Source organism: Xiphophorus maculatus, chromosome 22 (assembly GCF_002775205.1).
Source record: "Xiphophorus maculatus strain JP 163 A chromosome 22, X_maculatus-5.0-male, whole genome shotgun sequence".
NCBI lineage: Eukaryota > Metazoa > Chordata > Actinopteri > Cyprinodontiformes > Poeciliidae > Xiphophorus > Xiphophorus maculatus.
In genome coordinates, this window is record NC_036464.1 from 15,251,835 (window position 1) to 15,312,782 (window position 60,948).

The 60,948-nt window shown below is 37.9% G+C and overlaps 3 protein-coding genes across 3 annotated transcripts; 1 reads left to right on the plus strand and 2 right to left on the minus strand.

The window, feature by feature from the left end:
• The first annotated feature begins 29,648 nt into the window (after positions 1–29,648).
• cuedc2 (CUE domain containing 2) lies at positions 29,649–37,835 on the plus strand. Its single transcript, XM_005801584.3, has 9 exons — positions 29,649–29,768; positions 30,373–30,460; positions 31,666–31,809; positions 31,916–31,977; positions 32,073–32,197; positions 32,300–32,467; positions 32,992–33,056; positions 33,139–33,199; positions 33,279–37,835. Exons 2-9 carry the CDS (start codon positions 30,387–30,389, stop codon positions 33,423–33,425), a joined length of 846 nt encoding a protein of 281 aa, XP_005801641.1. The 5' UTR covers positions 29,649–29,768; positions 30,373–30,386; the 3' UTR covers positions 33,426–37,835.
• Positions 36,294–46,159, minus strand: hif1an (hypoxia inducible factor 1 alpha subunit inhibitor). The gene is made up of 8 exons (XM_005801585.2): positions 45,709–46,159; positions 40,986–41,236; positions 40,408–40,556; positions 39,617–39,762; positions 39,420–39,526; positions 38,460–38,523; positions 38,261–38,371; positions 36,294–37,956 (listed from the first exon to the last, which is right to left on the minus strand). Exons 1-8 carry the CDS (start codon positions 45,886–45,888, stop codon positions 37,900–37,902), a joined length of 1,065 nt encoding a protein of 354 aa, XP_005801642.1. The 5' UTR covers positions 45,889–46,159; the 3' UTR covers positions 36,294–37,899.
• A 4,785-nt stretch (positions 46,160–50,944) lies between these two features.
• wnt8b (Wnt family member 8B) lies at positions 50,945–59,694 on the minus strand. Its single transcript, XM_005801586.2, has 6 exons — positions 59,574–59,694; positions 58,076–58,109; positions 57,070–57,208; positions 54,722–54,847; positions 54,486–54,628; positions 50,945–52,085 (listed from the first exon to the last, which is right to left on the minus strand). Exons 1-6 carry the CDS (start codon positions 59,642–59,644, stop codon positions 51,516–51,518), a joined length of 1,083 nt encoding a protein of 360 aa, XP_005801643.1. The 5' UTR covers positions 59,645–59,694; the 3' UTR covers positions 50,945–51,515.
• Between the last annotated feature and the right edge of the window lie 1,254 nt (positions 59,695–60,948).

Below are 60,948 nucleotides of genomic sequence, written 5' to 3' on the forward strand. Positions count from 1 at the left end.
TTGTTTCTATTTGATAAATGCCAGAATGATAACATATAATTTTTATATGACTTCAACAGTTTGGAACAGCCCAGAAGATGATTAGGTCATGGCTTTCTAAGATTCTTATTGGTTACTTTAAAACATTTGCATTAATTGGACGCCCACCTGTTGACATATTTTAAGACACAATTCAAACACAATGATTCCTTGTGTAGGGGGGAAAAATCAACCAAGCAATCAATAAGAGAACAGTGAAGCTCCACAAGTCTGGTTCATCGTTGGGTACAAGTTCCAGACACCTGAAGGTGCTTCAATCATCTGTTCAAATGGTTATATTCAAGTATGAATACCGTGGGAATCTCTAGACATCATAATGTTCTGTCAACCCCAAATCAAAACCAAAATACTTTTGCAAGATACTGCCTACAGTTGATAAGAGTCTTGTACCTTTATGGACTAATATGTTACGCAGAGAAGAAGAAAAAACTCCAATGACAACATTAACAAAGAAATTACAGTTTGCAAAATGCACACAGGGTCTTATCATAAGGTCTGATTAAACTAAAATTCTAGTGTTTGGCTAAAGTGAGGAAATAGGTGGAAGCTTGCCACCTATTTGCTGCTGCAAACCTAAGAACACAGATCTAGTTGTGACGTAAAAGGCGTCATGGGGAATGAACACTATGTGGAAGAATTAAAGCAATGTCTTAAGACTTCAGCCAGGAACAGCTTGGGCAAAAGAAGCTCTTCCAAATGAGCAGTGACCCTGAGCATGCCTCCAAATTGGTGGAAAGCTGACAGAAGTCAATGTCTTTTAGCCATTGTCTTAATCATCACAAAGTATTGTTGTTGGTAGGGAATCAAGGGATCTGCAATCATGACTTAGTTGCACCACTTTTGTCAGGAGGAATGGGCAAATGTTCAAGCAAATTGTTGTGGAAAGCTTGTTGAAGGACCACATTAATGTTTGTGCCAAGTCATACGGTTTAAAAGATTAAGTAAAGGCATGTGAATTTGTGAATATGTTTCAAAATACATTTCTCTTTCTCTTACAGGGATCTAGCAAATAAGCAGGCAAATATTTTATTTATTTCACTCATATATATTCATTCATATATATTTGATAAAGTAAAATTGCTTCTTAAAATGACACCAAATCTTTCTATTGCAGAAGACAGTAGATGTATTAAAAAACAATAAAACCTTAAAATTGTTGTTAGGAAAAGTGGAAGGTTTTTTTTGTCTCCAGTGATTTGTGGGTCTTTATTCCATATTGCATGATTTGTATTTTGGCCCATTCTGGGCTTCTTGATTGTATGATAATTTATCTTGGAGCACTAATTTACCCCCTGCCAGTCACTTTAAATATTGGACCACTTTGTGAACCCGCACTCAGAATTAGAAATGAGCTAATCTCTTAAATAACTGAGTTTTCCCTCAATATTTTTCAGGATGTAAAAAAAAAACTTTACATGTGTTTTGTGCTTTTAATGAGACATTATTCTAAAAAATAAAAAATCTACAAAATATATACAGCCACTGTGAATCTTTCAATATCACATTGGTTTGTGATAAGTCCCTCCTAAGCAACTCATATAATAACTACCTGCTGTTCTGATTCCTGGGTCCTGTCTGTTGTGTGGTTGGGGGACATTTAGACTTATTTTGCCATTGCTTATTTAGCCACAGGAGGCCTATTAATTTCAGCAGGGCCCTGTCCCTCTCAAGGGGCAATCACTACCCACAGCACGCACATCCCATTGTTTAGTTCCATTTACATCTGTGGTCAATGAGTAATGACAGCCTCAACATAATAAAAACACAAACTCCACACGTTGCACGCTAAAAAAACGCACATGGGCTGAGCATAGATTTCCCAAAGGAAGGGTTACCAAAAAAAAATAAAAAAAATGGGGAAATGGAATTTCTGAGATTTCTCTGCTTTAGCTGCAGAAAATTATAATTAAAAGCTGCATAATGCCAAGTGAAGCTTTAACTTCCCTTTGTGAATCTCCGCCCTGTTAGGAATGCTGCTGGTACGGCTGGTGTTTTGGCAACCTCCCAACCGTATTTGACCCATTAAATTAGCCACATAGCCTGATATTTCTCTCCATCGGGTGCACAGGCTCCTGGTACCTCCATCTCTGCTAACACGTATCATAGAGTATTAACCTTTTTCTGTTACATGGCAAATGCTCCAGATGGCACAGCACAATAACAGCTGTCAATTTCAAGGCAGTGCCTTCTTGGTGGAGTTTTTCCCTTTTGGTCTTTAGAATCTCTAAAGAGCTTTTTTTTTTTCTTCTTTTTCCGTAAGACATAATAAGCGAACTGACGTGCTGTTTCAGATAGTAATGAATCAAATGTTAGAGAGGAGCAGGAAGCATGTTTTCTCTGAGGGAAAGCGCAGAGGTGTTGCAGAGTCGGTGCAACAGTCAGCTGTGAATTAGTGGATATGTGGAAGATGGTTTGCACATTGAAATGTAGGATGAGGGTTTCCCTTCTTGAGCCCAAGTGATTGCAGCAGTCATGAGATGGAGTCCCTGGTGGCCTCTCTCAGCTGCCACTCTGGTTAAATTAAAACTGAGGCCACCACAATGTATTCCCCATTGTGGGTCTAAAACGGAGGGAAGTTGTATTTCGCCCAAGTGACGGCTGGGGAATTCTGCTGCTTGCAGAGTCCCATTTGCCTTATTTACATGATAAAAGCTGGAGAAGAGGAAAGTCTCTACCCCCGGGGTTTTTTCTACTTTTTTTTTCATTTATTCATTTCTTTACCAACCTCACCTAGATCAGAGGAAAGTGATAAAATCCCTGCAATTTGGATTTATCTCGACATGGTCTCTGGGAATTGCCTCTGTGCAGGTCATGTGCGTCCACCCACATAAAACTCTGCACTGAAGGAAGGAGAGCGTTGCACATACAATTCTGAGCAAAAGTCCTGAATCATTGTCTGCTTCTTTTTGGATACTTTTAGTATTTAAAACAGACTTCTTAATCTCTTTTTTAATCTTATTAGTTATTATAAGATAAGCTGGACTTAATATTTATTTAGCCACTCTGTCTGCCTTTTCAGACGCTCTCAGGATCTGGATCGTTTTGTCACAAATGCTTTATTTGTTTGCTCTCTAATCCTCCAAATGTAGCCTCGAAATCAGCGACAAAAAAAAAAATGAAACCTGCTTTTTCCATGTTTTTGAAACAATACCCCAGAAAAACAGGTCCATGCGCTCAGTTACAAAAGCACTGACTAAACCTTCACTATTTATAAATTGTATGTGTGTCTGCCTTTTGGTTCTAAGTATAGAAGAAGTGCTGCATGGTCATCAAGAAGGTCCTAAGTTTGAATCCAAGCCTATTTCTGCATGGACTTTGCTGTTCTCCAGGTACATTTATGTGTTCTTCCTGTGTTCTCCAGCTGACCACAGTCCAAAAACATGACTGTAAGGTTACTTGGTCTCTCCCATGATCCCCTGTGACAGACTGGTGGCCTGTTGAGGGTTTGCCCTGTTTCTCACTCTTCAAACCAACTCTAGGAGCCGATTCGTAGAGGTGAATAATCGTACTCGGAGGGAGGATTACAAACAGAGCACACAGTGAAAGAGGAAAACAGCAGAAAGGTACAATATGTGCATATGAGACTCTGCAGAGCCAAGAGAAGGTGAAAAAACGATTGACTGCAAGATAAGAATAAAGTACTGTATGTCTCATTGCTAGCAAGAAGTTAGTGGAGGTTGTCCAGTTATTGTGCAAATGCCAAGTATATCTGAGCAAAGGGACTTCTCTATTTGTTCTGTGCTCAAGAAGACAAGACAAAATTCAAAGAGCATAAAAACTGCAATGTGAATTTTTGCAGTTTCATCAACTGTTTGTATTTTGACCAACGCGATGAAAGACGTACACAGTACACCTTCCACAGAAGCCATCTATAGCTCTCACGCTGTGCTTTTTAACTCAATTTCCCACCTGGCTTGAGCTGACGGTGACACATGGAAGTCAATTCCAATAGCAGCTCCTTAAAGTGCACATTTAATCGAGAAAAGTCCGCCGTTTAACCTGAACGGACTTCATCAATCGCAAAGTTAGAATAAATCAATGCTGGATTGACTGAAGTTCTGCTGCTCTCTTTCAGGGGACACTGCTTTGTCTATATGCAGAGATCGTCCACATCTGACACACCTAAACGATTCTGGTCTAGTAGCATTACAGCGAAGCACGTATCTGATCCTTGCTCACTTTTCTTCCACAAGAGTTTTTAATGCTACATGTTTTCTCACCCAAAGCAGAGAGGAGAGCAGACAGCTGGAAGTCAATTCCCCTCCCAGTTCTTGAGATCTCCTCTCTGTTAGATCTCATCCGCTGTAATTTTTCTAATCTATGAAAGTTGGTCAATAGCAAGTGTCACTGAGACAAAGTGTCCTAATTAGAAAATTAACTTGCAACAACACTTTACCACTGGTAGACTCAGACACAAATGAACAAATACTAGTGTGATGAAACCTGAAAAATACACATTAGTATATTTCTGACTGCCTCATCTAACTGTAATTTCTCTAATTAGCAGTACACCTCTTACATTTGCCAATGCCTTCCTCATATCCCCCCTGCAACTCTGTCAAAATGGTATCCTCCCCCTTAAAGATTAATTGAAGCTGGGATAAAACAAAATGGTTCCCAGGGGGGTGGCCCACTGTTTGTTATTCATGTGGGCCTGAAAACAGCAACAGTAAATCCTCTAAGTTGTTGTTAAGCTGGGGATATTACCATACGTGTGCCATTTCCATAGACTGACAGCTCCCTCTGGATCAACTGGGGACTATTGATCTTGCAGCACTCCATTTCAAGTTAATTGTGCTTGAAATGAGGTCCACACTCCCAGGCATACCTTTGTTTGGAAGGTGGATATTCATTTTTATTTGGCAGGATGTTGATATCGGAGACACGGGAAATATTCCATATTTCGTTTGTGTTTATCCTACAGAGGCAGTTTCTCTCACAGTGATTGGTCAAAAAGTCGTGCAGGGATAATGGGTGGGAAACGGCACAGCTTGGCTTTGGTCGTGGTTTTCTTTGTTGTGATTGGACAGGAATAATGCTCCTCCTTTGGGGAGAAGGGGGGGACATTATTTTACTCTTGCAGTAAAAGAGTTTGATATCCAAACAGAAACTTGGAGAGTAAGCAAAGTGACTATGATTTTTCACTGATCAAAACTGGGAACAAAATGGTTTAAAGCTAAGTTACAAGGTAGCGTCCAGAACCATATATTGTGGGATATTTTTTTAGAACAAAAAAAAGTGACCTATCATACTGACTTCTGAAACCATAGGCTTCAGTTTTATTGCAGTGTAACTTTGCACAATTTTTGGTGTTTTCCAAAGCTGGAAGTTTCAACATAAGGCAGCAGATTATGATAAATTTTAGATGTTTGTGCAAAACTTTTTTCCATCACATATAAATTAATACATTTACTTCTAATCAATTTCTTACCATTATCTTCTAACATGAACAAACATTGGGGTAATCTGTTTGTTTTGTGTGAATAAGGGAAAATGCTTCTGAGATACACAGACATGTTTTGATTAACTACAATGTAATGGTGTAATTCTGTGGCATTGAGTCATTCGGTTTCAATAATATATTCATGAGTCATCAGCTGAATAAAGACAGATAAAATACACAAAATCTGCTCTACAGATCGCTGGTTCCTAGTTCAATCCAGTCTAGTTCATTCAAACAACGGCAAAAGAAAAAGCACTTATACTGGGACTTTTCCAGTCAATCCCCATCATGGGATCAAAGCAAGGATGTGCTCAGTAACAATTTGGCTTTAACTAAAGCTAACTGTTATTCCTGAGGTAAGGCTTAAACTACCCAGAACCTGTACCGTGTTTACTCTGAGATGAGATAACAGACGGCCGACACCTTCTTCCAACCAACCCGCTTTTAAGCTGGGCCTAAAAGGAAGAGATGATGTTGGATGGATGTTGGAATGTAACATCTGAACAATCTGAGTGGCTAATAGGAAGGAAGGTATAAAGGTAAATCTGTACGCTGTAAAGGTGTAGAAACAAACAAGCTTTGAACAAATCAAATTATCATTTATAATGGGTTTATTTGTGTATAGTGTGAAGGGGAAAATGATCACAGTAGGTCAGTGAACTCTCACCATTAGTCATATGCTTATGATGATCAAAATAGTTTGGTTTGTTTGTTTGTCCAACATATAATCTGCCTTAAAACCTCTAGAACCCGACGGACCCATCGGTGGGTTCAGCTGCCACCTGACCTCGGCTCGCTCTGTAAACAAGGGCTTTACGTGCCTTTAATTTTTTTTTTTTATTATTATTCGCTAAAAGAGGCTTTAATCTTTCAAAAACTATTCCGCATAAAGGTTTTGCCCAAAATGTTAAGATTTTAGAGCTATTTAAAAACCGCTGATGAGATTTAATCTAGCAGCGTTGCGGTTGAAGGTCTGACCACACGACCCCGGAGCAAGTTGGCAAATGTCTGCTTTATGTTGAAAGGATGACAAATATTCTGAAACCACTACTAATAATACTACTACTACTACTACTTATTATAATATTTGGCAATATTGTAGAGATTTTATAATTTCTTAAATGTTCTTTAGCCCTAATATTCAAGAGCTATGTTTCCACACCTGAAAATCTAACAATTGCAATGTAAAAAATAATGTATAACTACCCCAATCCTCCCCACCCCCACAGCCACCTTAATCTCCTCCCGGTGCTGTTATTTATATATGAACGTAAAAAAAAAACTGTAATTTAGTCTAAATGCTTTGGTTTAAAACAAAAAAAAAATCAACAATTATTTTTTTGCCATTTAAGCATTTATTCAAGCAAATATATGAAAGAAAAAGACAATAAAATTAATATGTGTTTCCCAATAGTTCTCAAGTGGTTACTTTGTGCTGTATTATAGTGGACACCTGTCTATTTGTGGTTCATGTCTTCTCAAATTTAGTTTTAAAAGAGATTTCCACACCATGTCTGTTCACTGAAAATACTGAAAATAAGCCAAAACAATTGTGTTTCTTTTAGCCAAAGAAAGAATGAATGAAAGAATGAAAGAAGAATTAGCAACGTCTTTCATTCAGCTCCCTGGCAGTGCACAGTGCCAAGTGGAAATGGCAGCATTTTATTACTTCAGTCCTTCAAAGAAAACTCCAGTCTCTCCAATACCTTTCTGCGGCATTTTATTAAAGGAGCAAGCATCAGGTGGAAAGAGTTTTGAAACTGTAACTTTTAAACCTTAGCATAGATTTTATTCTGACTAGCTCTGTGTTGTTTTCAAATGTTAGTTCATTTTAAAGCTTTATACAGAAAAAAAGAAAAAACTGAATTTCACCAAAACTCAGTAAACCACACGCAGAAATGAGAGCCAAAATTTCATTTACTCATATTTGTGAACATTCAAACAGTCTAAATAAGTAACCTTGAAAGCTACTTAGGGGCTCAGGATTTCCCCCACCTTGCCAGCCCTTGTTTTAATTCCTAATCACAAAGAAACGGTCTGGCTCGTTTTACACTCACAGGAAGGTGAACTTTGCCTGTGGAAATTCCCTTTAAAAATGGGGAAAGTTTCACAGCTTTACACATGGAGTATTATCCCTGTCATGATTATGAGCAAATAGGATTAACGTGTGTTTTTACGGACGTGTTTGACAGTCCAACAGAAACAGAGACTGAGAGTGTTCAGAGTAATGAAGCTCAGTACAGCCTCATTAGGAAAAAAGATAAAACAGAGGTAAATTCAGAAGATTCTGCAATTATCCCTGAAGGAAAACTCTAATATATCCCAATCCTGCTTAGAACTCACAAGGGCAAAGAAGAAAAAAAACACACATCTAGTGACAGTATCATTCCCAATCCCAGGACTGTTTTGGAATATTCCCACTGCTCATTCCTACGAGGCAAATAGCACTTTGCTGCAACAAGAATGGATGCAAATTCCATCTTCCCCAGTAATCATTCCCACATGAGTCCGATGTCCCCGACTGTTGCTGGAACCGTATCTGTTTGCAATATCAGACGGCAACAAATAAAATGTGTGTAATGGAGGACATTAGAGAGGGCCTGTGCATGAAGGCAGGATTTAATTTGCATGCCAGATTAGGCTTTTTTTAGTCCCACTAGAAGGGGCCCGGCCTGCGGGGCAAAGTCACTGTTTTCCTCCTCTACTCTGAGTCTTTTATTCCTTTATTAGTGGGATCTATTTGCTTCAAAACCATTAAGTCAATTGTGTCAGCTCATATATTATCAGATCTCAAGTCCACGATGAAAATAGTTAACAATTAGCTCTGGCACCATGCTGATTTCAATACTGGAAATGCGATAAATGCGCAATTTCGTTTGTAAAAATAAACTGTTTCTTTTTTTCTTTCTTTCTTTTAACACCAGCTTGCGAAGTCAGTAAAATCCACCGCTTTTGCATTTACCGAGTGCTGAAAAATGATTCCCAAAGTGTTGTATACAAAACAAAATACATGTTACATCTTCCAGGCTACCTATTTCCAAATCCCAGTGGAGACGAGAAAGATTGAAAGAGAAAGCACGGCTGGAGGCTTTTTGGTCTCTGCCCTCTGTGCACTGGCCTGACTGGGGCCGAGTTACGCTTCGGTGCCCTGGCGAGCCACAGCTTTACACAGGCAGCCTAATACACACACACACTCACAGCTGGGGTTACCAGTTATTAGACAGCAAGAGGAAGGAGCCAAGTGCACACTTTCACAAAATCATGCATTCATAAATACATTTACACTCCCTAAACTCTCCACTCTACTAGATGCAACTCAGTGACATGGAGGCAAGCAGCTTTGACAGCTTGAAATGCAGAATTACAGGTGCTGTGATCACAAATGCAGAAGGTTTATAATGATTTTCTAGGGGGAAGAAATGGGGAAGAAACATATTTGACTCCATTTATTTATTTACTTTTTTTTGATCTGACGCAGCTGTTGTCAATATTGCAGAGTAAATGCCATGTTCATAGGCCACAATAGTCCCTAGTTGGGTTTTTCTATTAAAAAGAACAAGAACAATGAACTTCTGGAATGTTAATAAGATGTTATATTCAAAAAACAACAGCAAAGGAAAAAATCATTCTCTTACAAAACTATTTTATGACAAAATATTGAAAAAATACTTTAAAAAAAGCATCCCTTCTAGATCAAGAGTGTTATGAAAGACACATTGTATGTTGCTGAACCAAACCAAGTCTTGGTTGATTCTGTTGATTGATTGTATCATATTAATTCTTTATTACTAATTTTCAGTGCTTGATTCTCAAGAGACTCCAGAGATTTGGTTATTGAATGGTTGGTTTAAGTTGGTTCAATATACAGACTAAAACCGTTGGGACCTAAATTGGCTCCCTGTGGATTTATGTTCCAGGTTAATTTGACTTAATTTCTCAAGTTTTTAGATAGAGTAAAACTTGAGAAATTAAGCCACTTTTAGAAGAGTGATACTACATTTACCAGAGTTTCTCATAATCCCTTCCCTTTAAGAGGTGTGAAAGGTTATATGAACTTTGGTGGTCATCAAACATAGTAACTCTGGTGGTTTTCAGTACCATGTACTATTCTGGTGTAAAAATGCCCTAAAAAATAAGGCAGTTACTGTACGTTGTTATGCATAAACCCAATTGTGAAAAAAACAGCCATTTTTATTCAAACTATGTCACACTAAATTGATATTTATGATGGAATGCTGAACTATTATTGGGTTTGACTTTGAACTTTTGAGTAAGGTCTGCCAAATGCGTAATATCCTTCACTAAAGGTGCAATATGAATCTTGGGATGTCAGCCTTGACTCACATCTGTGCAACCCTCCGTGGCCCCACCCCAATCCTTGTCTTATTATCATAGAAGGAAACAGCAGCAACAATGTTTTGCTAACAGTTCATGCATTACAACTCAGGGGAGGGCTAACACCATGCATCCTTGCATCTCAAACACACACACACACACGCACACACACACATGTTCCCCTGTGAGATTCAGAAGAGAGAGGAAAAAAAAAAACACAACGCTGCTGATCAGAGCTGTTCAGCCCGCTTGCTCTGCTCTCGAGGCCCCTGACAGAAGCAGTGATGTTTGAGGCGCTGGGAGCCCTGAGTTTGTCCATCACTGATTAGGAAAACCTCCAGCTCTTCCGACCCAGCTGCAGCTGATGTGCGTGCATCTTGACAAACACTCCATACAGACTTTTTTTTTTCTTCCCCCCTCCCAGCCCCCCAACAATAAGACATTAAGTGAACACACAGGGTTACGCATAAACAAAGACACACAAATGCTTGGAGCGCGTGCACCCTCAGACAAATGCTCCGTATGTGCAGGGACGGCAGTTTAATTTGTAAAACACTGCTTGAAAAAGCTGGAGCAAAGCAGGCAATTAGAGGCTACCCCTCCTGAGCACTTGACTGTATTCCTTTAACCTTTAGACAAAGATTTATGTCAAAGGATTTGTCACCTTCGCAGTGGGGCCTTCCCACACAGCTTTTCAAAACACACAATAGGGAAAAAAGGAGGGGAGAAAAAAAAAAAACTTAAAATCCTCCTGTGCGGATTTGGGAACTTATATAACTCCCAATTATCAAAACTTCTCTTTGCAGGCCTCCCCCTCTGTTTGTAAGGCTCACAAAAATATCTACAGTGCCACTGAAGAGTGTATAATGCCTGTGTGCCCACATGACTGGCGAAAACACTCCTGCTCTTTCTGCCCCGCTGAGTCCTGCTGCATAATGGGGGTCTTGAAGGCTCTGGGCTCAGAGCGGGCCTGCCTAACAAAGCCTCGGTGGCTTGCAGCAGACAGGAGAGTGTGTTTGCGAGCCGGTTGCCAAAAACTAATTTTCAGGAGGTTTTCTGTGGATGCAGTGGCAGCAGCATGACAGTGTGAGGTTTTAGATATCTTGGCAAGCGGGGGAGGGCTGGGGCTGAGATATGTAGCTCTTTTGTGGAGGTCCAGAGAGTTGGTTGGAAAATGAAGAAGTTCGCAAATTGGCTTTTTCGGAAAACATCTCTAAGGCTTGCCTTTTTTTTTCACTTTTATTGCTTTTTCCTTGTTCACTTAAATCCTTTGAAATGTCACAACTTTATCAAGCAGATTACTGAATTAATTTTAGATTAACCTGAAGAAATCCACTTTCCCAAACCCGTCAGTGAGCATCGTATATATTTCACCCGCCGTATATCCATCTCTCATGAGCATTTTTATCCTCTATATCCTTGCAGCAGTCATTTTTCCTCCTTCCCCATAGTAATGTACCTGTTTACCTGTTGGGTGGTCTTGAGCTGGGCTAAGCTGAAACCCCAGTCTCTGCAATCTAAGTGTAGAGTAGCTACTAATCCGATTTCAGGAAACAGCCAAGCCCCCGCCTCCCTACCCACCAGCACCCCTCCTTTACCTCTCACTGTCCCCTCAGAGCGGAGGGAAACATGAATAACTCTGGTTCAGAGATAGCAAGTTACTTATTTTATAATATCTGTTTCCTGAGCAAAGTCTATATTAGCAACATTTTGTGCAGTTTTCTCCCTTTAGCGAGGTGTGACTCCGAGCACATATTACCTGGCTGGTCTCTCCCTACAGGTCCGCTCTGCGTTCTCTGGTACGTTGCTGAGCCCAAACATAAAGCAGCGTTTCATGGTCTTGAGGCTTATCAGGCCACTTCAAGTATGTGAGACATGCCAGGAAACAAAGGAGCGCCTCTACACCCACCAGCAAGATCAGTGTATCCTTTTCCATCTGCCCAGCTTTTCCTACTTGACGAACCCATGGAGAGCAGGAGGAAGGGTGGCCTGCACACTGGAGCTGGATGAGATGCAGAAGCCAAACTGTGTATCAAACTGTTCAATATGGGCACTTTTGCATTTTTTATCTCCAACAGAAATTTAATATGACACCTGATGTAAACTTGTTTATGAGGGAACAGGTGCTGGCCATTTCGCTGCTTTGTATTTTCTACATTTGCAGGTTTATTCGTATTGAATCTCATACTCAAAACAGTTTATGTAGATCATGGAGATTTAATTCAAAGTTTAAATTAATATTTTATAGCTTCCGTATAGTAAGCTGTATCCAAGGTGGTCATGTGGTTTGAATAAATACCAGCAGAGTGGTTCTCTCTATGATCTGGGGTTATAACCTGCCATATTTTCACAGTAAAGTGGTCCAAACTAGAATAAGAACTAAAAGATTAAAATGAAATAGAAAATGAGTGAAAAAGCAACCAAAAGCCAAGGAAAGTATGGAAGACCTCCAGAAAAAGCTGAGAGTTATTGAGATCCCTTTATTCCTATAAAAACAATATTTTAAAAAATTAATTAATCAGAGCAAGGGTGGAAAAGACTATTGGACATACAGTAACTGTTGACTGGAAAAATTGCTTATCCAAAAAATAAAATTTAAATCAGGATTTCTGCTGAAAGAAAAATAATATTAATAATAATAATAATAATAAACGTAGCATTTTGCATTGCATGAAATGACATGCATTTTGCATTTTCTTCATTTAAACCTTTAACATTTTTCAGTCGTTTGGTCAAATCATAAGAAAATGCATTTCACTAAATGCTACGTCCTACACAGCTTCAAAATTTGCACAAGGTTCTAACAGATCTGTCATTTTAATAGCTGCTTAAAGTTAAGAAGACAAAAGTGAAGTTTAATGAAAATAATAAGATGTGAAGCAGACACACAAATAGTTATGATTTCAAACTCTGTATATCTTATTTTATGTTTGCTCAGCACCAAATATTACAGTATGCTGGATATTTGGAACAATTCACCCAAATGAACATCATTGTTGTGTGGAAAGAAGCGCACCAAGCATGCTGCGGCTGAGAGCAGACAGAGCTCACCCTGAGGAAAGCATGGCCTCAGCTGGCCAAACAGGAGCAGTACAACTTCCAGGAATTCACTGCGCTCCTTACGTCTGTGCAGGCATGTGGACAATCACAAGGCTTGCAAATTTAGGTAACACAACAACTTATTTCAAACAATTTCACGTCTTACACACTGCTCTGAAAAATGGAGCGTGTCACTGTTGAACTGAGAGGAATAAATCAAGTTGCTACACCAACAATCACACAAATCCCATTACTGTTTGGACAGTTTTGTGTGTGACACGAGGGGATCGGTGTCACAGACGATCCGCGGTGTGCAGTCTGACAGCAGATATTCTCTGAACCCTCCTTTACTGTTGAAGATACTATACAGCATTGACTGACACACTTTCCATGTTGTAAGAGTGCCCCAACTGGCACCATTGGCACTCTTTTGGGAAAAAAAGAGTGTATAAAGTCTTTTTTTTTACCGCAAAAGTAATCATAATCTATCAACCTCATGATACAACCATAAATTCTAGAGTACTATAGTAGGGTTTTATGTAATAGACCAATACAAACTAGATCAGTTTTATGATGTGGAGGTAAATTACAAATCATTAAACAGTTTTATACATGTTTTGCTAGTTACAATCTGAAAAGTGTGGCATTCATTTGTTTGCGACTTCTCTGAGACAAAACTTTGTGAAGCTCATTTTGCTGGATTTACACCTGCAAGCCTTTTTGGGGGTACGTTTCAACCAGATTGCACTTTTTTTATCAGCCTCACTCAATGGATTGAATGGAGAGGATATGTGAGTACAAGTTTCCAAGTCTTGCAAAAATATTTTCATTTGGATTTAGGTCTGTACTTTGACTTGGCCATACTGATAAATGAATATGCATTGATTCAGACCAGCCCATTGCAGCTGTGGGTGTGTGTTAAGGGCCGTCATTCTGCAGAAAGGTGAACTATCACTTTGGACTGTGGTCTTTTGAAGCTTCTGACAAGTTTGCTTCCAGGATTACCCTGATTTAGCTCGATCCTCGAAGCATGAAATGGCCGCCATGTTTCAAAGTGAGGAAGTTGGGTGAGGAGTGTTGCTGGTCAGTTTAGTTGGAAGGTGAAATGGCCTTCAAAGTCCCCTTTTTGGAAAATAGATTGAACAGCGCTCTGGCTATTGTTCTGTATCCCAAATCTGCTTTACTAATACAGTGATTTCTGAACCCAGTAGAAACTAGTGGATCTTATTTTAGAGTGTTCCAAAAAAAGTAGGTGAACAAAGATTTTTTTTGGGCTGTAACAGGATAAGCTGCGTAAAACTAAAAGAGGTATGGATACCTTTGCGATTGTACCTGTCTTTCCAACACAAATCATCTCCTGCAAATCCTAACCCAACTGCCGGCCTCGTTTCTTTTATCTGCTGCTGCTACTGGGGATCTGCCACCGAGCTTCCTAACAGATTAGCCCCATTCTTCCAAGTTCCTCCTCTGTTTATTTGTGTTGTCTTTAACAACAGGTCAGCCCTGTTGCAGGCACTAATGACCTTGGTGTAGTACACCTGCCACTGTGGAATTGCTCCATAAATGGTCAGTAAAGCCAGGAGGTCTGGGGGTTATTGCCCCCCCCCCCCCTCCCTCCGCGGCACAAACAATGGTAAGTAACATTGACTTGGTTGCGATAGTGCTATACGACTTGTGCTCCTTTAGCGCAACTCTTTCTTTGTGTTCCTAAAGAAACAAAGAGGCTTTATTGTGTAAGGTAGAAACAGGTCAAAGTGATCTATAGCTACCAAATTTACAAGTCTAACAGTGAGATTGAAACACAGCAAAGGTAAATAGGATTTTATTTGTTTTCATTTCCTGTTTGTTCTCACGCAGATTATTCCCTCTGGCTACTTTGGTGCTTTTCTTTGCTAAAACTACATAACCACTTGAGTCCAAACTATCACATCACATGCAGTATCACTATTTTGTGTGGTAATTGATGGGTGTGAAGAATATTTAAACCATCCTTATCTTTTTCATGCTGTATTCAAAGAACTGGAATTTCTTGGACCCTTCTAAATTGGCTTTACATGACTTTACTCACTGTTCTACCTCATTATTTCAATATATTGCGCAATGTACTTATAATATCAGGAAATTGGAGATATCAGAAGAGAAATGCATCGTCTCTTAGAAGGCCAAATTCTCAGCTAAAAGATATTTGAGAATAATATCTATTAGTTTTAAACTGCATCACAAATCTCTTAAATTATTGAGAGATATCCAAGAGGAAAACATGCCAATTTCGGCCTGTGCTCTTTTTTTCCATGGAGTGGAGTTTGAATGTTCCCAGGAAATTCATGCCACTAGTGCTTTCCTCATTAAAAATACATAACAATGACAAATCTTCAACTTTACTATTAATATTGTTGTTTCTTAGAAATGGTAGGCACCAAAGCTTGTTCTTACTTTTATTTATTAAGTTTTCAAAAGAGTGTAAAGTCCAATGTGTACAAAATGGAAAACAGCAAACAACACAGAAAGATGCTGAAGTTTTTGCAAGAAGCCAACAACATGTTAAGGTTTCCAAATAGAGTAAGCAGGTAACAATGGCCAACCCACTTATTTATTTAGCCGGTGTGTCTTCAACTGGGAAAAGTGCTGATCTGACCCAAGCAGAGTTGAAACCTCTTGAAAAGCCACTGGGCAGCATGATCCACTGCCTTGCTGAGACGCAGACAGACTGCTGCAGATTAACTGGTTTTCTTAACGTCTCCTCTCTGGCCAAGTTTTCTTTTCAGAGGCTCGAGAGGCGAACCAGCCTTGGTGAAAGCCTCACCCCCCATTAGTGAAGGTAAATGGCTCTTCAGTGAGCCACCAGTTAAAGCAGGCTGCAGATAAAGGACCTCTTCACACACTTCTTCAGCCAGATTAGAGAGGTGACTCTTGTCTGGAGGATGTAAAATGTTTACACATGGACGGCGAGGGCCCGACTGAAGAAGCCACCGCAGTGGCACTGTTACATCTGTCTTTAAGAATTCATGAGGTTGCTGTGAGCAGAGTAAAAAAACTGCTTCTAAAGATAATTTATTCGTGAAACAACATTCTCATTGTTTCATTGTCAATGAGTGTTTTTAATTCAGATATTACTTTGACCAGGAGCTGTGAAGATCTCTCTCTTTAAAAAACTTGAAAGACTATCGTTTTTTTCTTGTTAATTCACTTTTCTTTTTTTTCCAAGAGCAGTTCTTGAAGATATACTCAGGAGTTTTAGAAGCTGCTGCACCTAATCACACGTTTACTGCTTCCTTGCCAGCTACCAACCCCTGATTGCATTTCAGCCGAGGAGTAAATACTACATGCTTAGTTACCAGGTGAAATCAAGCAGGCTGATGTGTCTGCAGCCTCAGTAGACATTCACTGGAGCCTTCTACTATCTGCCTGCTCCACAGACTTACTTTCCAGCCGAGTCAGCCGCCTTCCTTGATTCATGTTACTGAGTGACTCACATTTCTAAAATAAAAAAAAAAGCTAAATTTGATTTTAAGAAAGCAAAATTAAGAAATTTGCAGTCATAGCAACTTTTTTACAACCATGATGCTGATTCCTTTGGCTTTCCATCAGGTCTGTTTGTCACGAAGAAGCAACAGAAGTAGCAGCAGAGGTATGAATGGGCAAGCAGAGGAGAATACATTAGGCCTCCTTCCAAGGGTCTGTAACCATATACTCTAATAAAGTCAACGCTGGCAAATTAAGAGTCACTGCTCAGCTCAAGTTACAACAACAAGGCCCGGCATTATACTGGCAGGTTTGTTTTGAAGCACATAGGCAAAATGTTACGCAGCGCCAGAGAACAATATCCTAGAGATCCAGTGACATCCAACAATCATCTACTTCAAAAAAATGTGATGAACTCCATCACAAGTGATGGAGTGATATTGTCTATTTTTAAATAGACTGCATGGTCCCATTAACTGGGATAGTGTTTGTGTGACCTGAGAACCAAAAATTAAGACAGATACAAAACAGATGCTTTACTCTGGAGAAGAGGATCAATTTAACTGATACTTCCTTAGCAAAGATCCTTTTTTTCTGTTGCTGCTTTTCAAATGTTTGGTTCATCTGAAGTGCGACAGAGCTAGTCAGTTTATAGTAAATACAGGTCAGTCTTGGAAGAAAATTTGCCAGATGTTCCAAAGGACTAGGAACTGGGGCAGAGGTTAACCTTCTAGCAACATAACAAACCTAAACATGGAACGTTTTAAATCAAGGGACATGCTTGTTTTAGGACGGCCAAGTCAAAGCCCAGACCTGATTTCAATATAGTGTTCAACAATACTTTAAAACATATTCAGTCTAAAATGATTGATTCCGAAGAGCAACATCAACATGTACTTCATACTTTTCAGGGGGTTTTTTTTCCAGAGAACCATATATCATTCTTCCTCCACCTTACGCCTTTGCACCACCTATGTGTTTCTCTATCTCATAAAATCCCAATAAATGTTTTTTATATTTTTTTTGGAAGAGAACGAAATGTGGCAAAGTTTAAGGGTTATGAATCGATTTTGAAAGCACTGTATCACAAAAGCTGTGTTAAAATACATATGAATAAAGTTTTTTTTTACTAATCACACTCTGTTGCTTTGTCTTTCCTATTACCGTCATGTTGGGCCAAATATAAAGGCTCCAGATTTAAGTTGGTTTTTTTTATGGAAGAATAAGAGGATTTCCAATTTTTGCATTAAAGTTGTCATCCCTTAATAAACCTCAACCTGTTTTCCAGGTGACGGTTTGATGGAGCCACTCTTGTGAACTTCAAGCCTCCCAGTTGCTAAGGGTTGTGACAAAGTCTTTTATTGGCTGTTGGGTTAATGAAATAGCAACAAACTAGGCCTGCTGCTAGGCCTGCTGCTAATTTGGACAGGCACTTTCTGGACCCTCATGTCTTCACAAAAATGTATTTTAATTTTTCTTATCTACGCCTTTGTCATGTGGTTAACCTTGAAACCAGGACCAAACATGCTTAGCCTTTATAGGTCTGTCTTTGTCAACTATCTAACTTTCAGAAATGTTTCCCAACTGATCCAAATGACTTCTCTGCATCCATTCTACTTACCTTACACTTGAGCGATCGGTGTTTACACACACAACGGCATTCTCACTTCCACCCTGCACATTCAAACAATAATAATGCCAAAAGACAGCTTAATGACTAATCATGTGTTTGAGATTCATTCAGCGCTATTATTCACACATTCCACCAGCCCTATGAATGGACACTGAACTGCACATGTCATATACTTTCATTCATGAGAAGAAAACCGGAGTGGGTGGAGGGACAGGGTGAAAAAAAATAAAAAGGAGTCTCTCTGTTAGGATGGGTAACCCAGGGGACATTTTCCTTTGTGTGGTGCTCAGCTTATGGGGCCAAATGCCAGCAGGCTTACCTCCACACTGTCTATCTGTGTGTGTCCCTCTTTCCTTTACACACAGTAATTAGGAGGATCCTAATGGAGAGGGGCTTTATTAGTGTCTGAGGAAGGCTTTAAACGTCACTTTAATTAAGGGAGATTCGGCAGACAGCCTGTGTGGTGATGTCACCCGTTTTATAAAATCCTTGTTTGGGCACAACAGCAAAATAGAAGTGGGTCTTTAAAAGGAAGAGAGAGGGGGAGAAAAAAGGAGCTTTCCAGGGGAGGACTGTCTAGACCAGCGGTCAGGGGACAGAAAAGAGTGCCTGACCCTGGCAGAGCATTAAGATGACGATCATTATCTGCCAAGAAATTCCATGTGTGCATGGGGGCAGCATGTAGTCACTCTCAAGAAGAAGAAGAAAGAAAGAAATGGAAAAAATAAACCATTTTGACCCCACAAACGCAACTTTGGTCAAAAGATAACCTTACTGCTAAAAAATGTTTCGGGGGGATTAATTTATTCTCAGCATATCCTTTGGTCATTCATGCAGGATATAAAATCCTAGATTATTTCCTGCTTGGTTAACCCGCATCCGGCCAGTCCCTCTCACAAAGCCATTCTAATGTTGTCATTAGTTATGCTCCTCTGGTGGCCAAAAGATTGATCCCAAAGACTCAGAAAGCAATAAATGTGTACATGAATGGCAGAGGGAGATAACGCATTTCCCACAGATAGCGGAGGGACAATCAGTGCAGAGACGTGATTGGAAAAAGATGACTAATGATAAGTAATAAATTTCACATTAACAAGTAAGGTTTCTCAGCCCTCAGTTTATGATATATGTTTGATATATAAATCCCATGTTTAAAATTTGATCTGTGTTGAAACCTCACTAAAAGTGACCGGAATGTCATACTGTCAAAATATTTACAGAGTCTAATCCATGCAATTTGAGGGGTGAAAGTGTAAAGGACTATTAGAACATAAAATGGAAGTTTGCTGCACATATCACTAAGCACTTTTTTTGCTTTTGTCTAAAAACAGAAAAGCTTTAAGTTAGTTTAACTTATACTCCACATCTACATAGTTAAAATATTGACTTCCACACCTAACAATAGCGATACAATATAAAAATTTAGCATAGATTATTGTGTGAAAATTAATAATAGTAATTGTGTTACAGTTTTGTAAAACACACAAACTGAGAGCAGTAGTATTAATCAGCTAATACGAATTATTCTTTTATAAATTCTTGGGTTTTTTTCTATCACAAATAATTTAAAATAGATGAATAAAAATAACTGAATAACTCCAGAAACCTTTTGGTTTGCATAATGTTTTGGAGGACAAAGCTTTTCCTACAGAGTTACAAAGTCCAAACTCTGGATACATTAATCAGGCAGAAATATTCATGCTTCACTTTCACCTTCTTTTTGGTTGCTTCTGATATATCAACAAGTCTGAGATATTCTGTTGATGAACAATCAAAACAGCTAATAATCAAAAACAGCAGATGTAATTTCCTTTTAAATCGGTGTTATGACAGTAGAAAATATTATTATTATGGTAACAATTAAAACTGTTGTCTTGTTCCCTAATAAGATGAAAGAAAAGGATGAAAGATGAAAGAATAGCTGTTTTTGCTCAGTTTCTTCTGAAGAATAAATATGCAGGGAAACACTATTTTTATAATTTTTCATTTGTCTAAGTAAGAGCTGTCGCTTCTATCAGAGTACTTATATTTATTACAAGAGAATAGAACTCTCAGCTAAGTACACATGCTAATTGTTGCTAGCAAATACTTGCTAATTTAGCTAGCTCATGTCTGTTAGTTAATTTCTGATGTTTTTATAGCAGAAAGATTAGCAGAAAATATTTAAATGTTGTACGTTTGTGATAAATCAAAGAAGGAAATTTAACATTTTTTAGGTCCACATTATTATTACTGATGTAACATTTTTACATGCAGCCTGTATGATCATTATGATTTTTTTTGTTTTGTTTTGGTTTTTGCAGTAGAGAATTTTTAAAGCTTTGTTTCCAATGTACACTGCAGCACTGGATATCTTCAGATAAAAAATTAAAAATAATGACTTTGTGACAATGGTCCAGTTAGCATGTATAAACTGTGCTAGATTTTTTTTTCTTTTGTTTTTTTTTTTGCACAAGCAAAATAACTAATCCACATAAAATTAAAGGTACTGAAAACATAATAATGACAAAAGCCTAATTCTGAACTTAAGATCATCAAATTGAATTATTTCCAATTTAATATAAAATGATAATAGCCTTATAGCTGTAAAATCGGAACTGGTTAAAATGTGAGTTTAGTGTTGATTTATTTAATTTTAAGATTAAAACATTGAAGAAGGAAGTTTATTTAGTCAAAATAAACAACACAATATTAAGCTGCCATTGTAACAATGTGTTCACTTGTGGAAAGAAAAAAAAACATTGTTGTCACAGACATCATGGGGTTGTAAAAGTAGTCTTCCACAATAACCGCAGCTGCTGAAGGCCCACATAGGAGATCTGATAACAGGCCTGGGGGGAAACAACAAAGTGTTCTGGGACCAAGGATTGTCTGGGAGACAGATAAGAAAACATACAAACAGGTTATCAGCTAGTTTATGAGGTGTCACTGCTCAAATATTCACCTGTTTCAGAGGAAAGTCATATATTTCATCGTCAAGGACTTATGCAATTCACATGGACGTTGTCACAATTGTGGACTATTAAATATAAATGTGTTTTCATAGTTTTTAAAATCTTGGAAGTGAAACAGGTTTTTGCATCACATTTAATTTAGCTTTTCTGGACAGTGTTTTTTGTCATATTTATGTAAACAAATATTTTTTTTTACTATTTGCAATTTAAATGACTATGGTGGAGCAAAACTTATTAGATCACTTTTACTTAAGTCTAATTATTTTTGTAAGTTATTTATCTATAGGTTTTTTGTTTGCTTCCTTGTTTCTTTGTTTTTACATAGAGGTGTACATTTTAAAAAATCTTATTTAGTGTTATATTATAATGTAAATAGAAAGTGTAAGCATAACTTTTCACATCCATTGGGACACAAAAATTCTCCCTCTTCTAACTCATAGGTGGTGCATGTATAGGGACATTTATAGGATGTTTCCACCTAAATTGATAAGTTTAAAATCTCCAGCTATTACACATAGAATATTTTTATTAAAAGCTTGCTTATCATAAGAAATATCACAGTTTCTGTGGCTTCTTAGTTTCATGCTGATGCAAATCAACAGTGGGGGAAAACAACAAAAGAGATGACAGGTAAACTACAAACCAAGAGGTTTTGGAAAAGTTTGCTAAGCGCTTCCTGTGCAGGTCTAAATCTCTCCAGAGCATCCAGAAAGTACACAAAGCTTTTATTGAGGCTCAATTTTATGAATTACGTCTGCAGTGTTTATAAATTTCCTGTTATGTTTGTATAAAAATAGATTAGATAGATGTTAACCTTTCGAACCTCAATTTCAAATTATATGTTGTGAGGATAATGCTTAATTTATTGACAAAGTTCTTATTTTATCATGTCCATCTAAGATGGTATTTATGTATTGTGAATGTTTACAAGACAAGGTGGTTTCAGGAGTATTTTAGTCATTATTTAATACTGAATAGTTTTTACAACTCTGAAAATAAAAATTAAAAGACCACTCAGACTACTTTAAAGGAATGGTCACTTTGTGCTTTGCAGCACTGGAGGACAAAAGCTGTCCAAACACTTCCTGCATTGGTACAGGTCACTGCCGTCACAGCACCGTCCAGAGAGAATGTTTCAACACAAAGATTTTGTTGACAGTAAATCTCAGGGAGGAGACTCCAATTTTGATGAGTTTTTCTGTTGTACTTGTCCTGATTCTATCGCACACAAAAATAATGCATTTTTCAAATCATTGAAAACAACAAAAGACAATTTCCTTTCTCCAGTGGGTTTTTTCCAAAAGAAATAACGGTCCTCGCATGAATAATTGAAGAGCTTTTTTTCATTGTTATCGCCTTTAAGCAGCTTGTCAGTGATGCAACAAGAATGCACGCTTACTGAAAAGATTAATTATAAAATTAAAAAAAACTTTTCTTGTCATATTCCTAAAAGTGCATCATAGTTAATTTTTTCATTAAAAACAATGTTATATCACATGCCTCAATGTGCAGAGCCTGATGCCTCTAAAAAAAAAGAAAAGAAAAATGTTTCTTATCATAAATACATAAATCTAGCAAAGAAAACTCCTGCAGATAGCTCAACTGCACGGTTGCATACTCCAGATTTCTTTTGTCTTTTCTTTTTTTTGTTATTATTCTTTCACCCAGATAAATGATCAAAACAAATGACAATCTTTGCGCGAAGAAGAGATGGAGCCCACAAAAGACAGTCTGACAGCCATTTACACAACAGATGTTTTTACAGAGGGGTGTCTTCTCTCCGCTGAGCAGTCTCACACATGAGAGACCCCCAAAAGCTTCGGAAAAACGTCCAGAAAACCAACATGTAAATTTGTAACTGCCATGCCTTTCGCTGTGGCGGGCCCACACTTCAGAGTGCAAAAGGGATTTAAAAAAAGAAAAGGAAAAAAGAAGAAGGAGGAAAACATGCTCAGATATACATATCAGCATATAAATGTATGTGAGGAGGCAGAAATAGAACTTCAACATCAGCAGAAGACAACAGACAACATTGTTACGTGTTATCAAGGAAAGGATAAGGTACTATTGATCCAGGTTGTGGGTAAAGGCTGCAGTATTGACAGGAAGACAGAATGTGTCAGAGGGGCAATATTTCATACATTTGGCCCATTCACTCCATCACTGAGAGAGGGTGTTTGTCTGGGCTGTATATTATACCATGTGTGCTCTTTATTTCCTTCAGATCAATGGTAATGAAAGGGGGGGAGGCGCACAAGATAGATGCCAGGGGCAGGTTAACCTATCGACTGTCCAACAGAGACACACAGACCTGGACAAGGCGGACCAATCCATTTATTTTTAGAGATCAACCTGAGCTTGTTGCGTGTTGAGTCGCTCTGTCATTGCGCTCATCTGTTGTAGTGCAGGACAAAAACGTGTCAACTACTGTTTAGAGAAGACACATGTCTCCTTTTTACGCATGATAATTTTTAAAAAGTGACAATATGTCCTGATTAAATTGCCACTAGACTAACCACAGCGGTGATCCTCAATCCCCATCTTCTTATAACAAATACTTTTTTTCCTCCAATTTTGATATCATTTGATATAATTTTTACCAGATTGTAACGATTCAGGGGAATGTAACAATTAGAAATGTGTTTACTCAGAAAAGTTGTTTACTCAGAAAAGTCTTTTTTCAGTACGACTGAACTGATTTATCTGTTTTATTTGAAGTAGCAGGTGTCTCAACTTATATTTTGATTAATTGTTTTGTAAGATGGAATACCTGTGCAAAAAGTACTCCTGTGACAGTTTTTATTCTTTCGTAAGTTTTAATCTTGTCCTTACCAGATGCCTGTGCCATCTCAACTAGCTCCTCTTGATGTGGAGAAGCAGTGGCTCTACTCTGAGTCCCCTGAGCTTCTCACTCCGTCTCTAACGTGGAACCCAGAAAACTCATTTACGCAACTTGTATCCACGATCTTGTTCTTTTAGTCACTATCCATAGCTCATGATGGCCATGGATGTGGGAAAGGATGTAGTTTTTGTTCAAAAAAATTTACCTTAGTTTAGTCATAAGTTATCTGTATGTATTTTAGTTGCAGTCAGCTGAATCTTGCTATATTTTTGTAAACTGGATTGGAAGTACATTTAATCAACTAAAACATGAAACCATGAAGGATTGTTGTTTTGAAATTTCTTAGATCCTCAAGGAAAATAATTTCCATCAAGTTTCCGAATCCAAAAATCCTAAACAGGGTTTTTGTATAAAAATGCACCCATCACTCTTTATTACATTAAAACCTAAGACAGAAATGTCACTAGTTTTATAGCAAAGGTAAAAATTTGCATTTACTTTAATTTCAAAAGGCAATAATAAAAATACATTCAAAAAAGTATACAAGGTTGCCAATGGCAGTATTTTGACTGAAATGACAGTTTCTTACTTTGTAACCTTGTAAAGCACTCCAGTGGCTCAGGCTATATTGTTAGTCTCAGCTTGTTTATCTTTGCATTGATTTCTGGACATCCTGCTTCCTGATGCATCTTGAATGTTCTACGTATTAGGAGTTACCACTACTTAACAGGCTTTAAGTTTATCATCAAATCTCCTGCAGATACTCACGACCATCTCTGCCTGAAAAGATTAACATCCCAATCACAGCAGTATTGTGTATCTGAATTTCATTGTGATGGCGTAAGACGGTGTTAAGTTACAGGGAAATAACTTTATCACTTTAATTTGCATTTCATAGTGTGGCATTAAATCACCAGACAAGCCAGGTTGGTACAGATCTTTAGGGCATGTTAAAAGTGCTGCTGCCTGTGCACTGCATCTCTCACAATGATATATTTATACCAGGTACATGCAGTATCACTTCAGAAGTAATACAAGTCATATGTTACAGAAAAGACTAAGTACATTGTTTCACTGTGAAGTCTGCACCTACAAAGATTTACTCTCATTAGTATGCCAGAAGCTGAAACCAAAAGTGAAACTGACAGCTTGACCTACTTTCTGAGCAAATCAGCTAAGAATTACCTGACAGCTTGAGGACTCTCTTACAACAATTACAAGTCATTCTCAAGCTGTCTGTTGATCATTAAATAAAAAAAACTAAAACTATAACAAAAAACCCATTAATTTCCTCACATTTGGACCTATGTGAAATTTGTTTTTCAATACATCAGCATTCATAGTGAGATCAGAAACAGCCTGACAGAAGTGTCGACTTTGCTACTCGTTTTTCCACAAAACATAAATCAGATCTGATTGGATTTTTCTTCCCCTGATGCTTTTTTTTCTTATTTAGTTTTGATAATCATTTTTATGATACTTCCTATCAAATTCTATATGATATTTAATGACGCTCTCATGTAGAAAACAATTTTCACCTTTATCAAAAATTATGGTGAAAAATATTTCTTCTACAAAACCCAACACTGGCTTTTAGGGGCGCTCCTGTTGGTTTGGAAGCCCAGAGCAGCGTTTAGTTTCCTTATGTCTTCGGTCCTGTGGTTACCTTTGCAGTATGCAGCTTGAAGAGTTCAAAAGAATAAAAAGACCATGAACAAGCTGGGGGAACAGAAGGCCACGCATTTCCAGCAGAGGAGAACCTGATCAGCCTTTTCTCTTCAAACCACACACTAACAAATTTCATTCTTCAGGGCAATCCCCGAAGACTCTTGAGTTGAAAAATATTAATGTTGAGGTCACTTCACTATGCTTCTGAAAAAGTCTGTTGCTTATTGGTTTCGACTGATTCTTAAAACCAAGCAGAGAGAGAAAATCTGATCAGTAAGTCAAAGATCTTATTGAAGACGGGTTCTGATTAGAAAGCAGACCTTAGGTTGTTGTAGAAGCTGAATCTAATTAAACTCCACTGTGCTTCAATTCACTCTGTAAATGCGCCTTTTGTGTTAGTTCTGAGCTGATACGTTAAGTGTTAAAAATCTTAACAAAACCTCTGTCGAGTGAATATGTTGATCTCATCACTGCTGCGCAGGTGATTCATCTGAAAACATTAAATAATTTGTGCCGTTGATGCAAAGAAGATCGTTCGCTGAGAAAATACAATAAAATCTAAATATGAAGTCACTCTGGCTGAACCGCAAATCGAACGCTAATAAGAGAAAAGTGTTCCGACAGACAAGTCTGAGCATCATTGTCTAAACCTGAGGAAAAGGTAATTAATTTGGCAGGAAATCCTTTAGTGTTTTTGTAAGTCTGATGAAAACTGTTCAAATGATTTTTTCACTCTCAGACATCACGTCAGACAACCCCCAATCCTCTTTGTTTCTGTTAAAATGGAAATGTGTGCCACTAGTACAATATGCACATTATCAGCAGTGCCTCAACATTGTTGGTCGACATGCCTGATTGTACGCTTGCCTGTGAGAGTGTGGAAGTATAAAAGCACCTAATAAAGTTTATCTCTTACTTTCAGTAATATGAGGCTTTTATACATAACTTCTTGTTTTTCTTTTTCTTTGAAAAAGTTTTATTTTTTTCTTATTTTCTTTATAAAACAATAAAAATGCATTGAAATCTCAGTTATTCTCAAGTAAAGATAAAGTTCCAATTTTTCATTTTTATGAACTAAAGTGTACAAAGCATGCATTCATTTTAATTGTCTAATACTATCTCTGTGCTTCAGATAGGCACACAACAATCACCATGACAGGCTTTTGGAACAACAGTTTGGCTTAATCCGAGAATTAGACAAAATGATCCTATTCAGAACATTGAAAACTTTGCATTTCTTCAGTATTTCTCATTATTTGCTTTGCTTATTAATAGAAAACATGCTAGTTCACCTCCTGTATCTTGTGGTTGTGTCCTCAGTCTCAGTTTTGTTAAATAAAATACATTTTCCCCTTATGCAACTTTGTAGTGGTCCAGCACTGACTGGAGTGAATCTAAAAGATTTCAACAAATAAGGGATGTTTGTGCTGATGAAAGTAAATCAGATAAGCATTTCAAGGAATGAACAAATTTACTTGGCTTCAATGAGTGTTAAATAAAACATTTAGGCTAAATATGTTGCCATGGTTATATGCTCTTCCTCTGTTGCCCCTCACTGAACCAACACAAATGCACACCTCTGGAACCATTCTGTAAAAAAAAAAAGAGAAAGAAAAAAACTTCAGATGAGGTCTGACCAGCCTAAATGTACAAAATGTCAAACTTGAAATGGCTAAAATCAGACTAGATTCCTTAAAAACACAGAAATAACTATTTGTATTGGCGCCAAGTCATATGTTTTGAATCAGATATTAACATCATCAGCTGCCACACCTGGCGAACCCCAGTGTTTTCTAGTCACACTACGGAGTGGCTGTACTGCCCATTCTCACTTCATGGGCTTGCAAAAATGCAAAAGAAGACACCTTTATGCAACTGAGATCATTTTTGATTGTTTTGGGGCCTTTTAAAACATTCATCTGGTGTGCAGTCAAGAGCAGAACATCATGTATAATAATAGTATGAAAATGTAATTTTTAAAAATCACTAAAACCACTAAATTCTAGCATATTATTAATGAAAACATGTTTATTTAACTGTTTATTTACTTATCTATAAATCATCATTAATTACCATTAATTCAACAGAAATGTTTCCGGTGTTTCTTCAACGAACGATCGCAACTTGATGATATAAAATGTCTTAATGCTGCCATCTAGTGCTCAAACATGTCCATGTTAAAATAAAGCAAAAGCAGGACGCTGCTTTATCTCCAGCACGTTAGTTCAGCATGGGTTATTCTGAAAAGAAATTAATTATGATTAAGAGGAGAGAAAAAGCTTAATAAGGTACAGTGTGTGTCAACATTTATTTCTGACTGAAACTCATCATGGCACTGCCGTTAAAAGCCCTATTATCTATGTGAAAGTGAAAGAAAGGTCTGTTGATCTGTGGTATTCTTTTGAGTTACAATTATGTCATGATATTACAGTTAAACAGTTTTCAGGCTGTTGTTGGAATAATGCTGTAAACACACGAGGGGAACATAAAACCGAGGAGGTGCTGTCCGTTGATGGAAAGCAACGTCTCGTTACCTCAGTCGCACCCGTCTAGCCATGAGCTCAGAGTTGAAACAGAGGTCAGCCAAGTTGTGAATGGCTCCTGTTTGTTTTATCAAGTGCATGTACCATATTTCCCGATGAAATACTACAGTCGGCAAGAGACACCCCCACGCAGCTGAGGAAACAATTGACCTGTCATTAATGATTCACAGGTACATATCTGCTATAATACCAACACAGGCGGACGTAACTGAAGAAGGCTCTGATGGCATCATTGATGGTGCCTCAGATAACACCTTGATCATCAACTATGCATGGATCTGGCAAAAGATAATAAGATAATGTCCAAGTGAGAGTAGACTTTTTACCAACCCAAGGTCGGTGAGACCAGCAGTAGGACAGAGAGGCAGAAAGCAGAGACAGATCATCAAACACTTATAAGGAAACAGAGGCTAAAATTGCACTGACATTTGTTGGTAAACACTTGCTAGAGTGCAGCATGAAATATGACCTGAAATATAAGTTGATGAGAACTTCAGAGGCCCTGGAAAGCAGTTTCTAAAAATACATATATGTTTTTTTTATATATATATATATATAGTTATATATAACTTTTATTGTTATATATAACTATAAGTCAAACTGATAAGTGACAACCAAATAGTAAAAATGAAGAAAATTTAAATTGTAACATGAACACTGCAAAACAATCAAAGTGGTGTTACTCAAAACCAGAAAGCAGAGCAAACAACCAAAGACACAGAGCAGACGGAAACAAGAGATGGAATACAAACATAATGAAAACAAAGATGATTAAAATGTTGTCAAAACTAAATTTAAAAATTCCATACGAACATGACCACTTACCTGAAAGAGAGATCAAACACATACAATGACAATATGAATTGTGAACAATACGACAGGGAAAAAAACTACTCAACTCAAAAATAAAAGTACTGTTATAATAAAAAAAAACACTGATTCTCAATTAATGCAAGATATCACTGGTTATTTTGTGATTCACCTTTTCTTTCCTTGTTTAGGAGCATTAAACGCTACATGTTTCATCTCACTTTTTGGTGACTTTGTAAGAATACTATTTTTATTTAGTCACATTTTGCTTTTTGCCTTGCAAAAGTATTCACACCTGTTTAACTTTCCATCTCATATAGGAGATGCATCCAGTAAAATACACGGATTTTACTGGATGCAACTGCTCTGTCTTACAAGTATATTTTATATAGTCTACAAAGTTTAGTATTCTAGTAAAGGTCTAGTAAAGAATGCAAATTGATGCCACAATTTTCAGAGCTTTGTTTGTGTTTGTTTGTTTTGTTTTTCTTTTACTTCACAATTATCCATCATTTTTGTTGATTTACGTATCACATGACAAAAAGTTGAAAACACTCAAAGAAAGGTGCTATTTGTCATCTAATTTCTCAAAGTTTTCTGATGTCTTTAGGTTTGATTTTGTGTGCCATGGTTGTCTCCAGGTAATTCAGAACAAAAAAAAGAGAGTTTGCAGTGTCCTCGGCATTCAGATACTCAGTTTTACACCTCAAGAGCACCTTGTTTTATTATTATTATTGTTGAGTATTTTTTGTTTTTCTTTCAACCATATCAGATAGTTATGCTTTGTTTTTATATAGCCATGTGTCTGTCTCTTTCGCACCTTTAGCCTATCTCTGATAGGCCTCGCTGTTTACACTTAGAGGAAGTGACGTATTCGACGTTTTGAATCGTGCGGGCTAACGAGATACATCGAGCCTGCATAACCTCTGCACTGTCCATCTTCCCCTTTAACAAATCTGGGGGAAACTGCAAACTTCATGTATCCATAATCTCTGACACGGTGAGTTTTACACCGTCAAAATCGTTTAGTATTAAATAACCCAGATTACAGTTACCAAGGCAACTGCAATTCCTTAGGTGGCTTGCTTGTTGTTTTTGTTAGCTAAAAGTGCTAGTTCTCCGTTATGTCTATTATATAATCTTGAGCTTTTTATTTACGTACAGTACGTTGTTTGCATGACATTGACGAGTGCAATACTATTAATATCCTTATATTATTTACAGAGACCTGTTGTAAGTGGTTTATCTTTTGATAACGTAGCCGCTGTAATGGCCATTAGCTCTTTAATGTGCTAACAGGACAACAAAGCTAACACAAAAGAGGTCATCATGTTATTCAAATGTTGCTCGATAACATTTACATAAGATAGCTGGAGGATTAGCGTCAACATTCCTCACTTTGATAACAAAGCTTTCGGGAAGACGGGGTTTGTAACGCCTCCATTAAAGTCTTAGTCTGCAACCATACTTGATAGATAAGTGACAGCTTTAAATGACCAACGCGAACCTTGGTTATTTTGTCGGTGGCTGCTGTGCAACATGAATACTCTGATCATCTTCTGTGCATCGGCTGCAGCCCGCTAACCCTGTATGTCGCTTTATAGCACGGGAGAACAGCATGGACCTCCACAAAATCATCCACAGTGCCCTGCACGAATTTATCCAGACGTACATTCCTGATGCAGATCTCAGGTGGGAAAACTCTCCAGACTTACTATTCTTAACAAAAAATAGTCCTTTTGCACTGCTAGTTTATGCCAGTTTTCCAGGAGCTTCTGGTTACCCCATAGACTTTATCAGAACTGGGAAAACAACAACAGTTTGGTTAACTTGTATCATATCTGCAATAGTATAGCGTCTGTAGGATACTTGAAGTTCATACGTAATGTAAGTAAATAGTGTCTTCAATATTTTTTGTTAAAACACCGTAGAATATTTTTAGCAGAGTTAGAGAATACATTGAATTCTAATCGTCGTCACAATATCAGTTTGTGAAAAATTACAAAGGACTTAGCGTGTTGATGCAATATTTGGATTGGGTAATATATACCAGGAGTAGTGCATTCAGCCAGAGCATCCCAAATATGCATGTGGCCAATTACATTACATTACATTTTTCTGCCCTTGAAGACGATATCTGGCAGATTTAAGTGTCTCAAATGTTTATTGCAATAGATTAGAAATGTCCTTTCTTGTCCCTCTGTGGGGGAATTCAGGTGTCACAGCAACACGGTATGTTAAGTGGAGCATGCGCTAAAAAAGTTTTTAAAAAATTTCAATACTGTGCAGGACGGGCAAATTTATAACATAAGACAAAAATACTATACAGTTATTAAAAATAGCATTTTATTAAAAGAAATGCAGCTGAGGAGGATAATTTAAAGAATAACATGTGCATAATCCACATGTCTATTTGTGTGTAAATGACAGACAATTTACAAGAAGTAAAATAAACTGCAAATAACAGGAGAGTTATAAAGCTTTATTAAGTCTATTGGGAGCAGTTGCAGTACAGCTGCTGTGAGGAAGGATCTGCGGCTTTGTGCACCGAGGATTCAGCAGTACGTTGCTAAATGAGATCTCCAGTTTACCAACAACTTCTTGTATGTGATGGGAGACATTGCAAAAACAGTGATGGTACTTTAGCCAGAGCTATAGTGAGTAAATTTGGGAGTACTACTACCTGCAACCTTATAAATAAATTTTTATTCACTCTGTGAGCTCATCTTAAAACATTCACAATAAAAAATATAGTTTATACACTATAAATTATAGATTTTCACAAAGCTTCTCAAACAGACTCAAGAAGTTTTAAATTTTTTCCATTAGATTTGAAAGTTTAAATTTGAGGGTTTGGGGTTTTTTTTGTAAACTAAGACTTAGGTTTTTTTCTTCAGCACACTGGATGATGTTCTTCTGTCGTACATCACTGGGGTTCTGGAGGACCTGGGGTCCCAGCAGAGCGTTGAGGAGAATTTTGATGTGGAGGTCTTTGGAGAAATGCTGGAAGCCTACATACCCGGGTTTGCCGAAATAGACAGGTAACACGGCCACACTCGACATCTGTTCTGATCATGCAAAAGCAAGACCGGTCAGCTGTACTGCTGTCAACTGATGTTGATTAAAGATTATTTTGTTACGCCCTAGTGTCAAAGTCTGTGAAATGATGTTCAGTCTGGCTTCAAAACTGGCCACTGCTCGGACGTCGGGTAAGTGTTAGTTTTTATTTTTCTAAATGATAGCTTTGTGGCAAGCCTGTTTTACAAACAAAGCGTTAAACCTTATCTTATATTACATTTTAAAGAAAACAGTGTGCCTAAGACAGGGACGGAAGAGGTTTCTTTGAAACTTGATGCCCTGACCAGTCAGCCAGAACCAGGACAAGAACCTCCGTGCCTTAAGCCACAGACAGAGGGCGCTACAGCCAAGGTTAACAAGCCAAGACACATTAGCACTGACCTCTTCAAGCTTTAAAATAGTTCTTTAATTTTAACTATGCAAATTCAAACCATGACTATGGCCTTTTGTTAGCTGTCAGCATCTGAGTGGGAGTCCCAAGAGCAGCACCTGCTGGAGATGTTCCCAAAGTGCAGTTTGTCCGAAGCTCGCAGCGCTCTTTCCATCGCCAAAGGAGACATGGAGGAAGCAGTGCGCCTCATCATAGAGGGGGACGTCCAGCTCAGCCCCACTCCTATTAATGTAAGCCTCTCTGTCACAGAGAAACAATTTGGCTTAATCAATTTCTAATGTTTTTAAGCTACAGTGCTTGCAGAAGTATTCATATCCCATGAATCTATTGATTCTGTCCTGTTATTTGATTGCCACTCTGACAGACCAACAAAAAGTTGTGCTTAATGTTGAAATGAAAGAAAAAGACACAAAGAAACCTTTAGCCCACTGAGTTGTCCTTCGTTCACCAAAATTGCAGCTGCATATTTTTTAGGAAAGGCTTCTACCAGCTTTGCACACATAGAGGCAAAAGATTTTCACATTCTTCTTTGCAAAGTTGCTCAACATCAGCCAATTTGGCTGGAATATTAACATTCCCAGTAATTTCAACAGAAATCAGGATGTGAATTTTGAACTCTTACTTATGAAATACGGTCCGTAACATGAAATCCATTCATGTTTCTATTTGTAGCGTAAGTAAAAAGTGGTAAGAGACAGGAGTACGTCTACACGGAACCATAAACGACTAAACCCATCTTATTCTGACGCTTCAGGTAAACCAAGGGAAGAGCATTTCCTCACTTGCAGACCAGAAACTTAAAGAGAGCATCCTGGAGAAGTAAGTGAAACTATTAATATCATGGTTGTGGAACAGAAGTATTCTCACAAGCTAATCAACATGTTCCATCTGAATTCTACAGGTACATGCTAGTGGACAGTGAGGAAGATAACAAAACCCATCGACCCGTTGCTCCCAAAGACGTACGATTCTGGGTATATTCCCTTTTAATACAATTCGTTGTATTGTGCAATAAAACCTTTTTTTCCCCTCCTTCATCAGGCTCCAAAGAAGCTTGTTCGCTACCACGGTAACCAGGTGGTTACAACAAAAGGAGAGCGATATCAACTTGTGAAGAAAAACGAGACAGACGACATGAAGAAAACCTACGTCAACCTGAAACCGGCCCGAAAGTACAGGTTCCATTGATGACGAGCACAGCACTGTACGAGCAGCTAGTAACCGCATTGTTTACACTACTTCTTCTTTATCCAACTCATTTAACCAAAACTTGATGTATTCCCTCAAACCCCCAGGTATTAGAAGGCATTTTTCAGTGTGGCAGTGGCTTATTTTTAAAACGTTACTAACCATCATGCCTTGGATAAAGCCGTTGTTTTTAAGTTGCACCGTTGTTGCTTTTTAATCTTTTTTGTCTTTTTTTTTTTTTTAAATCAATCAGTTGTGTTCTTGTTTGTGTAACGAACAGCCTATCTGATTTGTTTTGGCCACCTCAGCAGGTCTGATGTCGCACTGACAGCTCTTTTTCTTTCTTCTTTTTTGGGGAAATGTGGATCCATGACTATAATATTAACTTGTGTACACTTCTTTCATCATCTTTGTAAATAAGTGGTGCTGTTGAAGTTTGTTGTGAACATTACAGGTCTTAGTCTATTTTTTCCTTAAGTTTTCATCAAGATTCATAAATTTTGTTGAAGCCTTGAGGTTCAGCGCAGTTTGTGCTGCCCCAAAACTATTACACCTGACAGATTCATTTATTTCTTGCAATGTAGGACAAATATTTAAAAACAAGTCGTTCTTGTAGTAATTTAGTATTTACTAGAAAGCTAAATTAATACCTAAGTTTGCTGCACAGTATATACATTTTTCTAAAGATGGACATGCTATAACACCTTTTTGTGTAGAATATCAAAATACAGGATTGTGGGTATCCCCCAAATAGTGAAATATGAACCTGATGGGCTTCATTTTAAAGTCCAGAATATTTATTTTTGATATATAAATGTTTCAATGTGCAGAATCTTAAATCCATTGCAACTAAGTTTCCAAAAAATGTTGGTTGGCTTCAGAAGATGTACAAGGCAATGATTTGCAAACTTGCCCTAAGCTTTTTATTTACTTTAAAACAGAAATGATGTATCACATCTGATATTCATATTTCATTCAAATGATCTTTATTGTTTTTGTTTTTTCAGATAATATGCAATTGTGAAAAACCGAACACCCCATTCAGTTTTCAGCCCTTTCCAACAGAATGTTCAAATACTGTTGGAAATACCCCCTAATTGCTAGTCTTAACCCTGTTGACTAAAATAACTTCAGTGAGCTGCTTCTTGTAGCCATACATTGGTCTGTGGAAGGTTAAATCCATTCCTGACTTTCTCTCTGGCAAAAATGTAATCTCTTTCAGTCTTTGTGTGCACACTACATGCTTAAGTGTTACCAGATTTCCTTAGCCTCAAGCCTACAGTTAATGATCCATCCATTTAGGATAGGATAGGATTATTCACTATATCCACTATAGTGAATAATCATAACTGATAATTCTGTATGTGTTGCATAAAGGAAATTGCTATGTGAAAGTGATCCAGGTTTGTTTTGAGCAATTTTTAACTGCTGCTTTTATTATTAGTATTTACTTAGAAATTTCAACAATGAGGGAGAATTATTTATGCTTGTAGATTTAAATAAAAATGTAAATTAGATCCAAAAATGATGCACATACAAAGATGCTGCAATGTTGAGATATTTTAGGTAATTCTAAATTGACAGTGAAGGGTGTAAAACTAGAATAATCTGCTCAAAACAGCCAGTTGTTGGCCTCTAAGCAGATTCATGTGCAACAGAATGTAAACGTAAAACAGATCTGCACAATAGGGATTCTACAGGGTTTGCAAATCATTATTTTATTTATCTTTCTTAACTTTTTGGAAACGGGATTGCATTATTGAAGATTTACGGTTGTGTGCTTTCAGGTAAACATAATACTGCTGTGGTTCTCATCTCATTTGTGTTTGTGTGTGAATTTTGCTTCACCCGAGACTGTTGTAAAAATGAGTGATCGTTTTTATTCTTAGTTGTACATTTAGGACAAATAAGCTGACCCGATTTTCTTTTCCAGGATTTAGTGTTTATATTCCGCTCCTATTTGTTGTAAGTAATACGCAGCTGTTTGAAACCTGTGATATATTGTTTCCCTGAATGTAGTATAACAGAACTGGGTGTTCAGATGATGTGATGTTATATTTATCATGCAATGGTGTTATGTAGAGCATGGAGCGGACTTATCTGAAACTGTTAACTAATTTTCTTTTTCTCCTTTTCCATCATGGCTTCAAAAAACTTATGGTAATTTATAGTAAATACATTTTGTAGAGTACTATATGCTTCCTGTTTACGTTCTCACAGAACTCAATACAAGTTATTTAGGTAAATCGGAGTGGGCCATTTCAGTCTGCATATCGCCATCTGACAGGGTTCATACGCAGTCTTGGAAAGTGTGGATTTTGCGTTTTCATTTTCAAAACAAAAATTGAGTTTGGGAAAATTGTTTTCCAGAATCTTTTTTTCCTCCTCCCATTTTCTAAATGACAAAAACCTACTAATGCTTAATAAATGCAGTTTTGTATTAAAGAAACATGTTTCTAACAATTTGTTCCATAATTGTGAAATTCTTCTAATCAGTATTTTGACTTTCAACTCACTGATTAAAGGTGCAGTTATTCAAAAGTTCAAAGAAGCATTTTACTAACAGTTTGTCCTAGAGCCAACTTTACACTTTGGTTGAACTGGAACAGTTCTTGAGCTGGATCTAAAATACCAAATAAACAACCAAAATTTATTTTTTACAAACTAAATATAACATACTTCATTTCTTATTTGACAGGTCTAATTCAGGATTCAATTCCTGATCTTGTGTCATTTTCTTGTCTGATTAAGGCCACAAAAAAGCCATTAAAACACCTCAATCTTACAAAAGAAAAGTTTTATATATATATATATATATTGAAAACTGAATCACTGAATAAACTTGACATAAAAGGAAATGGTAACAAGTTAACATTTAAACCTTTTAATGCCAAAGTGAAAGCAAACACATTCACCATAATATAGAAAAGTTTAAAATCACCTTCCTTTTTTTGCCATGTATCAGGCAAATGCATTCAGTAAACAATTCACATAAAAAAACCCACCCAGATAAATTTTTTACACAAGAATTAAAACCATTTGAATAGAGTGCAATTAGTACTCTATTCACCATCAGTTAACAAGATGGTGTGCGTCTTGTTAACTGATGCACATCATGAGTTAACAAGAAGAAAATCTGTCAACCAACTTTCTGAACATGAAGCTCAATTTGTTTGGCACGCCACATAATATTCAGCTTCTTGTTTCACTCGGACCTGAAGCATCAAAAACTTGCTCAGAAATGTTTGAAGCAAAGAAACTCTTGTATCGACCTGTCCTGGAGACCTTAAAAGGGACATTTGCAGTAAGTTAAAGGCTGATTAGCATTTACCTTTACACAGGCTGTGAAAAAAAAGGTCAAAACAAGTGCATGTCAGAACACTGATAACTTAGAGATAACAATAATGGAGCCTAAATATTGCTTACTGATTATATTTCTAGATTCCTGTTCTAAAAAATGGAACAGCTTAACAAACTATTTCAAACCTGACCACTAGATGGTGCTTTAAGCTTTGCAACATTTGCTTTTACAAAGCTTCATGCCAGCACTTGGTCTCACTAGTTCAGTCGACTGGTAGAATAGAATTATCATTTGTACCTTTTAACTTGGTGTAATTACAATTTAAGAGAAACGAGTACTAGCAACTAGTATTAGTTGATAGTACTAGTTGCAACACTTATTTTCAGCAATCCTCTTACTGGATTTTTTGGCTGCAAATCCAATAAAGCACTTAAGATACAAATTAAAGACAACATTTGCTTAACAGGTTAAGCATTTATAAAAATTATTCATATACCTTCAGCTGCATCCTCTGTTTCAAAACCATACGTTTATCATCATTATATAGCAACTGATTTTGATATTTTGAAATCATGGCCAGTCTTGCTAATAAATGACTGCACACTAGTACGAAATTACCTAATGTAGATAAATTACCGTAGAACACTCATTTCTAATGTTGTTTTGTGATGAGAATTTAATATTGATTAAGTTTATTACTATATCTATATCTATAAGTTTATTACTTATAGATAAAAGTATCTCTTTATATGTTCTCTGTAATATTTTACCCCTCATCTAAACAACAAGTACTCAAAACACTGTTTCCTCACAGACACAAATATTAAAACTTAAGGCCAAAAGCAGAAATTGTAAGACTTAAGGAAACACTGATTCAAGGAAATATGTCTTCATTTCTTCTCACCAAAGGCAAAAAAAGCATCTTCAAGTTGGATGAAATATTAATGGTTTAATTCATTTTTCTCCCTTTACTCGGCGCAGTTGTTAAAATAACAGCGTTCTGAGACTGAAGCAGAATTATTTCATTATGGCTGATTACGGCCATGCACTGGCGCTTAGCTCCAAGGACAGAATGCACACTGAAAAGAAAGAAGAAAAAAAAAACCACAGACACACACTTCACATGCAAACAGTTTGTGGAGCAGTCCATTCAGCAGTTGCAACGTTGGAGCTCTAACTGAGGCCCTGGTCATATCGCCCTTTGATCATTGTTTTTAGTAACGGCCCGACCTGCAGGGGAGAAAACAGAGGATTTCACAGCAGGACGATCATAGAGTTACATGTGATGTAACTCTCTGTTCTAAACGGCATTTCCACAGTACAAAAATCAAGTTAGCCATGAATATTCACAGTAACTGGGTTGTTGGGAGGGTCAGCGTGCCTGAGGGATTCCAATGTAACTAGTGACCTAAATATAGGTCCTATTTAAATATTCTAGAAACGGACAATGTGACATTCATGTGCAGACAGAGCTCAGATGATAGCTGTAGCTTCTTTTGATGACAGCAAGGATGGCTTAAAACTAAGCATTTACCTCATGGGGATCTCCAAGTGCTTCTCCAAGCATTTTCTCAATATTCCTCATGATGGCAACTTTTTGATGAGCTCGCAGAGGGTACTCTATCTTCTTCGGTGTTGGAGCTCCCTAAATAAAAGAGAAACAGGTTCAAAAGAAGTGTAGTGGGAAAGTTACGCATTATGCGACAGTAATGTGATGATTCAAATATACGTACTTTGTACCAGAAGTTAACCGTGATGGTCACTCCGCCGTTCAACAATGACTCGATGTGATGCCACCTACAAAAACAAGAAAAATATGACTGACTAAAATCTGGAAACACACCATTGTTTCATTTTGAAGTGAAATTTACATGACAGGTCGCAAAACCCAATCCAAGTGTGTGGTTAAGTGCAGAGTTTCTTTTAATCAACAACAAAACGTAAAAATACTGGAAAATTTTAACCATTTGCTTACCAAGATTTTATACAATATTTAATTTTAATAACCTGAAAACTGAACATGTTCAAACATTTTTCAACTTTTCCAAAATAACGTTTTCTTTTTTAGCAACAGGAGACAAATCAGGACTGCAAGAGGACAGGTGAGCTTTAACATTTTGCACAATATCTTAGTGTTCGGACTGCCTGGTGTTTGCACAATCCTGCTAAAACAGCAACCTGAAGGTAGTGTTAATTATATTTTCACATATTTGGAGGTCGACTGCGCTAAGGGTGTTCCACCCCGACATTCTCAGAAATGTTTTCTATGGACCTAAAACCTCCTTCATGTGGGAATGCAATACATCTGGTTTTCCTGAGAAAAGCTAAATGAAACGCCACACTCATCTGGTGCAGAATCACTGGCTTTCTGAGGTTAGTGTGTGCTTAGTGAGCTCAGCTGTGTTTCTCCACAGAGTTGGTATATGGCTTCCACCTTGTGCAATACAGTTTCAGGTAACATCACTGGAAGCAGCAGACTCTAATTACAGGAGGCAATCAAAGCGAAATCTATTTTCATCTAGTGCTGCATATTCTGTTGATAAAGTAGTAGATGAACTGATGTGTGAACTCTTAGATGGTTAAAAGTATAAAGATCAAAAGGTTTTAAAAAATGGTGGAAGGGAGAAAACCTGCTATTCCCATAATATTGCATTTATTTATTTTTTTTTTAATTAAGAGGAAGCACATCTTACCAATACATAGGGATGTAGAGAACATCTCCAGGTCCCACAACAGTTTCATAGCCAACAATGTTCTTAAAATTTGGAAACTTCTCATAGTTAGGGTTATCAAAATCAACCTAAAATAGAAAGAAAGTTGGTGAAAAAATATGAACAAGTCTTTTAGCAAAATTTGCCAAACCTTAAATCAAGTAAGCAGCTTAACTTACTTGGCTCTGTCTGTCACACGGGTGATGGACAGGGTAAGGATAGAGACACTCAAACTGGTCTGGGGGGAAGAGGATGCATCTCTTATGGCCTTTTATCTGTGCAAAGAAGTTCTGCTGCTCGTCATAATGTGCTGGTGTCACATTGCCTGAGAAAATGATAACATATACAGTAATGTGAAAAAAAAGAAAACCTATGAGGCTTGAAAACAGTAAAATAGATATATCTTTGGCATCTTGTGTGATGGAGCAGAAGCTGAAGGAAAATGGATTATGTTATTTTATTTTTTTTGTTTTCTTTTTAACAAATAAAAACTACCTTTCACTTCACCTACACATTTGAGTGACTGTCTCCATCAGCTCTGCACATCTCAGTCAGACTGGATGGAGAGAATTAGAAGCAAAAATTAGTTTTCCCAAGTCTTGCCACGGATTGTTTTTAGGTCAGAACTGAGTTCTTCTGAGACAAATAATTGATCTAGATCTGGCTTTATGTTGTGGGTCACTGTCATGCTGGAAGGTGGACGTCTAACTTGTTCTGTTCAGGACTGCCCTACATTTAACTTCATCCATTTTCCCATCAGATTTAGGCAACTACCCTGTCCCAGCTGAAGAAAAGCACATGATGCTACGACCACCATGTTTCACAGACATGGTGTTTTCAGGGCGATGAGTACACATCCTGAATACACCATGTCTATTCAGGGCATGCATGCCATTATTCTGCAATTCTAGTATTCTGCCATTTAGGCTATCATGTGTCATGGATTATAGGAAGGAAATGAGAGGCTCACCCTCCATGCCAACCAGCAGCAAGTTGGACGTCAGCGGTCCCCAGTTCAGCGTGGCTTGCTGTCTGTTGATCCAGTTCCAGTTGAAACCAAGAAAATCAACAACAATCTTCTTTCCTACTGTGTCATTCAGTGTTTGCTGCAAATAGACTCTTGAAACACACGAGGAAAGAGACATGCTTTAAGTATGAGTCATGCAGTTTCACATACAGAGGGCTGAAAAACAAACCCTGGTCCTGCTGGTGTTAAAAATGGTGCAAACGAGAGTGTAAAAAAAAAAAAGAAAATCACTGCCTGCAGTTTGCAAACACTTGGGCGGGGGGAAAAATTGCATTAATATAAGTGGAAATTATACTAAATAACAGCTATTTTAAGGGTCAGCGAGTTAAGATCGGATGTCTCTTTGGTATCTGATCTGAGTATGAGCTGCCAGATCAGTCAGGTTACAGAAATAAGCCTTCATCACATAACTGCTTAGTCACTTGTTCTGTCACAGGCATATCTTGTCCTCAATACTTTTGGAGGTTAAAACAGCAGAAATGCAGAAATGTGCATTTCTCACATCACGTCTGACAACTTACCTATCCTCTCCTCCCTCTTCTTCTCTTTTTTGCATGGTATCCACAAACTCAGAGAATTTCATCTCCATTCGACGAGACTTGGGAACAAAGTCCATAAAGTTGCACATTTTCTTCTCGTCATAGTAGAGGAATTTGTGGTTTTCTGAACTGTAAACAGAGAAGTCTCCATTTCCAATGTTCTCCAGGAGGTATGGGATGTCCCACTTTAGTGCTGGATATACGAGGTTGGTGTCCGTTAAAACCACCGGTTCCTGGAAGAAGATCAGGAATACTTTATTGAAATATTACAATAAAGACTGGTGGTTGCTGTTCACCTCAATGCTAAGAAGATCTAATTAAAGATCATTTAAAGTTGTTTTCTTAGTCGCATTTCATAATTAGTTACTTTTGACCTAAGGCATACTTACATACATGTTTCTGCTGTCAGTGTAGCCATGACAGAAATAGCAACTCTTCTAACGGTAATTTCATGTTATACTTTTTAATCATCTGAATATGAGAAAGAATCTGAAGCACATTCTGTTAACGGTAAATAAACCTGCTTACAGTAAATCTATTGAAGGACAACATGCTGTATCACGACAACGTTATCAGATAATGACGTTTTTGAAAACGTGACTGTATTTTGTTGGGGGTGGCGTGTGATAACTAGTGCACTTTATTTTCATCATTACTCGGTGATTATGTCAAAAACGCATGGAATAAGACAAAATATGGGGAAAAAAATACTGACTTGCAAGATCAAAACTCTTCCAATTAGCTACCAGTGCATGCTGTCATTTTTGCTCTAATCATATTTAGAGTGCTTCAAAGCTGAATGTTCTTTGTGCCTGGTATTCATGCAAAAAAAAAAAATTATAGTAATGAACTTGAACTTTCAAGTAACATTTATTTTACAAGTCACATTTATGCCAACGCCAAATAAGGTAAATCACTTAAAAGTTTATCTTTTGGGGGCAATTGAGCATTATTTCCTTCTGATATTTGGTCTCAAAAACTTTTTCCAGGTTTCAAAATAAGCTAAGGGGCAAGAACTGTCCCAGAACTTTAGCTTTTAAAATGCTGTAGATACGACACTGTAGTAAGCTTGTATGGTGCTCTCCCAGGATAAATGATTTTACTTGCAACTCTAATGGACCTGCCTGGCACACATTTTTAATTAAAAGCAGCAGCAAGGAAACCCTACGAAAAGGGCATATTACATGTAAAATACAGTGAACATTGCTTTAAAGATGTCAATTACTCGATGAATTGTAAAAGCGCAATATTCTAATGCATTTCATGTGTTGCTGCTTATTTTTTCATTGTCAATTTCCCAATAATCTGATAAAAAACTGATGCAATTGATGTTGTGCATCCTACGCAGAAAATGAGAAGAGTCATCGTCAAAGCTGCAAAGCCGTCTCACACAGTGAGTCATGTACATGTTTTAAATCATGCAAAGGAAGTGCAAATTGATTTAAAATAATATCTCGCGATTTGCGTGCACGTGAGTCGCGCGCACGACCGCACACACCCGCAGCTCGGAGGCCTACGTGACAACCCGAACGTAGCCCGCTGTGCGCGCTCCCGCTGCTCGGCTGCCTGCGCTGGCTCTCGGTTTCACTTTCATCGGAGGACGCTGAACTCTGCGGCTGCGGGGAGATGATGTGGTCGGAGGACTGTTTTAAGCGTACCGGTCTGCGTTGAGTTTGGCTTTTCCGCTTATCATTAGCTGCAGTGGTAAAAGATTATGTTCCGCGACTTCTCGTCAGGTCTAGTTAAATGACGCAGGATGAGCCTCGTAGCATTAATGTGATGCATTTATACAACCTGTATGCAGAATAGCCAGGTGTTCAAAGAAGCCTTCTTTCCAGTTGATAATCAATTTGGACCTGCTTTTAATTATTAACGAAATAGCTGAATGAATGAATACATGAGGCAAAACGACCTAACTTCTAGCTTTAATATTCCATTCATCAAACCTAACATCTGTTATTTAATATACAACTAATATTTAAAGTCATGTTGCCTTTTAAACTCCATCACGTTTTGGGTATGAACATCTGAAAACTATCTCCAACAGGAAGGACTTAAAGGTGAATGTTTAACACATCTGTCAGCAACAGACGTACACAGGAAAAGCTCACATTCAGCACTGGCTCAAGTTGTATTTGCATCACTTGAGCCAGTTTTTGAAGGTCATTTAGAAAGGAGTTCACGTTTACACAGTGATTAAAACTATTCTTGTAAAATAGTTCTCAGGAGATGAACATTGTAGTAGGTTTGTGTAACAGAGCCATATAAAGCAGGGTAGGAAAAGGAAACCTGCTCCCTTTTGAGAAGATGTCGGATCTACTGTGATTCTCTAGGTTACAACATGCATCTCTGTCTGCATTTGGATTACCTAAAAGATGACATCTTAAGCAACACATTAACCTTGGGACAATGCAAACAGCTCATGGAAGCCCAGGGTGTTTGTGAATATTTGGGGGACAAACCTGGGCCACTTCATTTTTAATCAAGTAATATACTCTCTTTAAAATCCTAAGAGAACAATGTCCTCTGCAGAGAATTCACTATGAAGTCATAATGCTATATATCATGTTGCATCAAAGCAGAGTGCCAGAATTCTCCTAGCTTTGAATCATAAAAAAACACAGGAAGACCAGAAAACCACCATCTTAAATAAATGAGAGGTAGGTCACTGGAAGCTTTTGGAGACAGGTGAAATGGGCTAAATTTCATTTGAAACTCAAACAGCAGCACATTCATGAATAATGAAAGACCCAAAGGGAAATGTAAACAAAGGCTGTCTGTCCTGAACAGACACACCTACCACATAAAATATTTCTGTTAAAACAAATGGCAGTGAAAACAAACAGTAATATGAAGGATGTCTGTTGTGTTCAAATGTCCTGTTTCGTTCTTACACGTTTGACGCGCTTTTAATGAGTTGGAGAAATCAAGAGTTTCAGAGCAGTGCACATCCACAGTGCCTCCGTCTGTGGATGTGCACTGCTAGTCAGCTGGCTAAAAGAACGACGTCACCTGCTTCCCTCGTGTACAAAAAAACTCCAACTCATTCAGCTGTTAACGCAACGTTGTTTTAAAACAGCAGGATTATTTTAACAAACAGGACAAAAGTATGGTATAAAATGGCAAGCAATAAAAAAAAAATTGAAACTTTTAGCTTGTGTTTACTCTAAAATGTTACTATGAAAAAATTTTACTACACCACATAGAATGATTTCATATTTAACACTTTCATCAGTAAAAGCAAGCATTTCCATTTGCTACCAATGACTCTTTTGGCTTATTTGATCTAAGGAAAGTAGTAAAAAATCTTCTCAGATCTGTTTTTTGTTGTTCTAGGTAAACTCTTCAGGATTAAACATCAATGTGTCTCACTGGAGTCAGCAGGTGCACTCAAGCTGCTGATCAATACTCTAGATTTAGCTGACCTAGATACTCAACGGGCTTCAGTTTTGAATGAAATAAAAATAAAAGTACTACCTTAATCTTGCTTTAAAATTAGACTTATTCACTGTTAACAATTTCTTACTTCTCCAGTCTGAAAACTGGCAACCAAAAACAGAGAAATAAAATAGGTTTTTATACGAATTACACAGCAATTAATTCGTTGCTGTGTAACGAATTAATTGTGAAATTAATTTGTGAAATTAATTCAGATTAATTTCACAAAAGATAACAAAACAAAAAAAAACACTGTTTCCCTTTTTGTTCTTCCGGGCCTGAAAAGTTCTGCTTGGTCCGGTTCATTTACATAAACTCCTTTGCACAGGAGGAGTTTAGTTTATTCTCCAAATTCTAAAACAATACATCTGACTGAATTTTCTAACTCAAATCTACACAGCTTTTGACCCATAAGTATAAAAACATACAAGACTTGTGACCCCGACTACGGATTTATTTTTTTGTATGTCAGTTACACAAGGACATAGCACAGGAGCAACAGCAAATATATAGTTCATATCTATAACAAAAATGCTGTTTTTTTCATATTTATCTCATGTTAGACTTATATGAATGAATAAATGTTAATTATGTCCCAAGCTTTGGAGGCCACTGTCTGCCGTGACAGATTCTGTATGGTTTACATTCTGTTTGTAAAACATTTAAAACCATTACTTTTATATATTGTTTAGCATTAAAAACCAGGTAATTGTTAAAGTGTCCCAGGTCCAGTTGAAACTGTTGACCTAAAGAGGTTGAGACAAAAAAAGGAATAAAATGTCCTTTTTCAGTTTCTGAACAAGAAAATAAAAGTACAGACCTCTAAAATAATAAACCTAAGACGTAAAGAGTCAAATAACAAATAAAAGGTCATCTAAATGTAGATTTTTTAAAAAAACTCTTTGTTTTTAGAAAACTGCATGAGGAAGTCTGGAAAGCTGTGGCATTTTTCCTCTCTTAGCTTTCTTTTATTATATATAATTAACCATACCAGAAAAATAAAAGATAACCCGAGACAAAATAGAAACATTGTGTATATATCAGAAAAGGAAATAAAATACTTCTTATGCTCTTCGATAACTTACTTTCACTATCATTAACCTCAGTGTTCGTGTTTATAATTTTTATTTTGAGCCGGGCTTATTTTTCAAGTTCACGTTTGCATTTTTCAACATTAAATGTTCGACGATTCTTTAAACTATAACGAAAAGAAGATTTGTTTAAATGAAAATAAAGTTCCAGTAACCCAACCCTGCAGCTGTGTTACCTCGTTGTTTATAAGCATCTCTGCTCTGGGATCCGTGCAAGACAGCCGGGGAATGGGCTTGGTGGGGAACGAGTATTTTCGGAGCTGGGACTCATCCCATTCCCGGCTGTGGACGTCGGAGAAAGCCGCTCCGTCGTCACTTGTCGCCGCATCGGCCTCCACAACAGTCGCCGCTGCCATAGTGGTTCGGCGAGCCCCGCTTTAGCTGCTGTACCTCGGTCCACCTCACAATGAAAGCGTCCACCAGCTTCTCCGTTCTTTTTTTTTGTATATTCATATAAACATACAGCGGAACTACCTGGGCAGCCTCCCTCCCTGCTCAGGTTTATTGAGGAATAAAATAAAACGAGAGGGCTCTTACCGCCCAGTAAGCGTTTCACCACGGACCTGTTCCGTGCATGAATGTTTACACGCTGTGGTGACAGGCAGGGAGCAAACAAAACTACACGGGATACAAAATACGCAGGAAGCCGTTCTGATTAATTCAGGCACAGAATATTCTACAGCGACACCTAGCGTCCGGGGTAAACTGGTGCGACATATTTTCAAGTTCATCCGAATTAATTATACAATGGAAAGTTAATTTATTTTAGTTATTCTGTCAAAGGAAGATAACACTCAAACAGTGTATATATTTAAAATGGTCCTTCCTTTACTCTGTACTTTCTGGCTTTCAACTACCTAGACACGAAAGCTTTTTTTAATTCCTAAAAGCTTTCTGATCTATATATCACAATGATCTATATATTATTGTAATATATATATATATATATCATCATAATGATCTATATATCTATAGATAAATAGATCAGAGAGAAAACAACATGCGACAATAACATTCTTTTGGAATATAGATTTATAGATCATATTGCAAAAGCATGTTATTGCCACAAGAGGGAGCAATTTCTTTGTTTTTCCTTATTAGTTACCACAAGATCACAATTTAATATTGCAATGTGCTGGTTAACTAAAGATTTCTTTTTAACTTAAGATATATAATATATAAGTTAATACTTTTATTTAATATAAATGGCATAACTCTGCTTCATAAAACTTTGAAGTCTTTAAAATTATTGGGGCATGATATATACTTCCATTGTGAGGTCACTAAGCCTGGGAAAGTATTAAATTTGTTTTTTGGTTGGTTTTTAGGAGGTGGGGGTTTGCATGTTTTGCCATGTTTCAACTGGAACTTGTGAATTTATACTTTTAAAATTAGCTTTAAAAGACTGCGAAGTTTACTGTTTTAATTATGAAAAACTTTGACAGTAAAACTGTGTCCTGAACATGCATGTAAGCAGAACAATCAAGAAAAAAAATCTCTTTAATCGTATAAACAAACTATACATATTAGTTTTGAAAAAAAATACGACAGCGTAAAATTAAAGTTTTAATTTTGGGAAAGTCTGGAGATTACTGTCTCATTACAAAGTACTTTCACAACAAAAGCATTTTGATCCATTTAACCTTTTTATCTTTCCTTAAACTCTGGTCAGTTTTCCTATGAAGAAAATCCAAAATTTGTTTAGCGTTACCTTCAATTACTAACTGGAACATTAATTGTAGTCAGTATTCCAACTTTTCACCGCTTTCCATCACTGCAACGTAATGCTTCTTGCTTGTTTGTATTTCACATTTCCATCACGTAAAGCACAAATTAACTTGCTTTGCCTAAAATCTCACTGAAGTCCCTAGCACAAGCAGCAGTGTAAAGGGGACAGGGAACACAAACCGAACAAAACTGTAACAGAACTGTAACAAAAGCAGGAGATCTCAGTCAAATCTCACAACATGCAAATAGCAGTGACATCTTATGAGCTGTAGAGAAGATGCTTTGTTATCCAGAAAAATGAGGCTCCAAGTAGGTCAAAAGATAATCAAACATATTTGACTTTATAAAATAAAATTTTGATACTCTAGAGATAAAACCAATATTTTGCTTTGACAATTTTCCAGGAGCACAAGCCTGCCAACACTCATTTTAATTGATCCAGCAGGACATAAGGTAATAAAATTATGGAGTTACATCACATGAGACAGCACGTTATCTTGTTTTAATCATTTCGAATGGTAGGTTGCAACCCGGCTTGTCTATTTCTGGATGAAAATGTTTGGATAACAAAAGCTAAGCAAATACCTTTGAAATCTTGAACTAATATTTACTCGTGGTCATCACAGCCCTGCCATTACTGCTCAATCACTGTTCATGTGATCACAGAGGAGTACGCTCTGTACCTTGCTCCTGTGCACTGATTAACTGACGAAGACTTGCTTTAAATATCACCCTGGCTTTGATGTAGATGTGATGCTTCCTATCAGTCACTTTGATCATTGCCATTTTGCAGTTTTGATCTTTAGGGGATGGAATAAGCAAGCGGCGCCCCATTTCAGTTTGGTGATTCAGCAGCATTTCCTGTCAAGTCATGTGTGTTTTCTCTTAAATAAGGACTTAAAGGCAGATTTAAATTGCAGGCACCGGGTGAGGCTCCCTGTTGGGTTCCCATGCCCGGTGTTTCCTGTGCAGATCAGTGAGGTGACCTGAGCAGAGCTGATCCCCTTCACCCTCACCTCTCGCCCCCATTCTTTGGAGATACCAGTAACTAGGAGGTAGGACTCCCCAGCGAGCCTCAAGAAGCTTAGATCTCATTTCCGCAGATTCCAATACACCTATCTACCTTTGCCGTCCCTTTTCCATCTGCTGAAACAGCATCTATTCGAGAGCCACTGAATGCTCCATAGAAGCATTATGTAACTGATGAAAAGCAAGCGCTTTTCATTATTAATGATGGAATTTCACAAAGTTACATAAATGGAGAAATACAGTAGAAGTGGCACCCAACTTTTTCTGAATTTTGTAGCTTGTTCAGGTGCCTTTTCATCTGTACTCATCTGCTTTCTCTCACATTCACTCTGACCCTCGCCCCCTTTAGGTGTTGTGGGTCTAAAACCTCCAAGTCAAAAATCCCATTAGTCAAGGATTCTGAGAGGGATTATGAGTCTTTTTCCCAGCTTCTAGCACACAAAATATCACCCGTTAGCTGAAAGATACAAGTTCCTGATACAAAGTTCTGGCTTTTTTAGTGTGACCTTACATTTGAAAGGAAGATTCATAGAAATGAAACCAAACATTTGATATTTTATAGTGTCACTAAGATATTCTGAACTATGTAGGACAATAACCCTCTGTTATGTCTTTGCGTGTTAGGCTAAAATTGCATCTCAAATCTGTTAACACACTCATCTGCCTGAATTCCCGGCGTTCCTCTGGTTTTGTCACCTCTCCTCCCTTCACCTTGCACAAACGTTTCATCACAGATTGGACATGGCAGAGTCGGCCTGGTAGACGGAAGTTTTGGCCCCACGGTCAGAGGTCGTGTCACTCCCTGCGTGGGGGTAGATTGTGCGTTTGAGTCATGATTGGCGTTATGTGCCGTTTTACATGTTCATCCAACTTGTTCACCACACAAAACTGAGAAGAAAGCTTTAGAGAAACCAGAAAAGAAAGACTCGTGGCTAATGTATATTTTCTGGAACAGTGGTATTATGGCCCCTTTTTCATGTCAGATAAAGTCAACAGATGATTTCAGCACTGACAGGTGATATTAATACTCATTTTCCAGAGGCTAAAAACAAAATGATTTCAGATATACTGTTATGTGCAAAAGCCTTAAAATACAATTTTTAAAAATATTTCACTTCCCATGAAACAGGCTTTGTTGGAATGTTTAAGCAAGATCATGCTTTATACATTCCTCAGGTTTTCTGAAGGTATTTCAGTAATAGACTTTTTATCAGTTATTGTAAATGTTTGATGGTAAATGCTGCTCCCAACATTATGGCACAAGATGTTATCAGGTTTTTAACAGAGGGCAAGATTATCTTAGACAGGTGTTTTCTCTTCATAAATTAAATCATCATTTTTGTATTTACTCTTTGTCATCCATTAAAGTTAGTATACTGAATGGCATAACCATGCTAATGACAAAAACCAAGAACAAAATAAATCTTGTAGGGATCAAATATTTTTACAACACAGAGGATGTGCAAAGCTTACAAAACCTTTGACAAATTTGATCTAAAATGTCTGACCTAACGTTAGTTGTACATTGGCACTGAAAGACGTTTTGGCTCCTTTGCTGTCCTCCCTTACACAACCGGGTTTTTTTTACGTTTTACATGGTTCCTTTGTTGTTTCCCTGGCAGAGCAATCCAGCCGGCCCACAGGGGTCATCAGGGGAAAGACGAGTTCCAATTATGATCATTATTTGGTAAATAAAATGTCAACAAGGTGTTTCCTTGACACTTGGTTGTGTAAAAGGAGGAAGGTACAGAAATGAACGCCCTCCTCTCAATGGGAGCTCTAATCTCCCCTTTCATGCCCCCTTCTTATCTGAAGGGTCTCAGCTTTGGCTGCCATGTGCAGGTCTGCCTGGACTGGCACTTCTTATTCGCAGGTGGGGTGAGTGTCCTGGCAAGCATGTGTTTATAAAACTCACTTGTTTGGGCACAATACTTGAACTAACTTCTTTTGAGGGAACAGTGTGAATCTGTGCAAAGCCTTTTCCCAAAGTTCTTTAGGAGGCGACGGCCCATTGAGAGGACAGAAGAAGGGATTACCTTCTTCGACAGTGGTGCATTTCCGAGAGAGCTGATTAGCTCTGCATTCATTGTTAAATTGAGCAAAGGAAGGCCCTAGAGGAGTGAAAGGATCCAAATAGGTGGGCCCAGAAAGAAAACAGCCACAGGAAGCCTTTGCACAGGCAGACCCAAAGTTTTCCCAACATTTCTTTCCCCCACTCCTGAGGAGGCGCAGCGTGAAAAAGGAGATTAGCATACAAAATTAGAGGCAGAATGATTTTTAGGGGCAACTTGCTTCATGCCCTCCTCCCCCACGACCCTGCTCTGTCTGGACAAAGTTAATTAAACTAGTATTAAACAGTGAAGAAACTTCCAAGCGCTCAGCGAGGATTACCATGATGAAGGAGAGAACGGGAGGTATTTGTTGGGGTGTAATTGAGAAAGGCGTGAATGAAGGAGAGTTCGCTCGACGGCTTTCTTTTCTCTTTGGTCCACCACAGTGGAAGCAGAGTGAAAAAGTGAGTCTGTTTGCTCTGAACCATGAAGTATTCATGTCACAAAGAGTATGTTAAAGAAGGATGAGCACTTTCTTCATGATGAATTATATGCACGATTAAAGGATTTATTATTCTTTCATTACATTTTAATGGAGAGAGAATGAAAAAAGGACACTTAAGCAAAACTAGAAAAAAATGCTGTGCAATAAATTAACAATATACAGTACAAAGTGCTTCATTTTATGTACAGTTATACATCAAGAGCGGAAAGAAGGGGTGAGCCAGATGATGGTGGAAACAGAAATACAAACTAACACCGTTGCGAGCATTCTCGCAAAAATAATTTCAGAACAAAACAGATTCCTGCGAGAGGTTTAAGAACAAGTTTTGCACCAGATTATCTATCAAATGTTTTTTTTCCAAGTACAAGAATAAATAATGTGAAGAATTTTAATGTCAGTGAGAACCGTTTCAATGCCATGTCACTTTTCAAAATGTGGTAAAAAAAATATATAAAAATATATCTTAAATACATTTATGCTAAAAAAAAAAAAAAATCTACGAAATTGCCTGTTTTGTCATGAGACTTCTGTGCTCATTTGTGAGAAATCTTTAATGTGAAGATGAAATGGGAAGGTTTTGTCCAGAACACGTCATCTGCAGAATCCAGATGTTTGATTGAGCTACAGAAACAGGAAAACATGAATGCATGTGGACGAGTGATGGGGATGCTCAGTGCTTTTTCCTGAGCCTGAGGTTCTTTCGGCGGATGGCGGCGCTCTCATTCCTCCCCCTCTGACCTCCTTTCTTCACACAAAAGTACTTGGTCACCGTCTTTCTGCACTGCTCACACTTCACCGCGCAGCACCAATGGAACTTGCAGTTGCAGCTCGACACCATCTCGGCTTTGCGCTCTTCTACAGCCAGCCCGCACTCTCCGCACAGCCTCTTGCAACTCCGCTTCTCCCACTTGTTCAGGTTCTTGCCTTTCTTCAGGCATTCGCGGCCCTCCGTGCCGGGCAGGCCCAGGGTGCGGTTCTCCAGGCAGTAGTCGGGCGAGTCTTCGAGGTGGACCAGCTCCTTGCGGGAGATGGAGTTGAAGGTCTCTGCAATGGCGCCGCGGCTGGCCGCGCTGTTTCCTGCTCCCCGGAGGAGATCCACCTTCAGGGCCCTGTGGTACTTCTCCTTCAAATAGTTCCCCACTTCCCTGAACTCTGGCAGCTGCAGCCAGCAGGTCTGAGTGGTGCAGCTTCCTGAAACACCGTGGCACTTGCACGTCTTCTGCATGGTCCCCTTCACAGCCTGCAAACAGCATCAAGAAAACACTAACTTCAGGACTATGCACCTCAGGTTCACTAGGTTTCACACAAGACACTTTCCCATAAAGATGAAATAATTTAGTAAAATCTTATTTTTACTGAGGTTTCTGAGATGTTCAGAAGAAACTTACATCTTCTGAAAATTAAGAAGATATACACTTTATTCCAGAATAAATCACATCGTCGCAATCCTTTCATGATGTGAGACATACTAGCTTATTCTAACTTTATGAGTAACAATGTTTAACAAGGAATTGCATGTGATTCTTTTTATAAATGTCAAGTGGCTTGTAAAAGTATTCCTGCCCTTTGAACTTTTTCACATTTTACCATGTCACAACCATCAACTTCCAAATATTTCATTGAAATTCACTGTAGACCAACATTAACTAGTGCACAAAGTGAAAAGATGGGACAAGAATGCATAGTTTTAATATATTTTTCAAGTAATAATGAAGTGTTATTTACTTACACTTAGCACCCTCTAATCAGATGCTTTCAAATAAATTTCAGTGCAACTAAACACCTGGAGACGTCATGTAATTAGTGACTACAGTCCACGTGTGTGTAATTTAATCTTAGTGAAATATAGCCGTACAGTTAAGGACACAGAGGTTTTGAACCTCAGTGAACACACAGCATCATAAAGACCAAGGAACACAGCAGACAGGTTGTGGAGATGTTTAAAGAGGTGTTATGTTATGGAACAATATGCAAAGCTTGGGTTATGTTACTGTCATCCCAGTGTTCAATCCACTGCCGTAATGTTTCTAAAAATGAAAACATTATGGTAGAACTGTAAACCAACCAAGATCTGAGCCTCCTACTAAACTGACAGAGTGGGTAAGGAGTAGAGATCTGAAGGTCAGGTGGGGGAAACCTTTGACAGGACAACTATTAGTTGTGCTTTGGATAAAGAAAAAAAAAAGACATTGTTGAAAGAAAGCCATAAGGGAATGAACTGGTTTGAATCAAAGCATATTCGTGTACTACAGCAGTTCAGTTAAAGTCCAGTTCAATATCCAAGACTTGTAAACTGATGGTCACAGATGCTGTCAGTCCAATGTGCTTGATATTAAGATTTTTTTCGAAAGTAGAATGGGCAAAAGTTTCAGTGTACATATATTCTCTAAAAGACTTGAAGCCATAATTGAGGAGGAACTTGTTTCTACAAACTATTGACTCAGAGGGGGTGAATACAAATTAGTAACGCATTTTTCAGATTTTTATTTTTTAATTCTGGATTGACGTGTCACATGAAATTCTAATTAAATCAATCGAATTTTGTCGTTAGACAACGCGGAATACATTTGGAAGGTACTGTACAGATTCATATCTCAGTGTGACGTCTAGTTCGTGCAGATGAAGGTAGGCATACAAGTGAGTCTGGAATTGCTCGAGTCTGTTGATTGATGTCTTGTCAAATTAACTAACTGTATTGTTAAAGATTCCGACATGAGTGAAAGCTTTATGAACTAAGTGTCTTTGTCATCCTCTGTGTCTCCTGACTTTACCCGACACAAAACAGATGTCTGCTAAAAAGGAAGGGCGCTTTCTTTTCATGAAGAGGCGATGAACTCTACACCGAGGTGAGGCTGAATCAAAGTTTCACATCGAGTCCCATTGTCCCTCCTAGAATAAATAGGACTATTTATTTAGCATGTTCCTTGTCAACATGTTTTCCTGTGAGTGGGGACCCAACGGAGAGACCCATTGAGTTGAGGAACAAGAAAAAGGAGTTTTTTTCTCTCTTTCTATCCCCATTTTTTTCTGTTACAATGATGCTCCAGGTGCCATAAGGATCCCAGGGCCCGACAGGGGGGAGCAAAGGCACCATAAACAAAGAGCACTTCAGCTGCACGCCTGTGGTCCCCTCAGGCGTCCCTCGGGGCCACACAAAGACCAACATAAATGTGGGATCCTTATTGCAAGAATAAAAACTAAAACACTTATTTTAAGGAAGTGGGATAATACAGAATGCTTTGCAATGTCTGGCTCCACAGGATCTCCAATTAAGCTTCCACCAGCCATCCTGAGATTCTTGAGCTGAGGTATTGTCATAAAGAGCATTCAGCACTGGTAAATAGGCCCTTCTGGTACAGCGAACACACTGTTATTATTGGGGACGAGTGGCACCTCACTTATAGAGATCTGAAAGGGATGCTTGGGTGGCACACTCAGTGTAACGCTGAGAAGGGATGAAAAAAATGATTCAAAGGATGCTTTACACTGTGCGTGCTGTTGGAGTGCCATAAGAGATCTGCAAAATTTCAACCAGGTTACCACACAGTTTACAACCTGGTTCGGATTAAGGCTCACTCAGCATCCCAGCTGCGGGCACTTCCTTGATTTTTAAACTGATGGAGTGAATACGGAGGTCTACCTTCCGCCCAGCTTCGTTATTGTGAAGATTCATGGCCGCCCGAGCATCCTGTCCAGTCTCCAACGCGTCCACAAACTGTTTGGAGATGGCCTCACCGAAGCCGACATTATCGCTGCATCCACCCCAGAGCCAGCCATGACCTCCTGAGGTGAAAGAAAATTAATAATATAAATCATTGTTAGTTTAAGTTACACAAATTTTCTTCAAGCTAATGTATAAGTTTATCAGTCTCTGACCTCTCTGTCCATTCCTGCTGTCATCACAGCCACAGTTGTCAAAGTCTCCGAGACTGCAGTTTCTGGTCAGGGTGTACATAACCCCAGCAGAGCTGATGGCATGGACGAATGCAGTTTCTCGATTTGCTGTTAGCAGAAAAAGTTCTTTGAAAATTGCCTCCTACAGTGTCATCAACGGCATTTGTGCCACATATTTTATTTGCCAGAAATCATATAGTTTATGTTATTATGTGATTACTCCAAATTTTCAGCCTTTCCTGTAGTGACAAACAAAAAGTGATTGAAATTATGAGATTTTAGTTGTTGTAGCTGTTATGTGTCATTTCTAAGTCACAAAATGTGAAAGAGAGGTGAACTAAAGTCAAATGTATATCCTTAAGCTTTGTCTTATGTCCTGTTTATAATTTCCTATTGATGAAAAATATACAGTTATTTCATGTCAATTAAAATTGAGAAACACAAGAATACAGTCAAAGTAGCCTACGAAGGAATATTCCCTGGTTTGGGATTTCAAATCTGGGCATTACTGCAGAACACAACGTCTACTTTTAATAGTCATAGCTGAGTGTCCAGTTCTAATATAAGGTCATAAAGTGAAGCTTTATCTCTTGAGTAAATCAATGAGTAGAGATCTGTCCTTAGAAAGAGACCTAGCAAACAGGGAACCTGTACTGAGATTTGGAAAGTGTTCTGTGGTAAGTCCATAAGTAACCACTGTGAAAAATGACTGCGTTTGACAAAAATTGTCATTTGAAACACAAACATTCTGATAAATATAATTTCTGCTCTCAGCAGAATTGTTGGGGTTTTTTTACCCAGGCATACTTCAGCAAATTCCACTAACAACATTGTCATTAGATTACAGAACTGGCGAGTTTGGTTCTCACTGGCATCGTTGCATGACAAAGATCATGTTATTTTGTTCTCAGCCACGTCCCCTGCCACTTCTTGCTACAACACTTCTGGTGAACCTTTCCCCACCCTCTCCATGCGAAACTTCTTGCTTGGTTCTGATCCAATACAGCAGACAAACAATCCACCAACGTATTCTGTACTTTTTTTCCCAATATCATGGAAACTAAAATGAGACGCTGCAGCAAGTCAATCATTATTTCCTCCTCATCTGAACCTGTGAACTCGCAATAGTCGATTTTCACAAGGGGTTTCACAAGAGTTTGGCTCGGTCACATGAACACACATCAACAGTTCAACTTCGGTCCAACCATGCTAGGAACCTTATTTTGTCACCACATAATCAAACCATGTTTTACTCTGAAGGGTTGAGCTGCAGTAATAAAACTGTCTCAATGTTATTCTAAGAACGTAAGTCACTCAAGCTCAGTAGATCTGTCTACTGTTAGTTTTACTACAACAACAAGCTGTTTGGCCCCAAAAAAGACTTGAGTATAACGCTACACATGTGACGGGCAAAAGAAATGTTAAAATACTGCCATAAAATTAGACTGTATTCAAGCACTCTAGTTAACCTGTCTCAGATGTGGAGAAATAAAATCGATGTAGAAGCTAAACAACAGAAGCTATTGTTTTAATGTGATCTGTACACATCAACAGATGTTTTGTAATGACATAGGTTACATAAAACATAAAAACAGCTGTAAAGCAAATTATTTTCTTTCCTGATCAACCTTATGCTTTTAACAATAATTGTCAGTGGTCTAGTTTACTCCCTGCTCTAGCTGTCTTAGCTTCCCCACATTTCCTGTATACAAGATCTTTGTGCTATAAGTGCTCACTCCATCCTTTTATATTGTCTCTCGCACATTCAACATATTTCAGGAAAACAGTCATATGTACAATAGTCCATTGGACGTTGGATCTAAATTACACTTAGGCTAATCCTTCATGTATAGAACTTTTTCTGCTGTACACAATCTACAAAAAACATGAAAAAGCCAATTCAGATTGACGTTTCAGACTTTCCATATTTATAGGTTTTATGTCTTTAAAATATTATTTGCTCTTTAAGGTTTTCCAGAAAAAGAACTAACTAAATTGAAGCCTTGTATTGTCAATATTTATTCCAACTTTGGACATTTGGTGCATTTCTATTGTTGGTAATCTTTCTACAATCTGTTCAGGACTACAACATGTGTCTGTGAAGGAATTTAGAAACAGAAGTGAATGTGTTTTTCAAATTCTCAATAAATTGATCTCATAGGCTAAAACATATATTTTGACAAAGCAAATCGTTTTTATTTAATAACAGAAAATACAACAACCACACCATAGAATCATTAAAAAAACACAAATACAGTCACCATTTTCCTTGCTGCACAGAGACACTGGAGCTGGTCTTATAAGTGTCCAAAGTGTCTGTGGGCACTCACCGCTGCGCAGGCTGCTGTGTGTGGACAGCTGCAGAGCTCTCTCAGGGCAGTTCCAGCGGTCCCATGCGAACTGGTATTTGCATTCCTCAATGCCACTCTGAGCCCCTGCTGCCACACTGCTCGAGTAGATTAGGTATGCCTGCAGCACAGACATGACATATTGCACCCAAATAATAACAGCACAAGTAAATGATGCAGAAAAATCCCCCAATGGAGCAGTTTTAAGGAACCTGATAAACTTAATGCTTGTGAAGAACAAAAGTTCTCTCCTTAAGGAGGAATTACTTTATGGCTTTATGTTTTTCTAAGCTTTCAAACATCATGTACAGCATAGTACAATTAGATTTGCAATTTTAACAAGTTCAGATAAGTTTCAGATTACATTTTCATTCTTTTGCCTTAGAGAAAATAATTAGCAGTTCAAATCAGATCTTGGATGAAATATTTAAGCTAAGTCACATGTTGTGAAGACAAAACTATAAGCAACACCCTTAACTTCAGGACATTTTTTATAGAATAAGGAATAAAACTATAAGAGAGAGAGAGAGAGAAAATATGACAAACACAAAAATCTTTCTACTATGATCTGATGCGTTTTGTCAGAGCCCTGCAGTCTGTGCTTGGCTTTCGCCTGCTGCTCCAGAGCCTGTTCAGACTGCATGAATGATAATATAACTAATATGTCTCAAGTGGCCTTCAGGGAGATGGAGTACCACCTCTTTCACAGGGATCCGGCTCGCTAATGATGACCACCCACAACAGTGCTGCCTGCCCTAGCTTCTTAACACACTCAACCCTCGGACATACACAGCGCTTCTGAATAAGGTCAAGTGTACCAAGAGGGGAGGGAAAAAAATCACAAAAGGCCAAGAATATCACTGATTTAGAGCTTTTGTTGCAAACAGACAGGTACCCAGAGACTGTCAATACACAAGGAGTGAGGTTTAACTCCCTCTTTCTCCAGAGAAAAAAAGAGGAGGGGAAGATCAAAAGAAGCCAGGCTTACCTTGGGTCCGGTCATCAGGAAATTATTCACTGACCTGGAAAAGGAGACAGCTTATTTCAGTCGGGAAAGCCCAGTGTCCACCACAAAATCCTCCACTAGCATCTCTCATTAGTGTGTTTCAGGACACGTGAAACTGTGACACCATGTGGGCATCCAAATCTTGGTGAACAACACTGAGCAATGAGCTCAGATGATTCTAGGAAGCGCTTAGAGAAAGGCGACGTTTCTATTTAATTGTTTTTTTTATTAAGTACTCATAATGGCTTGAAATCTAAATTATATTTTATAGCTGCAAATAAATGGATTTCTAATACTCATAAGTCTGCATTGAAGAGATCACATACGTAGATCAGTTGAACTATGGCCAAATGGAGTATAAATTTAAAGATTTTGTTGGTTTTACATACTAAATACTTTGATGTATTATTTACACAGCACCACTGTACAACAAATGCCATTGCATTGGACTACAATAATGATGAATATGTCCTTAAATATGTTCACATATAATTTATATATAATTAAATAATCAAAATAAGCTACATAGAAAACAACTCTAACAATAGAAGTAGCTTTGATATGGGTGATATAACTTTCTGAAATCCAAACTGTTTCAAATCCTATGGTGCATTAGAGGATCAAAAACTGTAAAGATGAAAACTTCACCAACATTTGAAGTTCCAGGAAGCTGATATGGCTTTCCACTCAGGGCAGCACAAGCTTGAGTCGCCAAGACGTTAAAAATTTGAAACGAAAAAGGTGAGAATTACTTTTCATTTGTGCCTCCATTTAATTGTCTTGTTGCTTATTATCACTGCAGCTGGTATGCGAGTAGCTTATGATTCTGTGTGAAATTAAATAAATAATTTTTTTTAATTTTTTTTTAAGGAGCCTGGACTGAATTTATTTCTGCTTCAAAGTCTTCAGTACTTTTACTGGTCAGACCTTAGACTGATTACTCAAAACCAAACAAAGATTCTTTCGGGTATTTTGAGGTCACAAAATCAGTTTGAAACTTTTATTCTATTTGTGAAATCTAATGAAAAGGAGCCATGCCTTCTTGGAATTAAGGAAAAATTATATTGACACAAGTGCAGAAAGCACAGGACCTAACATTATTCAACTTGGACTGAATTATTAGCAATCAATCAAAATATGCTTCTTAATATTTATTTGTTTAGATCAACCAATATTACATCATTATATTTTAGTTCCTAATGCTTCTGAGAAGTTACAATGTAGACAGAATATGTAGTATTTATAGACCTCTATAGCTTTTTTTTTTTCATGCAACCACGGAAGCAGTATTCTACAATCTGGCAAACCCCAAAACAATTTGTTCAGTTTTTGTATTGACCTGCAAATAAAACCGATGATTTTATCTAATTTCCGTCATTTTGGCATCCAAAACCCATATATGTCTCCAGTACACTAAATGGAAATGAATATTTGGATGATTGGAAAAACATAATAACATTACACAGTAAAATAAACTTACCAGCAGCAGTACGACCTCATGTGAGTCAATAGAATAAAAACGTAGAAGAAAACCTCCCAGTGGACGAACATCCTGACAGGTGAGGCGCAGCTGCGGACAGAACAAGGGATGCGGGAGACTGAGCGCATGGAACTCCACCAGGAGCTATCAGGATTCAAGGAGGGGGCTCTGAAATGGAGCCCCTCTCGTCCCAACAAGAGATTATCTGCTTAATTAAAGATTTTCCCCCCTCTTAGTTCTCTGGCCAATCAGAGGTATTGCACCGAGGAGAGACTGAAATGATCAAAAGGGCACCCTGGGCCTTCAGGGCCGGGCAATGATGGCTCCCCTGCCTCCATTCAGCAGCAGAGGAAGATCAGTTTAATCCTATAGGAAAGGGGTAACACTGATCCCTGCGAAATTCTGCTCATGAAAAAAAAAAAAGTTTACTTAAGATATCTATCGCAGAGCTGATTGCTAGGATTAGTAGATTACAGCGAAAAGGAAATGATGAGGCCTATAAATTTTTAATTAGGAAGTAATTTGAGGTTTAACAAAGGTGATTAAATCAGGGCGTATCGCCCCGAAACTCGGGGGCTGTTATTCACACAAATTTGCTAGAAGGTATTTTATATCTCGAAATAAACTGCCGGGGAAAAAAGGAATATTTCCGCATATTTACGTGTCAGACAGCACCTGAGCGGATGGTTTCTTGCGTCCTGCCATGAGACAAGCAAGCGGTTTATAAAGAAGACAAATACATAGTAATAAAAAAATTTTACTCTTTTGTAATTAAATCTATATTGAAAGTGTTTTTTTTAAAAATAAAGTTTATTCAAATGTATTAAAGCGCCTTTTTTGAGCGCTCTCGTAAAAAAGTGAAGTAGAACAGAGCGAAGATATGGAACCACTTCCATCACTAATCCAGACGATCCTTTCCTGACTGGATGAAGGGTTATTCCCCAGTAACCTCGTCTGACCTCCAGGTCTCTTTCCTTTCGGCTCAGGCTGGCCTTTGGCAAACTTCTTGCGTGCAAATTAGGATTAGACAGACAGAGAAAGAGGGAGAGAAAAAGGTTATTTGGAAGGTGGTGATGGGGGATTTCTAGGTGATGTTTGTGGATTAAAGTTTAAGGAGAGACGATCAGCAACATGAGAGAAAATAAGAAAGATCCATGCGGTCTTTGTTGCAAAAAAAAACAACCTTATAAATAAGTTCTAAAAGTTATCTGTCAAATTTCTCAAATGGCAAAAAGACATCATGTATGAATGTGTATTAAAATAGTCAAAGGTCAAAGATCCTCTCAGCTGCTTGACAGTTACAGAAGATTGGGTTAGATGCTAAGGCAGTGATTCAAAGGGAAGGTGAGTGAACTGAGGAGCAAAGTTTATGGAA

Coding starts and splice junctions, on each gene's coding strand:
- wnt8b (XM_005801586.2), bottom strand. CDS start 59,644: ATGTTCGTCCACTGGGAGGTTTTCTTCTACGTTTTTATTCTATTGACT. Junction 57,209..58,075: donor TCCTGATGACCGGACCCAAG/GTAAGCCTGGCT, acceptor TCTGTGCTGCAG/GCATACCTAATCTACTCGAG. Junction 54,629..54,721: donor CAGCAGGAATGGACAGAGAG/GTCAGAGACTGA, acceptor CTTTCACCTCAG/GAGGTCATGGCTGGCTCTGG.
- cuedc2 (XM_005801584.3), top strand. CDS start 30,387: ATGGACCTCCACAAAATCATCCACAGTGCCCTGCACGAATTTATCCAG. Junction 33,057..33,138: donor AAAGAGAGCATCCTGGAGAA/GTAAGTGAAACT, acceptor TGAATTCTACAG/GTACATGCTAGTGGACAGTG. Junction 33,200..33,278: donor GACCCGTTGCTCCCAAAGAC/GTACGATTCTGG, acceptor CTCCTTCATCAG/GCTCCAAAGAAGCTTGTTCG.
- hif1an (XM_005801585.2), bottom strand. CDS start 45,888: ATGGCAGCGGCGACTGTTGTGGAGGCCGATGCGGCGACAAGTGACGAC. Junction 41,237..45,708: donor AGATGCTTATAAACAACGAG/GTAACACAGCTG, acceptor ATCTTCTTCCAG/GAACCGGTGGTTTTAACGGA. Junction 39,527..39,616: donor CGTGTGACAGACAGAGCCAA/GTAAGTTAAGCT, acceptor TTTCTATTTTAG/GTTGATTTTGATAACCCTAA.